The sequence below is a fragment of the Hypanus sabinus genome, chromosome 3, assembly GCF_030144855.1.
Source record: "Hypanus sabinus isolate sHypSab1 chromosome 3, sHypSab1.hap1, whole genome shotgun sequence".
NCBI lineage: Eukaryota > Metazoa > Chordata > Chondrichthyes > Myliobatiformes > Dasyatidae > Hypanus > Hypanus sabinus.
The window spans coordinates 188560503-188623344 of record NC_082708.1 but is presented as its reverse complement, the minus strand read 5'-3'; the positions used below and the strand labels follow the sequence as shown (position 1 = coordinate 188623344).

General features: G+C 45.0%; 1 protein-coding gene across 1 annotated transcript; it reads left to right on the top strand.

Annotated features, from left to right (window-relative positions):
* The first annotated feature begins 12788 nt into the window (after positions 1–12788).
* Positions 12789–29671, top strand: LOC132391974 (sepiapterin reductase-like). The gene is made up of 3 exons (XM_059965833.1): positions 12789–13137; positions 20426–20716; positions 26562–29671. Exons 1-3 carry the CDS (start codon positions 12828–12830, stop codon positions 26750–26752), a joined length of 792 nt encoding a protein of 263 aa, XP_059821816.1. The 5' UTR covers positions 12789–12827; the 3' UTR covers positions 26753–29671.
* The last annotated feature ends 33171 nt before the right edge of the window (positions 29672–62842 follow it).

The window sequence follows — 62842 nt, the reverse complement described above, 5'->3', positions numbered from 1 at the left end:
GAAAAGAGCAACAGAACTTAGAGTCACAGTGCAAGTGCAGTGCAGACAGACAGTAGAATCCAAAGGCCATGAAGAAACAGATTGTGAGTTCAGGAGATATCCTTACCATAATAGCTGAACATTCAAGTCTTACAACAGTGGTAAGCCTGGTGGTATGGGCTTTTAGGCTTTTATACTTTCTGCCTGACAGGAGGGAGGGGGAGAGAATGTTCAGGGTGGGTGGGGTCTTTGATTATGTTGGCTGCTTTACCAGGGCAGTGAAAAGTTTCAAAGAAAAGTTTTTAATACATGTATACTGTATGTGTGTACATGTATGTTTGCATATGTGTATTCTGTGTACACGTGAGCATGCCTGACTGTGGGTGCAGACATGTAGCACATATGCGCAGATGTGTCGTGTATTCACATGCTTGCACTGTGTTTCATGTGTGTACCACTTTTCCATGTGCATTAGTGTGTGTGTGTGGGTGTTGGTCAGTGTGTGTGTGTTGACTCTGTGTTTGTCTCTGTTCATGTGTGTTTTTGTGTGAGTGCAAACAGTAATGAATTTAGAAAACATTTCAAGTGCTATAACCTGCTGGGGCTTAGGTTCATAGAGTCAGAGAGAAGTACAGCACAGCCCAGAAACAACGACCTGCACCAGAACCACAGCCCCCCATATCCCTACGATCCATGCTCCTATCCAAACTTTGCTAAACAGTGAAATCGAGCTCACACGCACCACTGGTGCTGGCAACTCATTCCACACTCTCACCAACCTCCGAGTGAAGAGGTTTCCCCTCACATTCCCCTTAAACTTCTCACCTTTCACCTTTCTCACCTGGGCTGGACTGGAACCAATGTCCTAGGGGGAGCGTTTGCTACTGCTGTTCAGGAGGCTTTAAACTAATGTGGCAGGGGGATGGGAACAAGTGCAGAGAGACAGAGGGGTGTAAAATGAGTGTAGAAGCAAAAAATAGTAAGGTGAAAAGTAAAAGTGCAGGCAAATCCAGGGCAAAAAGCAAAAAGAGCCACTTTTCAACATAATTGTGTAAGGGCTAAGAGTGTTGTAATAACAACCCCCAACGCTTTGTGTGTCAATGCGAGGAGCATTCATAACAAGGTGGATGAATTGAATGTGCAGATAATTATTAATGAATATGATATAGTTGGGATTACAGAGACATGGCTCCAGGGTGACCAAGGATGGGAGCTCAACATCCAGGGATATTCAATATTCAGGAGGGATAGACAAGAAAGAAAAGGAGGTGGGGTAGCATTGCTGGTTAGAGAGGATATTAACGCAATCGAAAGGAAGGACATTAGCCTGGAGGATGTGGAATCGATATGGGTAGAGCTGCATAACACTAAGGGGCATAAAACACTGGTGGGAGTTGTGTACAGGCCACCTAACAGTAGTAGTGAGGTTGGGGATGGCATTAAGCAGGAAATTAGAAATGCGTGCAATAAAGGAATAGTAGTTATAATGGGTGACTTCAATCTACATATAGATTAGGTGAAGCAAATTGGTAAGGGTGCTGAGGAAGAGGATTTCTTGGAATGTATGCGGGATGGTTTTCTGAACCAACATGTCAAGGAACCAACTAGAGAGCAGGCCATTCTAGATTGGGTATTGAGCAATGAGGAAGGGTTAGTTAGCAATCTTGTCGTGCGAGGCCCCTTGGGTAAGAGTGACCATAATATGGTGGAATTCTTCATTAAGATGGAGAGTGACATAGTTAATTCAGAAACAAAGGTACTGAACTCTTTGAAGGTATGAGACGTGAATTAGCTAAGATAGACTGGCAAATGATACTTAAATGATACTTGGATAATGAGGTGGGTTTTCAAAGCTTGCAGGGAGATTTATGCCGGTTAGAAGAATTGGCTGAACGTTGGCAGATGGAGTTTAATGCTGAGAAGTGTGAGGTTCTACATTTTGGCAGGAATAATCCAAATAGAACATACAGGGTAAATGGTAGGGCATTGAGGAATGCAGTGGAACAGAGAGATCTAGGAATAACAGTGCATAGTTCCCTGAAGGTGGAGTCTCATGTAGATAGGGTGGTGAAGAAGGCTTTTGGAACGCTGGCCTTTATAAATCAAAGCATTGAGTACAGAAGTTGGGATGTAATGTTAAAATTGTACAAGGCATTGGTAAGGCCAAATTTGGAATATTGTGTACAGTTCTGGTCAACGAATTATAGGAAAGATATCAATAAATTAGAGAGAGTGCAGAGACGATTTACTAGGATGTAACCTGGATTTCAGCACTTAAGTTACAGAGAAAGGTTGAACAAGTTAGGTCTCTATTCATTGGAGCGTAGAAGGTTGAGGGCGGATTTGATCGAGGTATTTAAAATTTTGAGAGGGATAGATAGAGTTGACGTGAATAGGCTGTTTCCATTGAGAGTAGGGGAGATTCAAACAAGAGGACATGATTTGAGAGTTAGGGGGCAGAAGTTTAAGGGAAACACGAGGGGGTATTTCTTTACTCAGAGAGTGATAGCTGTGTGGAATGAGCTTCCTGTAGAAGTAGTAGAGGCCAGTTCAGTTGTGTCATTTAAGGTAAAATTGGATAGGTATATGGACAGGAAAGGAGTGGAGGGTTATGGGCTGAGTGCGGGTAGGTGGGACTAGGTGAGATTAAGAGTTCAGCACGGACTAGGAGGGCCGAGATGGCCTGTTTCCGTGCTGTGATTGTTATATGGTTATATGGTTAAAGGGTTGATGGTGGATATGCAATGGCAAGCATTTAAAGATCGCATGGATGAACTACAACAATTGTTCATTCCAGTTTGGCAAAAGAATAAATCAGGGAAGGTAGGACACCGTGACTGACGAGGGAAATTAGGGATAGTATCAAATCCAAAGAAGAAACATATAAATTAGCAAAAAAAAAGCGGCACACCTGAGGACTGGGAGTAATTCAGAGACCAGCAGAGGAGGACAAAGGGCTTAATTAGGAAAGGGAAAAAAGATTATGAGAGAAAGCTGGCAGGGAACATAAAAACTGACTGTAACAACTTTTATAGATACGTGAAAAGAAAAAGATTGGTTAAGACAAATGTAGGTCCTTTACAGTCAGAAACAGGTGAATTGATCATAGGGAACAAAGACATGGCAGACCAATTGAATAACTACTTTAGTTCTGTCTTCACTAAGGAGGACATAAATAATCTTTCGGAAATAGTAAGGGACCGAGGGTCTAGTGAGATGGAGGAACTGAGGGAAATACATGTTAGTAGGGAAGTGGTGTTAGGTAAGTTGAAGGAATTAAAGGCAGATAAATCCCCAGGGCCAGATGGTCTGCATCCCAGAGTGCTTAAGGAAGTAGCCCAAGAAATAATGGATGCACTAGTGATAATTTTTCAAAACTCCTTAGATTCTGGATTAGTTCCTGAGGATTGGAGGGTGGCTAATGTAACCCCACTTTTTAAAAAAGGAGGGAGAGAGAAACCGGGGAATGTGAGTCTGACATCAGTGGTGGGGAAAATGCTAGAGTCGGTTATCAAAGATGTGATAACAGCACATTTGGAAAGCGGTGAAATCATTGGACAAAGTCAGCATGGACTTGTGAAAGGAAAATCATGTCTGATGAATCTTATAGAATTTTTTTGAACTAGTAGAGTGGATAGGGGAGAACCAGTGGATATGGTATATTTAGATTTTCAAAAGGCTTTTGACAAGGTCCCACACAGGAGATTAATGTGCAAACTTAAAACACATGGTATTGTGGGTATGGTATTGATGTGGATAGAGAATTGGTTGGCAGACAGGAAGCAAAGAGTGAGAGTAAATGAGACTTTTTCAGAATGCCAGGCAGTGACTAGTGGGGCACTGCAAGGCTCAGTGCTGGGACCCCAGTTGTTTACAATATATATTAATGATTTAGATGAGGAAATTAAATGCAGCATCTCCAAGTTTGCAGATGACATGAAGCTGGGCGGCGGGTGTTAGCTGTGAGGAGGATGCTAAGAGGATGCAGGGTGACTTGGATAGGTTAGGTGAGTGGGCAAATTCATGGCAGATGCAATTTAATGTGGATAAATGTGAGGTTTTCCACTTTGGTTGCAAGAAAAGGGAAACAGATTATTATCTGAACAGCGGCCGATTAGGAAAAGGGGAGATGCAACGAGACCTGGGTGTCATTGTACACCAGTCATTGAAGGTGGGCATGCAGGTACAGCAGGTGGTGAAAAAGGCAAATGGTATGTTGGCATTCATAGCAAAAGGATTTGAGTACAGGAGCAGGGAGGTTCTACTGCAGTTGTACAAGGCCTTGAGTATTTTGAGCAGTTTTGATCCCCTAATCTGAGGAAAGACATTCTTGCCGTAGAGGGAGTACAGAGAAGGTTAATCAGATTGATTCCTGGGATGGCAGGACTTTCATATAAAGAAAGCCTGGATCGACTAGGCTTATACTCACTGGAATTTAGAAGATTGAAGGGGGGATCTTATTGAAACGTATAAAATTCTAAAGGGATTGGACAGGCTAGATGCAGGAAGATTGTTTCCGATGCTGGGGAAGTCCAGAACGAGGGGTCACAGCTTAAGGATAAAGGGGAAGCCTTTTAGGACCGAGATGAGGAAAAACATCTTCACACAGAGAGTGGTGAATCTGTGGAATTCTCTGCCACAGGAAACAGGGTTCATTGGCTATATTTAAGAGGAAGTTAGATATGGCCCTTGTGGCTAAAGGGATCAGGGAGTATGGAGAGAAAGCAGGTACAGGGTTCTGAGTTGGATGATCAGCCATGATCATACTGAATGGCAGCTCAAAGGGCTGAATGGCCTACTCCTGCACCTATTTTCTATGTTTCCTATTTTCTATGTTTAACCCATGACCTCTGGTAATAGTCTCACCTAAACTCAATAGAAAAAGCCTGCTTCTATTTACCATATCTATACCCCTCATAATTTTTTACCCCTCTATCAAATCTCCTCTCAGTCTTCTATGTTCTAAAGAACAGTGCTAACCTGTTCAATCTTCCCTTATAACTTAGGTCCTCCAGATGCGGCAAAATCCTTGTAAATTTTCTTTGCACTCCTTCAACCTTATTTACATCTCTCCTGTAGGTAGGTGACCAAAACTGCACACAATACTCTAAATCAGGCCTCACCAATATCTTACACAACTTCAACATAACATCCCGTCTTCTGTACTCAATACATTGGTTTATGATGCCAATACCGATCCCTGTGGCACATCACTAGTCACAGGCCTCCAGTCAGAGAGGCAACCCTCTACTACCACTCTCTGGCTTCTCCCGCAAAGCCAGTGTCTAATCCAATTTACTACCTCATCCTGAATGCTGAGCGACTGAACCTTCTTGACCAGCCTCCCGTGCAGGACCTTGTCAAATGTCTTACTAAAGTCCATATAGACAACATCTACTGTTTTGTCTTCATTCACGTTCCTGGTAACTTCTTCAAAAAACTCTTTGAGATTGGTTAGAGGTGACCTACCACACACAAAGCCATGCTGACTATCCTTAATCAGTCCATGTCTACCCAAATATTTATATATCCAGTCCCTTAGAATACCTTCCAATAACTTTCCCACAGCTGGTGTCAGACTCACCAGCCTATAATTTCCTGGTTTCTGTTTGCAGCCATTCTTTAACAGTGGAACAATAGCTATTCTTCAATCCTCTGGTACCTCTCCTGTCACTAAGGATGTTTTAAATATCTCTGCTAGGACCCCGGCAATTTCTGCATTTGCCTCCCATAGGGTCCAAGGGCACACTTGGCAAGCCTTGGGGATTTATCCACCCTGATATTCCTCAGGGTAGCAAACACCTCCTCTTCTGTAATCTGTACAGGCTTTCTTGTGTATCGCTGATCTGTGTTTCTCCTCTGTCCTGCCTGTTCTACAGGAATCCTGCTCCCAGGAACTCCGACACTGGTAAACCGGATCATTGTCTGACCTCCATACTCTGATTGCACCTTGAGCATAAGACAGTCCAGACCACCTCTCCATTGATCTATGCACCTCTCTGCCACTTGCCTTTTGCCTGTTCCTGCCCACCACCTCTCCATTGATCTATGCACCTCTCTGCCACTTGCCTTTTGCCTGTTCCTGCCCACCACCTCTCCATTGTTCTATGCACCTCTCTGCCACTTGCCTTTTGCCTGTTCCTGCCCACCACCTCTCCATTGTTCTATGCACCTCTCTGCCACTTGCCTTTTGCCTGTTCCTGCCCACCACCTCTCCATTGATCTATGCACCTCTCTGCCACTTGCCTTTTGCCTGTTCCTGCCCACCACCTCTCCATTGTTCTATGCACCTCTCTGCCACTTGCCTTTTGCCTGTTCCTGCCCACCACATCTCCATTGTTCTATGCACCTCTCTGCCACTTGCCTTTTGCCTGTTCCTGCCCACCACCTCTCCATTGATCTATGCACCTCTCTGCCACTTGCCTTTTGCCTGTTCCTGCCCACCACCTCTCCATTGATCTATGCACCTCTCTGCCACTTGCCTTTTGCCTGTTCCTGCCCACCACCTCTCCATTGATCTATGCACCTCTCTGCCACTTGCCTTTTGCCTGTTCCTGCCCACCACCTCTCCATTGTTCTATGCACCTCTCTGCCACTTGCCTTTTGCCTGTTCCTGCCCACCACCTCTCCATTGATCTATGCACCTCTCTGCCACTTGCCTTTTGCCTGTTCCTGCCCACCACCTCTCCATTGTTCTATGCACCTCTCTGCCACTTGCCTTTTGCCTGTTCCTGCCCACCACCTCTCCATTGATCTATGCACCTCTCTGCCACTTGCCTTTTGCCTGTTCCTGCCCACCACCTCTCCATTGATCTATGCACCTCTCTGCCACTTGCCTTTTGCCTGTTCCTGCCCACCACCTCTCCATTGTTCTATGCACCTCTCTGCCACTTGCCTTTTGCCTGTTCCTGCCCACCACCTCTCCATTGATCTATGCACCTCTCTGCCACTTGCCTTTTGCCTGTTCCTGCCCACCACCTCTCCATTGTTCTATGCACCTCTCTGCCACTTGCCTTTTGAATTCTGATGAAGGGTCTCAGCCCAAAAACATCGACTTGCATGGCACCTTTGAGAAATGTATGGACAGACATAGATCCCGAGGTCCTTCTGTTCCTTCACACTGCTAAGGATCTTACCATTCAAGATTGACCTTCCAAAGTGAATCACTTCACACTTTTCCATTTATAACTTCTCAGCCCATCAACATCCTGCTGCATCCTCCCATAGCCTTCTACACTATCCAAAACTCCACCATCCTTTGTGTCACCTGCAGACCGACTAACCGATCTTCCACTTCCAAATCCAAGTTATTTATAATCGTTATAAAGAGCAGGGACCCCAGAACAGATTCCTGCATAACCCCTCTGGTCACCGTCCTCCAGACAGAATTCTCTCAACCTACAACACCCTCTGCCTTCTGTGGACAGGCCAGGTCTGTATCCACACAGCCAGGTTTCCCTGGATCCCATGCCTCCTGATATTCCCCTCCAATGGGGAATTTTAACAAACGCCTGACTGAAATCCACATACACCACATCCAGTACTCTACCTTCATCAGTGTGCTTTGTCACAATTCAATCAGGGTCCTGAAGCTCCTCGCAAAGCCGTGCTGACTATCCATCATCGGAGTGCTCACAAATCCCATCTCTAAGAATCCTCTCCATTAGTTTGCCCAGCACTGAAGTAAGACACACTGGTGTATAATTCTCAGGGTTCTCTGTATTACCTTTCCTGCCACCCACCAGTCTTCTGGTACTACTCCTGTGGCCAGTGAGGAAGCAAGGATCATCCCAAAGCAGCAGCAATCTCTCCCTTTGCTTCCTGCAGTAACCTGGGGTATATCCCTTCCACCCCGGGGACATACTTCCTCTAACCTTTTTCAAAGATTGCGTCACGTCCTCTTTCTTAATGTTGACATGTTCCAGCATATTAGCTTGTTCTCTGTGGTCCTCACATTTGTCAAAGACTGTACTAATATTAATGACTGGTGCCACCTCTTTGAGTATCAATTTTTTAAAGGTGTCCTCGATGCTGGGGAAGCTAGTGCCCACAATGGGGCTGGCTGAGTTTTCAACCTTGCAATCCTGTGGACAGACCACTGCAGAGTACCCCCATAGCACAGGACATGCCCTCTTCTCATTGCTACCATCAAGGAGGAGGTATGGGTTCTATTAGGTTTCTTTGTTTTGTGGCTGCCTATAAGGTAGGACAAATCTCCTAAACAATAGCCAGGATGTGGGCTACAAATTACAACAGGAAGAAGAAAATGCACATCAAAAGGGCAATGTTACGATGGTCATCGTGGAATTTCAATATGCAGATAGATTGGAAAAATCAAGTTGGTGCTGAATCCCAAGAGAGGGAATTTTTAGAGCAGCTTGTGATTCAGCCCACTAGGGGGTCATCTATTCCGGATTAGCTGTTGTGCACTGAACCAGATTTGATTAAGGTGTTTAAGGTAAAGGAGCCCTTAGGAGGCAGTGATCATAATATGCTAGCAATCATCCTGCAATTTGAGTGGGCGAAACAAAAGTCAGTAACAATATTACAGTGGAGTAAAGGGAGTTATAGAGGCAGAAGAGAGGAGCTGGCTGAAGTTAATTGGAAGGGAACACTAGCAGGAATGATGGCAAAGCAGCAATGGCTTTGAATTTTCTGGAAACAGTTCAGAAGGTGCAGGATAGAAACATCTGAAAAAGTATTTTAGAGGCAGGATTGCATTACCATGGCTGACAAGGAAAGCCTAAGATAGTCATATAATAGAGCTAAATTAGTGGGGTTAGATAACTGGGAAGCTTTTAAAAACCAACAAAAGGCAACCAAAAAAATCATAAGGGGGAAAAGATGAAATATGAAGGTAAGCTAACCAATAATATCAAGGAGGATACCAAAAGATTTTTCAGATATAAAAAGAGTAAAGAGAAGCGAGAGTAGATTTCAGATCACTGGAAAATGATGGGGTACAAAGAAATGGACCACAAACCAAATAAGTATTTTGGATCACTTTGGAAGACACTATCAGAATGCCGGATGTTTGAGAGAGTTAGGGGGCAGAAGTGAATGCAGTTGCTATTACTAGGTGCTTGGGAAGCTGAAAGACCTGAAGGCAGATAAATCACTTGGATCAACTGGATTACACCCATGGGTTCTGAAAGAGCTAGCTGAAGATGTTGTGGAGACACTAGTAATGACCTTTCAAGAATCACTGGACTCTGGCATGGTTCTGGAGGACTAGAAAATTGAAAATGTCCTTCCACTATTCAAGAAGGGAGGGGCGCAGAAGAAAGGAATTATAGACCAAATAACCTGACCTCAGTGGTTTGGAAGATGTTGGAGTTGATTGTTAAGGATTAGGTTTCAGGGTACTTGGAGACACATGATAAAATGGGTCAAAGTCGGGATGGTTTCCAGAAGGGAAAGTCTTGTCTGACAAATCTGTTAAATTTTTTTGAGGAAATAACAAGCAGGATAGACAAAGGAAAATTAGTGGATGCTGTAAAATTGGGTTTTCAAAAGCCTTTGACAAGGCGCCAAACATGAGGCTGCTGATGAAGATAAGCATCTGTGGTCTTACAGGAAATGTACTAGCATGGATAGAGAATTGACTGATTGGCAGGAGGCAAAGAGTGGGTATAAAGGGAGCCTTTTCTGACTGGCTGCTGGTGGCTAGTGGTGTTCCACAGGGGTCAGTTTTGGGACCATTCCTTTCTACATTGTATGTCAATGTTTTGGATAATGGAATTAATGGGTTTGTGGCCAAGTTTGTGGACAATACAAAGATAAGTGAAGGGGCAGGTTTGAGAACGAAAGGGGCTGCAGAAGTACTTAGACAGATTAGGAGAATAGGCAAAGAAGTGATAGATGGAATATAGTATTAGGAAGTGTAAGGTCATTCACTTTGGTAGAAGGAATAAAAACATAGACTATTTTCTAAATGGAAAGAAAATTCAAAAATCCAAGGAGCAAAGGGATCTTGGAATCCTCATGCAGGATTCACTAAAAGTTAACTTGCATGTTAACTTGCATGTGCCTCAGTGATCTGTACTGGGTCCAATGCTGTTTGTCATATACATTAATGATCTGGATGATGGGGTGGTAAATTGGATTAGTAAGCATGCAGATGATACTAAGGCAGGTGGCATTGTGGATAATGAAGTAGCTTTTCAAAGCTTGCAGAAGGATTTAGGCCAGTTAGAAGAGTGGGCTGAAAGATGGCAGATAGAGTTTAATGCTGATAAGTGTGAGGTGCTACATTTTGGTAGAACTAATCAAAATAGGACATACATGGTAAATGGTAGGACATTGAAGAATGCAGTAGAACCGAGTGATCTAGGAATATTGGTGCATAGTTCCCTGAAGGTGGAATCTCATGTGGATAGGGTGGTGAAGAAAGCTTTTGGCATGCTGGCCTTTATAAATTAGATCATTGAGTATAGGAGTTGGGATGTAATGTTAAAATTGTACAAGGCATTGGTGAGGACAAATTTGGAGTATTATGTATAGCTCTGGTCACTAAATTATAGGAAAGATTTCAACAGAATAGAGAGTACAGAGAAGATTTACTAGAATGATACCTGGGTTTCAGCACCTAAGTTACAGAGAAAGGTAAGTTAGGTCTTTATTCTTTGAAGCGTAGAATGTTGAGGGGGGACTTGATAGAGGTATTTAAGTTTATGAGGGGATAGATAGAGTTGACGTGGATAGGCTTTTTCCATTGAGAGTAGGGGAGATTCAAAGAAGAGGACATGAGTTGAGAGTTAAGGGGCAATAGTTTAGGGGTAACACGAGGGGGAAATTTTTTACTCAGAGAGTGGTAGCTGTGTGGAATGAGCTTCCAGTAGAAGTGGTAGAGGCAGGTTCGATTTTGTCATTTAAAAAATGGAGGGTTATGGGCTGAGTGCAGGTCGGTGGGACTAGGTGAGAGTAAGTGTTCAGCACAGACTAGAAGGGCCAAGATGGCCTGTTTCCGTGCTGTAATTATTATATGGTTATATGTTATATGTTGAGTTAGTGGTGAAGAAGGCATATGCAATGTTAGCATTTATTTCAAAGGGAGTAGAATTTTAGATCAAGGATGTAATGCTAAGGCTTTTGAAGTCACTGGTGAGAACTCACTTGGAGTACTGCGAGCAGTTTTGGGCCCCTTATCTAAGAAAGAGTGTGCTGGCATTGGAGAGGGTTCAGAGGGGTTCACAAAAATGATCAGAAACGAGAGAAGATCTGCAGGTGCTGGAAATCCAAGCAACACACACAAAATGCTGAAGAAACTCAGCAGGTCAGGCAGCATCTATGGAAAAGAGTAAGTGGTCAAGGTTTCAGGCCGAGACCCTTCCTCAGGATTGAAATGATTCACAAAAATGATTCTGGGATTGAAAGAGTTATCATCTGAGGGGCATTTGATGGTTCTGGGCCTGTACTTGCTGGAATTTAGTGGGATTTCAGTGAAACCTATTGAATGTTGAAAGGCCTAGAGTGATTGAGGAGAGGATGTTCCCCATAGTGGGTGGGCCCTGGACCAGAAGACACAGAATAAAGGGACGTCCGTTTAGAGTGGAGATGTGCAGGAACTTCTTTGGCTGGGGGTGGTGAATCTAGAAGTTATTGCCACAGCTGGCTGTGGAGGCCTAGTTATTGACTGTATTTAAAGTGGAGGTTGAAAGATTCTTGATAGGTCAGGGCAAGAAAGGGAGAAGGCTGGAGAATTGGGGTTGAGAGGGAAATAGATCAGCCAAAATAGATCAAATGGTGGAGCAGGCTTGACGGGCCAAATGGCATAATTATGGTCTAAATTTCAAAGTTGTATTTTGTATACATATTTTAAAAACAAATGTATTGAACTTTGAGCCTGGAGACACAGACTCAGTATGCTTATATGTAATCTATAGCTTTTTAATGTATTGTATTGTACTGCTGCATGAAAACCCCAAATTTCACAATATATATCAGTGATATTAAACCCGATTATAATTCTTATTCTGATCCCCTTTACTGTTGGAAGCTCATCAAACATTATTTCACATTCAAAGTATTCGTCTAACATGTCCTTTTCTAATGGGTCCCTGCACCTAGAGGTGTTGAGGGTGATTGTTTAGCCACGAAAGTTGTTAAAAGTTTGGCAATGGATATACACCTCGCACTTAGCGAATCAGAAGCTAAGGGGTTGGTCTGGCTAAGATTTAGGGGGTTCTGGCAAGATTTGTGGGATAATGGGCATGAGGAGAGACACCTTTACAGAATACATAAAACTGTTGAGTTTATGGGAGAAGGGGGTAAGGCAAGAAGGGGAGGAGTTATATTGACACGGCTTAGACTTCGGCATATTTATTCCTTCTGTCTTGCTGGAAAACATCACCCTGGGTTGTGTAGGTTTTTATATCATTATGAAGCAATTGAACACATTCGATTGCAGTGTGAAGCACACAAGTTCGAAAAAAAAAATTAAATGCAGGCTTCGTTATACTCTGTGAGTTGATAGATTTTATTTTAAAACTTTGTTAAATTATGGGAGAATCAATTAATTCACAGTTAGATCGTTACTTACAATCTATAGGGTTTTGGGGATAATTTAGCCTTCATTTGAAAGAGAAGTAGGAAGGGTTTATTTTTCCGGGGGAAAAATCCTTACTACTTCTTTTTCAAATTAAAACTAAATTAGCCCCCAAAAGCCCTAGAGTTTGTAAGTAATTCCAGTGCAGAGGGACTGCCAACCGCTATAAAAGGTCAGAAGCATTCTGATCCCCTCTCACTTCAAAGGAGAGCTGTTGGTAGGAGGGTGACGCTACAGAAGTGGATTCGTTTGTTATTATGCAAGAGCATCTGATGCAGAAGAAGGGGAGGGATTGCCGAGTATGGCTGACTTTCCGCGGCTGCCGGGCCGGTGCTTGTGCATCGTCACCGGGGCGTCCCGGGGTCTGGGCCGGGCGCTGGCTCTGGCGCTGTCCCGCAGCCTGCAGCCCGACTCCCGCCTGGTGTTGGTGGCCAGGTCCGGGGACGCGCTGCGGGAGCTGGAGAGCGAGGCGGCGGGGGCCGGGCTGCGGCTGAGCCGTGTGGAGGCGGACCTGAGCGAGGAGCCGGGGCTCCAGAGAGTCCTGAGAGCGGCGAGCGAGGCCCGGGAGGCGGATGGAGCTCCGGACCGGCTGCTGCTGGTCAACAACGCGGGTGAGGGCGATGCGCTGGCCGGGCTGGGGATATACAACACCACTACACTCTTTCCTGCCTAAAATAGCGGTAGAGAAATTGCATTGTGCTGCAAAAATGGTGGGAAATGAGATCAGCGTAGATGGGTGAGTATAACCATAAACATGTCGTCCCCCCCAATGTCCGATACCAGAGGTCATACATTTAAGGCGAGAAGGGTAATTTCGGAGGAGATGTGAGGGGCAAGTTTTTTTTTACACGGGGTTTTACACAGAGGCTGGAATGCTCTGCCCTGGGGCAGTTGAAGGCAGAAACATGGACTTTTAAGACACAAGCAAAAGATTTCTTGAACTTCTAGTAATGCCTCCCCCTTCACCATTCCCCATTCCCCTCTCCCAGTTTATCTCCTTACCTGCCCATCACCTCCCACTGGTGCCCCTTCCCCTTTTCTTTCTCACACGGCCTTCTATCCTCTCCTATCAGATTCCCCCTTCTCCAGCCCTATATTTCTTTCACCAATCAACTTCCCAGCTCTTTACTTCACCCTTCCCCCAATTGGTTTCACCCATCACCTTGTGTTTCTTCCTCTTCCCCCCCCCCCCCCCCAACCTTCTTACTCCAACTCCTCATCTTTTATTCTCTGGTCCCGATGAAGGGTCTTGGCCTGAAATACCGACTGTACTTATTTCTGTAGTTCGTCCAGCATTTTGTGTATGTCGCAGGGACCTTTAGGAGATGGGCTCATGGATGTGAGGTACAGTACTGCAGATGCTGGAAATCTAGACCAATACACACGGCAGGTCGGGCAGCATCTATGGATGGGAATAAACAGTCGGTGTTTTGGGTCAAGACCTTCTTCAGCTAGACACATGAATGAGAGGAAAATTGAAGGATATGGACATTGGACAGGCAGAAGAGATTAATTTAGTTGGCCATTTGATTACTAATTTAATTGGATCAGTACAACATTGTGAGCTAAAAGGGCTTGTTCCTATGCTGTCCTGTTCTAAGTTCCAAAAAACATAGCATTTTGAGAGGGCAAACCAGGGTAGGACTTTAGACAATGAACTGTAGGGCACTGGGGTGTACCGTAGAACAGAAGGAGCTGGAAATACAGATCCTTGTAGATGTGTTACAGGTAGATAGGGTTGTAAAGAAAGCTTTTGGCACACTTGTCTTCATAAATCAATGTATGAGTACAGGAGTTGGGATGATATGTTGAATTTTCATAAGAGTTACATTGAGTTCAAGAGCCACATGGTAATGTTGCAACTCTATAATTAGACCACACTCTGTTGTGCTCAGTTCCGTTTGCCTCACTATAGGAAGCATGCGAAAGCTTTCGAGAGGGTGCAGAGGAGGTTTACTAGGAGCTGCCTGGAATAGAGCATGTTTTAAGACGATAGGATGAGTGAGCTAGGGATTTTCTCTTTGTAGTGAAAGAGGCTAAGAGGTGACTTTATAAAGGTGTACAAGATGATGAGAGGCATAGATAGAGTGGACAGCCGGAGACATTTTTCCCCCGGGTGGGAATGGCTAATACATGGGGGCACAATTTCAAGGTGATTGGAGAAAAATGTAGGGGGGATATCAGAGGTAAGTTGTTTTTTTACACACACTAGGAACATTTAAGAGAGTCTTGGAGGGTTATGTGGCAAGGAAGGGTAGTATTGATTTTAGAGAGGTTAAAAGGGCAGCTCAACATTGTGGGCCAGAGGGTCAGTCCTGTTCTGTGTCTAAGGAGCCTGCTCCACCATTCAATACGATCGTGGGTACTCTGGCCATGGGCTCACCACCACCTTTTCCCCATAAACTTTAATTCCCCTGCTATGTAAAAATCTGTCTACGTGTGTCTTAATATTTAATGAGGTAGCCTTTACTGCTTCCCTGGGCAGAGAATTCCACAAATTCACTACTCTCTGGGGAAAGCAGTTTCTCCTCATCAGTATCCTATTTCTACTCCTGCAAATTTTAAAGCTATGCCCCATGGTTCTGGTCTCTCTTAGGTGGGGAGGGGAAAGGCCTGTTTTGCTCTGATGTTTCAATACAGATACAATACTGGAGGCACTTGGCAGGTCAGGCAGCATCTGTGATACATCTGCCATAGGCTGACCTGCTGAGTTCCTCCAGCGTTAGATGTGTGTTGCTTCAGATTTCCAGCATCTGCAGAATCTCTTGTCTCTCTGTACTGCTGTACTGTTTGACTGTCGGGGTCTCTGCTGGATACGGCCCAGTCCATCACAGTGAAAGCTCTCCCCACCATTGAGCACATCTACAAGGAGCTTTGTTGCAGGAAAGCTGCATCCATCAGCAAGGACCCCCAGCACTCAGACTGTGCTCTCCTTGCTGCTGCCATCAAGAAGAAGGTACAGGAGTCTCAGGACCCACACCACCAGGTTCAGGAACAGTTATTACCCCTCAACCATCAGGTTCCACACCACCAGGTTCAGGAACTGTTATTACCCCTCAGCCATCAGGTCCCACACCACCAGGTTCAGGAACAGTTATTACCCCTCAGCCATCAGGTCCCACACCACCAGGTTCAGGAACAGTTATTACCCCTCAGCCATCAGGTCCCACACCACCAGGTTCAGGAACAGTTATTACCCCTCAGCCATCAGGTCCCACACCACCAGGTTCAGGAACAGTTATTACCCCTCAGCCATCAGGTCCCACACCACCAGGTTCAGGAACAGTTATTACCCCTCAGCCATCAGGCTCCTGAATCAATAGGATAACTTCACTTCCCCATCACTGAACTGATAGCAAAACCTATGGACTCACTTTCAAGAACTCTACAATTTGTGTTCTCAATATTATTTATTTGTTCATTTATATTATTTTTTATATGAATTCTGTTGTGTTTATTTACTGTGAATATCTGCAGGAAAGTGAATCTCAGTGATATATGTATGTACTTTGAACTATTGAGTAAATGGAATGGGGCAGTATGGTTACTTGCCCTTTGGCCCACTGTTGCCTGCACCAAACAAAGATGCCAAATTATATTAGGGGAATGCAAGAATTTCTGGAATCTGAAGCAAAAGACAATCTGCTGGAGGAACTCAGTGAGTTGAGCGATATCGGGCGGGGTGAGGGTGAGGGTGAGGGTGGGGGTGTTGGGTTGATGCACTGCAGCAGGACTGTAGTCTTGACCTGAGATGTCAACAGTTCCTCCCCACCCACCCCAACTCCTCAGATGCTGCCTGACCTGCTAAGTTCCTTCAGCACTGTGTGTGTTCCCCCAGTGTTAACAGGTACCGGCCCTTCGGTCCAGTGTTGTGCTGACGTGCCTATCTAAATGATTCTTAAATGTTCCTAGCTGTTAACCCGCGCGCCTCCTTCAAGCACCAATGCCTCTCTGTCACAGGCAGCATCCCTGTCCGCACCATTTTGTGCCAATTGCTTCAAGAAGCAAATGGTTGAAGGAAAGAAGTTGTTGAAGCTGGTGGTGTGTGACTTCAGGCTTCTGTTCATCTACCCAATAGTGAATACAAGTAAGATGGCATGTTCATAGTATCTGTTTCACTTCTGTGTATCCTCAGCTAATGGGATTCAATTCTTATTCTGAGATGTGGCTCATACTCTTGTTATGGACCCTTATTGTTGGGAAGTAGCATTGTGCAGATGGCCCATCTGTTGGGGGACTTTTGTTTTATATGTTAAGTATATAAGCTTACAGGATGATGTCAGGATGAAAGGGTTAACATATGAAGAGCACTTGATGGCTTAGGGCCTGTACTCGCTGGAATTTAGAAGAATGAAGGAGGATCTCATTGAAAACTATGGGATATTAAAAGACATGGAGAGAAATGATGTGGAGGGAATGTTTCACATAGTGGGATAGTGGGAGTGTCCAGGACTAGAGGGCCTCAGCCCTAGACAGAATACAAGGATACAGGTACAGGTCAATGGGAGTAGGCAACTTAAAATGGTTTTGGCATGGACTAGATGGCCCAAAGGGCCTTTCTGTGCTGTACCTCTCTATAATGTATCTATCACCCCACTACTCCTTTTGAAATTACCCCCTCTCATCTTAAATGCTTGCCCTCTGGTATTAGACAGTTCAGCCTCGTGCGAAAGATATTGTCTGTCTATCTGTGCCTCTCATAATCTGATAAACCTCTGTCCGATCTCCCCTCAGCCTCTGCCACTCCGGAGAAGAAAACCCAGGTTTGTCCAATCTCCCATTATAACACCTGCTCTCTGAACCAGGCAACACCCTGGTGAATCTCTCTGCACCCTCTCCAAAGCCTCGACATCCTTCCTATAATGGAGCGACCAGAACTGTATGCATTACTCCAGATGCGGCCTAACTAGAGTTTTATAAAGCTGCAGCATAACCTCCTGACTTTTCACTCAATGCCTCGACTAATAAAGGCAGGCATTCCATGTGCTTTCTTAACCACCCTACAAACCTGTGTTGCCACTTTCAGGGAGCTGTGACCTTGGACTCGCTCGAAGATCCCTCTGCTCATCAACAACATTAAGGGTCTCGCCATTAATACTCCACTGTCTCTACATTAGATCTGCATGGTTCACATTGGCTGGATTAAACTCCATTTGCCTTTTCTATGCTCCAGATGTCAACAATTCCATCCCCAACCTCTTGGTCTATATTCTTCCTACAGGTTGCCCATTGTGCCAAATTAAATCAATTCCCTTCTGTCCGCCCACGATCCTTATCCTTCCTATGTAGTCGTGTATCTGGTTAATAGCCTCTCAAATGCCCTCACCACACATCACCTTTCAAACTTTTCCCCTTTCCCCTTGTTCCTCTGGAACAAGCCATGAGCCTACTGCTGGAGGAAAGCAGCAGGTCATAGAATGCCACAGTGGGTTCTAGTGGTCTGTGGGAGTGACTCGTGTTGGTTCAAGAACCTGGTGGTGTGGGACTTCAGGCTGCTGTACCTCGGTAGCTGTGAGAAGGTGGCGAGGTCTGGATGGTGGGGGGGGGTCATCGATGATGGAAGTTGCCGCCTTGACGCAGCTCCTCCTGTAGGTGGTGGGGAGGGACGTGCTTGTTATGTAATGGGCTGAATTCACTGCAGGTTCTTGCCTTCCAGCAGATTTGAATTGCTGTACCGATAGTTCAGAAGTCCCATTTCATATCAGAGGACTGTATGCAATATGCATCCTGAAATTCTTGTTCTTTTCAGACATCCATGAAAACAGAAGAGTGTCCCAAAGAATGAATGACAGTTAAATACCCAAAGCCTCTCCCCCCCCCCCCCCCCCACACACACACAGGAGGCAGCAAAGCATCAACCCTCCTCCACCCCACCCACTTCTGCAAAAAAGCATCAGCGCCCTCCACACGTCAATCATGCACTAACAAAGCACCCGATAAAGACCATCAATCGTTCACGTGACAATTTGCCATGCCACAGGCTCTTTCTCTCTCTCCCTAATAAAGGGAGAAAGGGGTGTCCCTTTTCACAGCGAGAGGGGAGACATAACAAAACAACACACTGACTTACGGTGTTAAATGTCTGTCATGCCACTTTTCTGCCCCTGAGTTCTGCACCTGGAGAACAGGTGAGAGTGAGAAAGAGTTTGCGAGTGGCCGAGTGCACTGCCTCCAACAGCCGCTCCGCTGCTCCCAATGTTCCGTTTTCTCCTACAATGCTTCAGTTGCAGGCCCTGGCTTGGAATTGGCCTGTCCACAGGGCCGCAAAACCTCAGAACCCCAAAGCTGCTGTGTCCTTGGGATACCGAAAAGCAGCTGGTTGTGAGCCCCTGGGAGTGGGTCCCACCACTGCAGAGAACTGCAGTGTGAGTGTAACTCCAGCTCAGGGTCTTCAACAGGACCCCATCCACCTTGGAAAGGAAAAAGAGGGACATCAAAGGTAGAAATTAAACTATTTTCCTAGGTGAACACGAAGGAGTCGCCATTGAGCGACATTGTAACTCTGCCTCCAGACTAAGATGCAACCGGTCAGATTGGTGTAAAGGCGTGCTTGATGATCAGCATGGACTCAGTGAAATGACTCAATAATGCTCTTTGATCTAGACCACAGTGAAAATAACCTCGAAGCCAAAAGATAAGGGTTTGAGTGAAAACTTGGTTTAAGAGGAGGACAAAGGGCATACCTTTGTTTAATTCTGTCACCATATACAACTCTGACATTCATTTCCTGAGGGAATAATGTTATTATTATCCATGTGCCTATCTGAGAGATTCCCTAGTGTCTCTGTCTCTATCACCACCCCTGGTTGCAGTTCCCATGCACCCACCAGTCTGTAAAATAACCTACCTCTGGTATCCTCCCTATACTTTCCTCAAATCACCTTAAAATTATTCCCCCTTGTACTGGGGAAAAAGTCTCTGACTGTCTCCCTCTTACCATCTTGTGTACCTCAATCAAGTCATCGCCCATCCTCATTCACTCCAAAGAGAAAAACCTTAGTTCGCTTAACCAAACTTTCTTTTATTTATTCATTTATGGGATGTGGGCATCACCAGCTCAACCAGCATTTATTGCCCATCCCTAGTTGCCTTTGAGAAGGTGGTGATGAGCTGCCTTCTTGAAACTTTGCAGTCCCTGCGGTGTGAGTATACCCACAGACCCACAGTGCTATTAGGGAATTCCATGATGTTGACCCAGTGACAATGAAGGAATGGTGATATGATTCCAGTTCAGGATGGTGAGCGACTTGGACGGGGATTTCCAAATTCCCAGGTATCTGCTGTTCTCGTCCTTCCAGACGGTAGTGGTTGTGTATCTGGAAGGTGCTGCCTTAGGAACTTTGGTGTGATGTGCAGTGCATCTTGTAGATAGTACACACTACTGCAACTGTCCATCGATGGTGGAAGGATTGGCTGCTTGTGGAAGGGGTACCAATCAAGTGGGCTGCCTTGTACTGGATGGTGTCGAGCTTCTTGACTGTTGATGGAGCTGCACTCATCCAAGCGAGTGGCGAGTATTCCATTACACTCCTGGCCTCTGCACTCTCTTTAAAGCTTCCACATCCTTCCTGTAATGAGGTGACCAGAACTGAACACAATATTCCAAATGTGATCTAACCAGGATTTTACCTTTCAGCTCTTGAACTCGATTCCCTGACTATTGAAGGCCAACACATCATATGCCACCTTAACCACCCTATCAATTTTCCTGGGAACTTTGAGAGATCCATCCCTCTGTTCCTCCACACTGCCATTAACACTGTATTTGACTTTCCAAAGATAGTCATTTCACACTTTAACTTCATCTGCCACTTTTCAATCCCGCTCTGCCTCTTGGACTGAGTTTAGTGAAGGTTGGAGCTTTGAGCTCATGGTAGTGTTCCTTTGCTTTCTCTTCAGGCTCTCTGGGCGACATCTCGAAGTTTGTTGTGGATTTTACCAAGCCTGCTGAGGTCTCCAGTTACATGGACCTCAACTTCACCTCTGCCACATGCCTCACCGCCTTACTGCTCAAGGCCTTCCCCAGACGGGAGAACTTCCACCGCACAGTGATTAACATCAGCTCACTCTGCGCCATCCAGCCCTTCAAATCGTGGTCGCTGTACTGCGCAGGGAAGGCAGCTCGGGAGATGGTGTTCAGTGTCCTTGCAGCCGAGGAGCCCGACGTGAGGGTGCTTAATTATGCCCCAGGTAGTGCATCGAGGATTCACCTCCAGGAACACTTATCTAGAATCATAGTGTAACACAGCGAGGAAAGAGGCCCTTTGACCCCACTCATCTGTGCTGACCAATATGCCCATCTCAGATTGTCCCTCTAAACCTTTCCTGTCCAAATGTCTTCTAAGTTGGTTAATGTACCTGTGTCAACATTCATGAAATGCTGAGGGAACTCAGTAAGTCAGGCAGCATCTATAGAGGGGTATAAATAGTCAGTATATCACCTTGAAATGTCGACTGTTTATTCCTTTACATAGATGCGGTCTCCCTGCTGAACTCCTCCAGCATTTCTTGTGTATTCCTCTGTTGCCAGGGTGATGCTGTTCTCAGGATGGAGGAACAACACCTCATATTCCATCTGGGTAGCCTCTAACCTGACGGATGAACATCAATTTCTCCGGTTTCTGATCATTTATTCCACTCAGCTTTCGCTCTTCTTCAATTCCCCACTCTGGCCTCTTACCTCTCCTCACCTAGCCCCTCCTCTTACACTTTTGCCCATGGTCTACTGTTCTGTCCTATCAGATTCCTCCTTCGCCGGCCCTTTTCCACCTATCACCTCCCAGCTTCTTGCTTCTTACTTCATTCCTCCCTCACCCACCCACCTGGCTCCACCTTTCACCTTCTGTTCCGGCATCTTCCCCTTCATTTCCAGTCCTGATGAATGGTCTCGGCCCAAAATGTTGACTCTTTATTCCTTTCCGTTAATGCTGCCTGACCTTCTGAGTACCTCCAGTGATTTTGCATGTGTTGCTCTGGATTTCCAGCATCTGCAAAATCTCTTGTTTCATTTAAGTTTCCTATACATGTGTGTGTCCAAGGACTCTTGGAATATTGTTAATGTGCCTACCTCAATTGCTTCCTCTGGCAGCTCATTCCATGTACTCACTATGCTCTTGTGTGGGAAAAGTTGCCCCTCTGGTCTCTGTTAAATCTTTTCCCTCGCAAAAGCAGATGGACTATTTCTACGCAAACAGGAGGAAATCTACAGATGCTGGAAATTCAAGCAACACACACAAAATGCTGGTGGAACACAGCAGGCCAGGCAGCATCTATAGGGAGAAGCACTGTCGACGTTTCGGGCCGAGACCCTCCGTCCTGATGCTGTGTTCCACCGGCATTTTGTGTCTGGACTATTTCCACTGCTTTTGGGTGAGACCACGACAACAAGTCATGGGCTAAGGGTGAAAGGTGAAATTTTTAGGGGGAACTAAGGTGGTGAGAGTGTGGAATGAGCTGCGAGAGGAAGTGGTGGGTGTAGAAACAGAAATCTACACCACATTTACAAGCCCTTCTGCCCACAATGTTGTGCCGACTGTATAATCTACTCCAGTTCTGCATCCTATCAATGTCCCGCTGTAACCTCTAACAACCCTCTAGATTATCCACAACCCCCCCTAAATTTTGTGTCAACAGCAAACTTACTAACCCACCCTTCTACTTCCTCATCCAGGTCATTTATAAAAATCACAAAGGGTCGGGGGGGGGGGGGGGTGGTCCCAGAACAGATCCCTGTGTCCCTGTGGAACACCACTGGTCACTGTCCTCAATACAGAATATGAACCATCAACGACCACCCTTTGTCTTTTGTGGGCAAGCCAATTCTGGATCCACAAAGCAAGGTCTCCTTGAATCCCATGCCTCATTACTTTCTGAATGAGCCTTGCGTGGGGAACTTTATCAAATGTCTTACTGAAATCCATATACACTGCATCCATAGCTCTATCTTCATTAGTGTATTTTGTTACCTCCACAAAAAATTCAATTAGGCTCATAAGGCACGACCTGCCCTTGACAAAGCCATGCTGACTATCCCTAATCAGATTATGTCTCTCCAAATGCTCAAAAATCTTGCCTCTCAGGATCTTCTCCAACAACTTGCCCACCACTGAAGTAAGACTCACTGGCCTATAATTTCCTGAGTTATCTCTACTCCCTTTCTTGAAGGAAACAACATTTGCAATCTTCCAATCGTCTAGTACTTCTCTCATCCCTGTCGATGATGCAAAGATCATCGCCAGAGGTTCAGCATCTCCTCCCATGCCTTCCACAGTAGCCTGGGGTATATCTCATTTGGTCCTGGTGACTTATTTAACATAATACCTTTCAAAAGCTCTAGCACATCCTCTTTATTAATGTCTGTACACTCAATCATTTCAATCTGCTGTAAGTCATCCCAAAAATTGCCAAAGTTTTTTTCCCTGGTGAATACTGAAGCAAAGTATTCATTACCTCTGCTAACTCCTCCAACTACATGCATGTTTCCACTATTGCACCTGATTGGTCCTGTTCTCACATGGCTCATCCTTAATCCTGCTTGCCACGGCCTTCTCATGGCCCCTTCTGGCTCTCCTAATTTCATTCTTGAGCTCCTTCCTGACATCTTTGTAATTTTCTAGAGCTCTAACAGTACCTCATTCCTTGAACCTTTTATAAGGTTTTCTTTTCTTCTTGGCTAGATTTTCTACATGCTTTGTACACCATTTTCTTTAACCCTACCATCCTTTCCCTGCCTCAGTGGAACATAAGGTATACCTACGCAGAATGCCATGCAAATGTTCCTTGAACATTTGCCACATTTCTGCTGTGCATTTTCCTGAGAACATCTGCTCCCAATTTATGTTCCCAAGTTCCTGCCTAATAGCAGCATATTTCTCCCTACCCCAATTAAATGTTTTCCCAAATTTTCTGCTCCTGTCCCTCTCCAGTGCTATGGTGAGGAGATAGAGTTGTGGTCACTACCTCCAAAATGCTCTCCCACCACGAGATCTGACACCTGACCAGGTTCATTTCCATATACCAAATCAAGTACAACCTCTCCTCTTGTATTCATATTGCATCAGAAAACCTTCCCTGAACACACCTAACAAACTCCACTCCATCTAAAGCCCTTGTTCTAGGAGATGTCAGTCAATATTAGGAAAGTTAAAATCCCCCATCACATCAACCCGATTATGATTGCACCATTCCAGAATCTTCCTCCCCATCTACTCCTCAATGTCTCTGGCACTATTGGGAGGTCTATAAAAAAAAACACCCAGTAGAGTTATTGCCCCTTTCCTGTTTCTGACTTCTACCAACAATGACTCAGTAGATAATCTCTCCATGACTTCCTCCTTTTCTGCAGCCGTGATACTATCCCTGATTAGCAATGCCACTCCACCACCTCTTTTGCCTCCCTCCCTGTCCCTTTGGAAGCATCTAAAGCCCAGCACATTCAGTAACTATTCTTGCCCCTGAGGCATCCAAGCCTCTGTAACCGCCATGACATCATAATTCCATGTATTGATTGACACATCTCAAACCATCTGGCTGCGTGCATCTTTGTTCTATCATCTGCTTATCTCTCCTCATATCTCCCTACAAGCTGTTTCTACTTGTGTGCCAACCGCCCCATGTCTGCCTCTTCACTTTGGTTCCCACCCCACTTCACATCTAGTTCAAACCCTCCCCAATAGCATTAGCAAACCTCCCTCCCAGGATATTGGTCCCCCTCCAGTTCAGGTGCAACCCGTTCCACTTGTATAGGTCACTCCTTCCCAGAAAAGGTTCCAATGATCCAAGGACTTGAAACCCTGCCCCCTGCTCCACCTCCTCGGACATTCATTCATCTGTGCTATCTTCCTGTTCTGCCCTTCCCCAGGTTGTGTAATCCAGAGATTACCACCTCAGAGGTCCTGCTCTTCAGTCTCCTTCTTAACTCCCTGAACTTGCTGTGCGGGATCTCTACCCCTCTCCTGCCTATGTCATTGGTACCAACATGTACCACAACCTCCAGCTGCTCACCCTCCCCTTCAAGAACAGTCTGCAACTGCTCAGAGACATCCTGGGCCCCAGCACCCGGGAAGCAACACACCATCGTGGAGTCTCTTTTGCTGCTACAGAAGCTCCTATCTGTCCCCCCTAACTATCGAGTCCCCTATGACTATTGCTTCACTTGACCTCACAGTACCCTTCTTGAGGTTCCGAGCCGACCATAGTGCTTTTGGTCTGGCTGCTGCTGCCTTGCCCAGACAGGTTATCCCCTCACTGACTTCTTTCTCCCTGTACCTCTCCTGGTGTTCACCCATCTACTCTGTGAATTCTGCACTCTGGGTGCAACCACCTGCTCAAAAGACGCATCTATCAAATCCCAGATGATTTTAAGTCCAGCTACAGCTCCTTAATGTGATCTTTTGGAGTTGGCTACACTTCCTGCAGATGTAGTCATCAAGTAGACCATCAGGTTCCATGAGTTCCCACATCCTACGGGAGGAGCATTCCACTGCCATATCTGCCATCTTGCCTGTACTGTACAATGGGTAACCAAGATCAAATCTTCTAACCTGTGTCTTTGGCTTCAGCCCTTCCCTTGGACAACATCGGTGGTGTGGAGAGGGGAAGGCCTGCAGCTTGGGCAACTGCCGGTCTTCCATACAACCCTGCCCAGGCCTGCGCCCTGGTAACTTTCCAAGGTGCAAATCCATGGTCTATTGAGACTAACGGAGGCCTACATACACATACATCTTGTTGAAGCCTCTTGAGTCAAAGCCTGATGCTCCCACTCTCACTGCTGGTCCACTCCCAACAATGGCCGTCCCGACAGGCGTGGGGTCGATTTCAGCATTTAAGAAAAGTTTGGATACGTGTGGATGCGAGAGGTATGGAGGGCTATAGTGTGGGTGCAGGTCAGTGGGACAAGGCAGATTGATGGCTTGGCACAGACAGGATGGGCTGAAGGGTCTGTTTTTGTGCTGTAGTGTTCTATGGCGCACATTAAACCTGTAACCTCAAGTTCTTGATTCTGTGGAAAAGACTGTATGCCCCTTTACCCTATCTGTGCCCCTCATGATTTTGTTCAAAGATCACCCCTCAGTGTCCTACTCTATGGTGGGTACTCGTCCCGACCTGACCAAAGCCTCTACATCACTAATTCCCCTTGAGTACCCGGCAGCAACATTGGCATGTGGGGCCCTTATATCGATGCAATCCTGGCATCCTGCTCTGCTCTCCTTTTCCCACAGTGCAACGGTGAGCACCCTTTTTGAAGTGCTTCCCCACCTGTTGGATGTAATAGAGGCATAGAGCACTACGGTACAGAAATGGGCCCTTTGGCCCATCTAGTCTGTACAAACCCGTTTTCCTGCCTCATCCCATTGACCCACACCTAGGCCATAGCCCTCCATACCCCTCCCATCTATATAACCTACCCAAACTTCTTAAATGCTGCAATTGAACCTGCAACCACCACTTCTGCTGGCAGCTCGTTCCACACTCAATACCGTCTGAACAAGTTGCCCCTTTTCACACTTAAACTATGACCTTTAGTTCTAGTCTCACCCAACCTCAGTGGGGGAAAAAGCCTGCTTGCATTTACCCTACTTATACCCCTTATAACTTTGTATGTTTCTACCAAATCTCCTCTCATTCTCTTGTGCTCCAGGAAGTAAGATTCTAACCTATTCAACCTTTCTCTATAACTCTAGTTATCAAGTTTACAACATCCTTGTAAATTTTCTCTGTTGAAGGGTGCCATGGGAAGATAGATGCTTTTTTTTTGTTGGCCCAAGGCTCAGTCTGATGCCCCTCGGTTAGGGTGGCACTATTACAGCTCACTATTGCCTTTGGAGTTTGCAGTTCAAGTTCAGTGTCTGTATGTTTTTCCCGTGAGCACGTAGGTTTCCTCTGGGTGCTCCAGTTTCCTCCCACGCTCCAGAGACATGTGGGTTCAAAGGTCAATGTAAATTGTCCTGTGATTAGACTAGTGTTAAATAGTTGGGTTGATGGGTCTAGAGGGGCCAGTCCACACTTTATCTCTAAATAAATAAATTTCACGCAGGGCCCCTGGACACTGGTATGCAGGAGCAAGCTCGGAGAGAGACCAGGGACCCGGAGTTACGCCAGACCTTCGAGACCCTGCACCGGCAGGGGCAGTTGGTCGATTGTCAGAAATCTGCCCGGAAGCTGCTGGACATCCTGGCGAGGAATGAGTTTAAGTCCGGAGCTCACATCGACTACTTCGATGAGTGACCGCAGCAGGTGACCTTCACTGGCAATGTCCATCAGCATCCAGTGTAATATCACTGGCAGATGTCGTGAAACGTGTTATTCTGTGACGGCAGTACTTTTTAAAAAAAACTATAAATTACAATAAGAAATGTATAAAAACATAGTGAGGTAGTATACTTGGGTTTATTGTCCATTCAGAAATCTGATGGTAGTGGGGAAGTTGCTGTTCCCAAAATATTGGGTGTGTGTCTTCAGGCTCCTGTGCCTCCCCCTTGTTGGTAGCGATGAGAAGAGTGTACATCCTGGGCGGTAGGGTCCTTACAGATGGGTGCTGCTTTTGTGAGACATTGCCTTTTGAAGTTGTCTTCAGTGCTGGGGAGGCCGGTGCCCGTTGTGGAATTGGCTGAGTTTACAACTCTCTACAGTTCTTTCTGATCCTGTATTGTGGACCCTGTGTATCAGTCGGTCATGCAATCAGTTAGAATGCTCTCCATGGTAATCTGTGGGAGGACAGTGGGGTCTTCTAAGATCCACACCGTCTGGCTATGGCATCTTCTAACCGCTCCCATGGTGTAGGAGGTACAGAAACCTGAAGTGTCACATCACTAGGTTCAGCCAATCGGTTTTGGAACCAACTGGCAAAACTATGATCATGCAGTTTAACAACACTATGATTACCTCACTGAGATAGCCTTATTTTTGTTCTAATTGAGCAACACACACAAAATGCTGGAGGAGCTCAGCAGGCCAGGCAGCATCTATGGGGAAAAAGCACAGTCGACATTTTGGGCCAAAACCCTTCGGCAGGACTGGAGAGAGAAAAAAAAGATGAGGAGTAGATTTGAAAGGTGGAGGCAGGGGAGAGAGAAATGCCAGGCGGTAGGTGAAAACTGGAGGGGTGGGATGAAGCAAAGGGCTGGGAAGTTGATTGGTGAAAGACAGAAAGCCATGGAAGAAAGAAGAAATGGTGGGGGGGGTAGGGTGGAGGAGTACTAGAGGGAGGTGATGGGCAGGCAAGGAGATAACATGAGAGAGAGGGACCAGGGGATGGGAAATGGTCAACGGTGGGGAGGGGGGCTGTTGGAGGCATTACTGTAAGTTTGAGAAATCATGTTCATGCCATCAGGTTGGAGACTACCAAAGGGAATGTTAGGTGTTGTTCCCCCAACCCAAGTGTGGCCTTATCCCAACAGTGGAGGAGACCATGAATGGGCATATTGGAAGTGGAATTAAAATGGGTGGCCACTGGGAGATCCCGCTTGTTCTGGCAGACAGAGCGTAGATGCTTGGCGAAGCATTTTTATAAGCAGCAGGGTGGGACGAGGTATATTTTTCCTACGTCTCACTGACGATTGCATTGGTGCTGCTTCCTGCACCAGGGTGAACTTGTTGATTTCATCCACTTTGCCAACTTCCACCTGGCCCTCAGATTCACCCGGTCCATTTCTGAAACTTCCCTTCCCTCCCCTTTCTTGATCTCATTGTCTCTATTTCTGGAGACAGCTTATCCACTGATGCCTTATTATAAACCAACGGACTCCCACAGCTACCTAGGCTATACCTTGTCCCGCCCTGCCACTTGTAAAAACACCATCCCTTTCTCTCTATTCTGTCACCACCACAACTGCTCTCAAGATGAGGTTTTTCATTCTAGATCTAAGGAGATGTCCTCCTTTCTCAAAGAAAGGGCTTTCCCTTCCTCCATCATCAACGCTGCCCTCAACCACATCTCTTCCATTTCACACATGTCTGCTCTAATCCCATCCTCCCAACATCTCACCAGGGATAGGGTTCCTCTTGTCCTCACCTACCACCCCACCAGCCTCCACGTCCAGCACATAATTCTCTGAAATTTCCTCCACCTCCAACTGGATCCCACCACCAAACACATCTTTCCCTCTTGCCCCCCCTCCCCCACTTTCTGCTTTCTGCAGGAATCACTCCCTACCCCACTCCTTGTCCATTCATCCCACCCCACTGATCTCCCTCCTGGCACTTATCCTTGCAAGTGGAAAAAATACTTCACCTGCCTCTACACCTCCTCCCTCACTACCATTTAGGGCCCTAAACAGTCCTTTCAGGTGAAGTGACACTTCAACTCTGAGTCTGTTGGGGTCATTTACTGTGTTTGGTACTCCCGGTGTGCCCTCCTGTATATCGGTGAGACCCAATGTATTTGGGAGACTGCTTCTACCTTCATTTCCCACCCCCTTCCCTCTCTCATGTTTTCTCCTTGCCCGCCCATCCCCTCCCTCTGGTGTTCCTCTCCCTCCCAACTTTTTTTTTCCATGGCCTTCTGTCTCTTTCACCAATCAACTTTCCAGCTCTTTACTTCATCCCCCCCTCCTCCAAATTTCACCTACCACCTCTCTCTCCCCTCCCTCCACCTTTCAAATCCACTACTCCTATTTTTTCTTCAGTCCTGCCAAAGGGTTTTGGCCCAAAAAGTTGACTGTACTCTTTCCCATAGATGCTGCCTGGCCTGTTCCTCCAGCATTTTGTGTGTGTTGTTCGGATTTCCAGCATCTGCAGATTTTCTCTTGTTTGTGATTTGTTCTAATTATGTTCTTTCTTGTAAAAAAAATTATATATAATTTATGATTAGTCAGTTTTTCCTCTGAAGGATGCCATATATGATGCCATATATGGTTGCACAGTTTCATAGCAGTTACTGTAATGTTTTACAATGTCAGCTGAAAGATTGAGGTTCAATACCCACTGCAGTCTCTGTGCACTTCCTGTGACCACATGGATTTCCTTCCACATTCCAAAAATGCACTGATTAGTTGGTAAGTTGTGGGCATGCTATGTTGGTGCAGAAGGCGGCTGCCCCCAGCACGTCCTCAGACTGTGTTGGCCATTGACACAGACGACACAATTCACTGTATATTTTGATATTTAAATGAAGACGTGACAAATAAAGCTAATTTATCCAATCTGTCTCTGTGCCTGTGATGCTACTGCAAGTAAGGTTTTCATTGCATCTGTGCAGACACAATAAACTCGACTTTGACCCTGCAATAGTGGATGTGGTATTTGCTGAAGGGCTTATTATTGTCACCTCAAGTTCAAATTCAAGTTTGTTGTTAACTGACTATAGATATATATACAACCAAATGAAACATCATTCCTCCTGACCATGGTGCAACCACGATATGTATATCACACACAGCACATAAAATATTACCATGTATGTTAATAAGGTGTAATTCAAAATGCATGTAATGTGCAGTGCAGGTGAATGATAAACAGTTCACTGTCCTGGTGGCAGGATATTCATTAGGCTCAACTTGTGAGAAGAAGCTGTTACCCAGCCTGACAGTCCTAGTCCTGATGCTCCTGTACTCTCCTGATGGTAGTGGGTCGGAGAGGTTGTAGGATGGGTAGTAGGGATCCCCTACAACACTTTGGGCTCTCTGTGTACAATGCTCCCAGAAAATGTCACAGAAGGGGAGAGGGAGACCTTGGTGATCTCAGCAGGTTTTACTATCCTCTGTAGGATCTTGCACTTTCATACCATATGGTGATGCAGTCAGACAGGACATTCTCAATGCTGCCCCTGTAGAAAGTTGTTAGAAAGGGGAGGGGTGTGGGGTCTTGCATGTCAATCTCTGGAGAAGATGTAGATGCTGCAGTGCCTTCTAGACCAGGGAGGAGGTGTTGTGGGTCCAGATTAGACTGCGCATTGTGTGCACACCAAGGAGCTTTGTGGCAGAGCCACGTACTGAGACCCAGTGAGAAGTGTGTGTTTGTTGCCCTCCAAACAGATACTTCCTTTCACAGTAACTACACAGTGATAGTAAACAGGTGCAGAATACAGTGTTTCTGAGGAAGTGGAATGCAAGTGGGCGAAGTGCAAGGGTCACCATGAGGTGGACTTGGAAATCAAGATTTCATCTTAATCATGTATTGCGTTTATTCACAAGGCTTACAATAGAGGGATTCACACTGTCCACATCAGCAAACTTAAATATGGCATTGGAGCTGTACTTAGCCTCACAGTCATAAGTGTAAAACAAATAGCACATGGTTTTGTGCTGATGGAGACTGTGGAGGAGATGTCGTTGCCAATCCAAACTGACTGGGGTCAGCAAGTGAGGAAACTGAGGATCCATTGGCACAAGGAGCCCTTGAAGCTTATTGATCAGTTTTGAGGGGATGGGAGTACTCAGTGCAGACTGTAGTCGATGACGAATACCCTGTTGTATGCATCTTCACTGTCCAGCTGTCAAGACTGAGTGGAGGGCATCTGCCATTGCACTGGTAGACAATTTGAAGTAGATTCAAGTCGCTCCCCAGGCAAGAGTTCGCATGCTGCGTCACCAACCTCTCGAAACATTTCAACACATTGCCTGTAAGTGCTACTGGACGATAGTCACTGGAGTTGTCCATAAGTCTGGTGTTCTCAAAGTTTGCCCATTGGGACAGGGAATGTTGGGGATGAAGGGGATTATGTTGGTCACTTTCCCGAGGCAGCACGAAAGGTAGGATGTTGAATGGTTTCGGCCCAAAATGTTATGTGTTTACTCTTTTCCTTAGAGGCTGCCTGGTCTGTTGAGTTCATCCAGCGTTTTGTGTGTGTGAAGTGTAGGCAGAAGCTGGGTTTTGTGATGGACTGAACTGTGTCCACAACTCTCTGCAGTTTCTTCTGGTTGTGAGTTGAGCAGTTGCCGTACCAAGGTGTGATGTGTTGGGGCAGTATGGGAAAATTTTTATGTTTGTGTGTGTCCGTGTGTCACATACACTGAAATGTCTCAGTGTCTGGGGATGTTATTGTATATTGGAGATGGACACATACTGTACATCTTTGTGTGCTTATGTGCTTCTGAAAAATTGAGAATCAGAATCAGGTTTGATATCACTAACATTTGTCATGAAATTTGTTGCTTTGTGGCGGCAGTACAGGGCAATACATAAACAAACATCCTGTTACAATAAGAGATAAACAGAATTGAGGAATGCTGAAGTGGTGTACATGGTGAAGCTGTTCCTAAAACATTCAGTGTGTGTCCGCAGGCTCCTGTATCTCCTCCCTGATGGTAGAAATGGGAAGGGGGAATGTCCTGGGTGATGGGGGTCCTTAATGATGGATGTTGCCTTCCCGAGGTGCTGCAGTCATTGGGGACGGCCAAAATTCTTAGTCTTCTCAGGAATTAAAGGTGCTGGTGCAATGTTGTATTATCATCTCATGTACTGAGATACAGTGAAAAGCTTGTTTTGCATACAGTCCATATAGATCAGATCATTACACTGAGCATGACCTCTGGGTGCTCAGCTTCACATTTAAGAATGCTGTTGACTTGATCCAAGATGTCCCTGATCCTGGCACCTTGGAGGTAAATACCATCTTGGAATCTCATTCTCATCCACAGGACCATCTTTCTGTTCTCCTAACCAATGAATCTCCTATTACTACAGCTCACCCCTTCTTCCCTCCTTCTGAGGCACAGGGCCAGACCCAGTGCCAGAGACCTGACCTCTGTGACTTTCCTCTGCTAGCTCATCCCCCTCAAGGGTATCCAAACTCATTTACCTTTTATTGAGGGGAATAGCCACAGGCATACTCAGCACTGGCTACCTATCCTCTTTCCCCCTCAGGATGGACTACCTATCCTCTATCCCCCTCAGCACTGGCTGCCTATCCTCTTTCCCCCTCAGCACTGGCTGCCTACTCTCTTTCCCCTTCAGGATGGGCTGCCTATCCTCTTTCCCCCTCAGGATGGGCTACCTATCCTCTTTTCCCCTCAGCACAGGCTGCCTACTCTTTTTCCCCTTCAGGATGGGCTGCCTATCCTCTTTCCCCCTCAGCACTGGCTGCCTACTCTCTTTCCCCCTTAACACTGGCTGTCTACCCTCTCCCCCCCCCCCCCCCCGACAGTCATCTAATTACCTCTGTCCTCCACCTCAGGAATAACTGCCTCCCTGTATGTCCTACCTATCAACCCCTCAGCTTCCCAAAAGATCTGGAATTCATTCAGTTCCAGCTCCAGTTTCTTAACACAGACTGTTAGAAGCTGCAGCTGGGTGCACTTGTTGTAGGTATAGTCATTAGGGACACTGGAAGTCTCCCTGCCTTCCCTGAAAGAGGAGCATTCCACTATCTGCTATGCACCTCCACGGCTCTAACTGAGCAATACGAAAGAAAGAAAGAATAAATACTGAAGCAAAATCTGCCTCTCCTCACTGAAGCCTTGATGAACTAAAGCCTCAACTCCCCACTCAAACACTGGCCCACTCCCACAGTGGCTGCTCCACTTAACTTAACTTTTCATTGGACCTTGCAAAGTGCCTAATCATGGACAATGGTCTCCCCACCATTGAACACATCGTCATGGAGCATTGTCGCAGAAAAGCAGCATCCATTATCAAAGACCGGCATCGCCCAGGTCACGTTCTCTTCTCACTGCTGCCATCTGGACCCTCAGGACCCACAGCACCAGGTTCAGTTATTACCCCTCAACCATCAGGCTCTTGAACCAGTGGGGATAACTTCACTCTCCCCATCATTGAAATGTTCCCACAACCTATGGTCTTACTTTCAAGGACTCTTCATCCCATGTTCTTGGTATTTATTGCTTACTTATTGTTATTTCTTCTTTTCTCTTTTTGTAATTGCACAGTTTTTAGTTTTTGCAGATTGGTTTAAAATGGTGCTGGTGAAGCCCAGCAAACTACTTATCGGTGACAAACAAAACAAAAAGGACAGCTAAATATTTAATAATAACATTCTCTTTGGTAAACGATCACTGCAAACAATGGAAAGACAAGCAGAGGTAAGTGAGTGTGAGGCAGAGTTGAGGTAAGGTTGTCTTGAGCGGAGCTGAGGCAGAATTGAGGTGAGTGGAGGTGAGGCAGACTTGAGGCAAGTGGAGTTGAGGTCCCTTCACCATAACCAAGAGCAAGGAAAGATCCCAGGTTTGATCAATATAGGCGCCAGGCCAGTTGGAAAGGATGGGTATGGGTCAATACGAGGCAGCAAGGTCCAGGCCCAGAGTGTATCAACATGACAGGGCCCAGGTCCTAGAGTGAGGAATGATCCGATGCTTGCGCCATTGAAATGCCAGACCAGATTGGAAAGGAGGGGTGTTGGGACCAGAGGTGAGGGTTAGGCCGGTTCTACTAGCTGCTCGGCGATGTTTACTCGGCTCTGTGCTGAATGGAGGCTGTGGCCTGGCTTCATATCTGCAGACTCACTGTTGCTATGAATGCTATTTGCTTAGTTTTATTGTTTGCACAGTTTGTTTTATCGGGGTTCTTAGATTTGTGGCTGCCTTTAAGGAGACAACTCTCAAGGTTGTATAATGAATACATAATTTGATAATAAATCTACTTCGAACTTTGTCTATCCTGTTGGATCCAGTCTTACATTGTTTCTTCCATGGTTCTTGGATCTACTGAGTATGCCCACAAGTAAATGAATCTCAGGGTATATATGGTGACATACACAAATTTACTTTGAATTTTGAAATGTTTTCCTAATCTGCTTGCTGCTAAACTTTCACTCTCAGGGATTCAGGAAGTACGTTGCCAATGGATCACACAGCAGGCACATAAATAAGTCCTTGACCTTGGACTTTGGGTCTGAAATAATGAGAATGAAACCGAGCAGACCTGGACTGGAGCAGAAAGGCTTTATCATTGCAGTTTTGTATTCATTGTATTTTATTTGATTTAATGAGGCAGCATGGAGTTGGCCTTCTTGCCCTTTGAATCATGGCATCCCAGCAACCCCACAACCCCGATTAACACTAACCCAATCACCTGACAATTTACAATGACCTGATACGTCTTTGGACTGTGGGAGTGTGGTGAACTACATATACCTGTATGTATCTGTCTGGACTTGCCCCCCCCCCCTCCCGCTGACTGCTCCTGCGGCTCCTCCCACAGACCCCGGTATAAAGGCGATTGGAGACACAGCCCCGGCCTCAGTCTCCAGGATGTTGTGTGGTGGTCACTTGCTGCTTGCGCTTTCTTCCAGCCAATAAAAGCCTATATCTCGCCGCACGTCTCCGAGAGTTATTGATGGTGCATCGGGGAGGAAACCATGCATTCCTCAGGGAGGACGTATAGAGACTCTTTACAGAGGATGATGGAGCTGAACTTTGAACTTCAGAAGGCCCTGAGCTGTAATACGTCATGCTAACTGCTACGTTGCTGATGACGCTTAATAGTATTATCACAGTCAAAGCACTAAACAGTACCACTGAGCAGGAGTACAGAAGCCTTTCAGTCACACACTAACAGCTAACTCCTTCGTCCATTCAGTTCTTGAACTGAGCTGTGCAAAAATGTTAGTGCTGCATGGTTGGGAGTGGGGTAGGGGAGGTTTAAACCAGAGTTGCAATGGGGTGGGAACCAGAATGCCAGAGCAGGTTGTAGGGAAAGATGTTGTTAAGCCTACATGCAAAGTCAGGAATTGAAAGTCTGAGCCTGGTGGGACTAATGTTCTGAGCTGCATATATTTAGTGCAAGGAGTATTGTAGGAAAAGCTTAGGTGATAGATTAGCACGTAATTATGACTCGTAGCCACTAGTGAGACTTGGTTACAGGAGGGGCAGGGTTGGCTGCTCAGTGTTCCAGGGTTCCGTTGTTTTAGACCTGATGGAGCGGGAGGGATTAAAGGGGGAAGGGTGTCATTGCTAGTCAGGGAAAATGTCAGGACAGACCGGAGAACTTCAGCGAGGCGTTACGGGTGAATCAGATTATAGACCACTCAACACTCTGTGGGATTTAGAGGAGCAAATTTGTGGAGAGATTGCAGACTGCTGCAAGAAACAAGTTTGTGATAGTAGGTGATTTTAACTTTCCACATATGAACTGAAGCTCCCTTACTGTAAAAGGGCTGGATGGGATAGAGTTTGTCAAATGTGTTCAGGGTAGTTTCCTTAATCAGTACATAGAATTCCATCACATAGAATGTGATGTCATTAGGGAATGAGACAGTGCAGGTGACAAAGGTTAGCTTTGGGGGCACTTTAAACCAGTGATCATAATGCCACTTGTTTCAAAGTAAATATGGAAAAGGATAGGTTTGGTACTCAGGTGAGATTCTAAATTGGAGAAAGGCCAATTGTATCAGAAAGGATCTGGCAAATATGGACTGGGACAGGTTGCTTTCTGGCAAAGGTGTACTTGGTAAGTGGGAAGCCTTCAAAAGTGAAACTTTGAGAATACAGAGTTTGTGTGTTCCTGTCAGAATAAAAGACATGGATAACAGGTTTAGGGAACCTTGGCCCCTGAGAGAAGCTTTAGAAAAGGAAAAGAAGGAGGTACATAGCAGGTATATGCAGGTAGGAACATGTGAAGTACTTGAGGAGTATAAGAAATTCAAGAGAACACCTAAGAAGGAAATCAAGAGGGCTAAAAGAAGGCGAGTTTGCTCTAGCAGACAAGGTGAAGGAGAATCCTAAGGGCTTCTACAATTGGTCTTCTGGAAGATGGAGCTGCAAGCTCTGGGGGAGATCTTAAGTGGATGTTTTTATCTGTATTTATTTGGGAGATGGACTAAAAGTCTATAGATGTGAGTCAAAGCAGTAGTGAGGCCATGGACCCTATACAGACTACAGAGGAGGAGGGGTTTGTTGTCTTGAGGTAAATTTGTGTGGAAAAATCCCCAGGGCCTGACACGGTGTTCCTTGGACCTTGTGGAGCCTAGTGCAGAATTTGCAAGTGCCCTAGTAGAGATATTTAAAACGTCCTTAGCCACAGGTGTGGTGATGGAGGATTGGAGGATAGTTAATGTTGTTCTGTTGTTTAAGTAAGGCTCTAAGAATAAGCCAGGAGGTTATAGGCCGGTGAGCCTGACATCAGTAGTGAAATTTAATGCAGAGAAGTGTGAGTTGTTGCACTTTGGGAGGACAGAACTGAGCAGGTCTTACATGGTGATCGGTAGGGCACTGAGGAGTGTGGTAGAACAAAGGGATCTGGGAATACATAATACATTGAAAGTGGTGTCACAGATTGATTGGGTCATAAAGAAATCTTTTGGCACATTGATCTTCATAAATCAAAGTATTGAATTATAGGAGATGGGATGGTACTTTGAAGTTGTATAAGATGTTAGTGAGGTCTAATTTGGAGTATTGAGAGTAGTTTTTGTGAAGATGTAAGTAAGATTGAGGGAATACAGAGAAAATTTATCAGAATGTAGCCAGGACTTGAGGACTTAAGTTATAGGGAGTGGTTGAGAAGATTAAGACTTTATTCCCTAGAACATAGACGATTGAGAGGAGATTAGATAGAGGTAGACAAAATTATGAGGGGTATAAATAGGATAAATGCAAGCAGTTTTTTCCCACTGAGGTTGGGTGGGACTACAACCAGAGGTCATGGGTTAAGGGTGAAAGTTGGAATGTTTAAGGGGAACATGAGGGAATCTTCTTCACTCAGAGGTTTATGAGAGTGTCAGTGCAAGTGGTGAATGCAGGTTTGAATTCAACAACTAAGAGGAATTTAGATATGTACATGGATGGGAGAGGGCTATGGTTCAGCTGCAGGACAATGGAACTAGGCAGATTAATGGTTCAGTACAAACTAGGTGGGCTGAAGGGCCTGTTTCTGTGCTGTAGTATTCATGGTTCTATGTCTTGATGGCCAAATGATCTAATTCTGCTCCTTTGTCTCATGCTCTTATGAAACAGCCTTTTTGTTTGTCTCACATCCTTGGCCAACCATAAGCATCCTAATTTAGTCTAAATTCTGGAACTTCCTCTCTCACAATAGTATGGTCACACATTAACCAAAAGGACAGCAGAATTTCAGAGTCAGCTCTCTCACCTCCTGTTGGGGAGGCAGCAATGGGCAATAAATGCTGATAAACCAAGGCCAAGCGTGTGACATATACAAAAAAACATTTGTCTCTCTGCCACGGGAAGGAAATAGTGAGTGAGAAAACATTTGAAAATGTCCAGAAGTGGTCACGGTTTCTGCCTTATTTCTAATGATGCAGTCACACTGGGAACTACATGTGGTTATTAGTTCATAATCACATCATGGTTTCCAGTTCTGTTCCACACTCTCAATTACCAGTGCTTCATAACTAGATATTGGAACGTAGAACAGTGATGGTTGTTCTTCGTGTCCGACGATAGCAGGAAGCCTCCGTGGGAGAACCCATTGCACTGGGCAGTTCCACTCTTTTGGCCTCAGAAGTCCGGGTCCAGTGGTACGAACAAGTGTCACAAACTGTTGTCTTCCTTGGTTGCAGTGATGACCATGACATCTTTTGTGCCTTGTCATGCCCTTCGCCCTCCAGAGCCACATTCCTAGCCATTGGACCTCCCTGTTGATCTCACCTACATAGTCCACCACAGCTGACTTTGCATACTAGGACAGGCATGCTCCTACCTCACTGGGGGAATGAGGCTGCCGGCTACCCTCACCTGCTTTAGCGGGCCTGTCGAAGCGGGGTACCAGGGTGTGGCCACTATCAGATGCAAACAGTGACAGGTGAGACCCGAGTGTCTGGTGGGGACCAAAGGTGAGTGTGCTGCCCCGGAATCTCCTACACCAGAGGTGCTACCCCTCTCTGGACAGCCTACACACCTTGAAATAGAACAGTACAGTACAGGAACAGGCTCTCTGTACCAAACCAATTAAATTAGTAATCTAGTGGCTAATGATACTAATCTCCTACATAAAACTCCTACATAATACATGAAACTAATCTACATAATTTCCATTTCCCTCACAATCATGTTCCTGTCTAAAGGTCATCTGCCTCCACTACCACTCCAGGCAGTGCATTCCAGACACCACCACTCTTTGATTAAAAAAAATTGCTCCTCTCATCTCCTTTGCAATTACCCCCTCTCACCTTAGATGCATGCCCTCTGATATTAGACATATCAACTCTGGGAACAAGATACTGTCTGTCTGAGCCTCTCCTAAACCTCTACCCAGTCTCCCCTTAGCCTCTGCCACTCTGGAGAAACAACCCAGGTTTGTGCAGCCTCTCGTTATGGCACATGCCCTCTAAACCAGGCAACATCCTGGCAAACCTCTTCTGCACCCTCTCCAAAGCCTCAGCATCCTTCCTATAGCGGGGCGATCAGAACCACATGTCATACTCCAGATGCAGCCTAGCTAGAGTTTTATCAACAATAAATCCCCCATTGGACTGCAGGAAGGCTAAGGGTCAGAGGGCCAGGGGTCAGAGTGCAGCCTGGCTGGCGTGACCCCTGAGGAATCTGTGCTATTTATTAAGGTTTGTCAAGTGGGTTTAAAAGCCCAATGGCAGCAGGGAAGAGGATAGTGGTTCACAGTCAGTCTTCATGGACTGTGTGTCCGTGATTGCCTTTCTGGCCCACCTCATCACCATGCCTTATTCTGGGTATCAGTCTGTCAGAATCTCTCTGTTCAATGCATCCTCATGTTCTATTTAAGTTGGGATGTTTCCCTGTGCTTGTCTCCTTTCTCACGTCACTCACGGTAACATTGTGGTTAGCGCAACCCTTTACAGTACCAGTTACCCGGGTTCAGTTCCTGTCTCGGCCTTTAAGGAGTTTGTCCATCTTTTTCGCTGCTGAGTGGCTTTCCTCTGGATGCTTTGGTTTCCTCCCATATTCCAAGGACATACCGGTTAGGGTTACTGAGTTGTGAACATGCTGCGTTGGCATTGGAAGCATGGAGACACTTGTGGGCTGCCCCAGAAAACCCTCACTGATTTGATTTGATGCAAATGACACACAACTGTATGTTTTGTTGTACGTGTGGCAAATAAAGCTCATCTTCCTCCTCCTCCTTACTCAGTTTTTCAGGTTTGTTGCCATCACCACGCGTTTCCAGGGTACGTAGTGCTGTGGAAAAGGCCTAGGCACGGATAAATGTGTCAATGTGAAGCAGAGCGTGAGAGACTGAGTTTGTAAATCTGACATGAACAAAGGATGTTGGGATTGGCAAGGGTGGAGCACCGTGGGAAGGGTGTGGGACAGGTGGCAGAGCAGGAGTGCCGGGGTAGGGTGGGGGTGGCGCACGTGCAGACACACCCAGCTCTGAGACTTCAGGCAAGGTCATTTGATTCCAAATAATTGACTTATTGTTCATTACAGAATGTCTCTCTGGTGCTTCCACTTCCTCTCCTGTCCCTTTCCCTTTCCCCAACCATGATTTTACTCTCCCTGCCCCCTTCCCACTCTCAGTGCACAATAGAGACCCATATCAGAATCAGGTTTATCATCACTCACATATGCCATGAAATTTGTTTTTTTTTTGCAGCAGTACAGTGCAATACATAAAATTACTACAGAACTGCGAAAAAGGCTTGTTCATGCTAGCTGTATGTATGTGTCTAAGATTTTTGTTCAGTTCTGTAAATTCCATGAAACGAGAGGGACTGGAAATCTGGTTGAGTGGTGCCACAACAACAGCCTCTCACTCAACATCAGCAAAACCAAAGAACTGATTATTGATTATGGGAGGAGGAATCCAAAGGTTCCTGAACCAGTCCTCATTAGGGAATCAGAGGTGGAGAGGGTCAGTAGCTTTAAATTGCTTAGGTCTAGCACACAAGTGCTACTACAAAGATTGCACAGTGGTGCCTTTACTTTCTTAAAAGTTGCAGCATGTCACCAAAAACTTTAACAAACTTCCATAGAAGCACAGTGGAGAGTGTCCTGACTGGTTGCATCACACCTGGTATGGAAACACCAATGCCCAGAAATGGAAAAGATCACAACACTTGATGGATACAGCCCAGTCCATCAGAGGTAAAGCCCTGTCCACCACCGAGTACATCTGCATGGAGCTCTGAGACAAGAAAGGAGCACTCATCATCTGGGACCCGCACCATTCAGTCCACGCGCTTACTACTATCATTGAGAAGGAGGAACAGGAGCCTCAGGTCCCTCACTATCAGGTTCAAGAACAGTTATTATCACTCAACCATCAGGTTCCTGAACCGGTGTGAGTAACTTCACACAACAAAGCTGAACTGATTCTACAAACTACAGACTCACTCTCAAAGACACTTTATAACTCATGTTCTCGGTATTTTTTTTGTATTTTCATAGCTTTTTTCTTAAATATTGATTGTCAATAAACAAAAGAAAATCTGCCAATGCTAAAAATCCAAGCAACACACACAAAATGCTGGAGGAACTCAGCAGACCAGGCAGCATCTATGGAAAAGAGTACAGTCGACGTTTTGGGCCGGGACATTGTTTGGTCCTGTCGACTGTACTCTTTTCCATAGACACTGCCTGGCCTGCTGAGTTTCTCCAGCATTTTGTGTCTGTCTATTAATAGAAACACAGAAAACCTACAGCACAATACAGGCCCTTCGGCCCACAAAGTTGCGCCAAACATGTCCTTACCTCAGAAATTACCTAGGGTTATCCATATCCCTCTATTTTTGTGAGTTCCATGTACCTGTCCAGAAATCTTTTAAAAGACCCTACCGTATTGATCTCCACCATCGTCACCGGCAGCCCATTCCACGCACTCACCACTCTCTGCGTAAAAACTTAAACCCCTGACCTCTCCTCTGTACCTACTTCCAAGCACCTTAAAACTGTTCCCTCTTGTGCTAGCCAATTCAGCCCTGGGAAAAAGACTCTGACTATCCACATGATCAATACCTCTCGTCATTTTGTATACCTCTATTAGGTCACCTCCAGGGCAAAAAGGCTGAGTTCACTCAGCCTATTCTCATAAGGCATGCTCCCCAATCCAGGCAACATCCTTGTAAATCTCCTCTGCAGTCTTTCTGTGGTTTCCAGATCCTTCCTGTAGTGAGGTGACCAGAACTGAGCACAGTACTCCAAGTGGGGTCTGATCAGGGTCCTATATAGACAATAGACAATAGGTGCAGAAGTAGACCATTCGGCCCCTCGAGTCTTCACTGCCATTCTGAGATCATGGCTGATCATTCAATATCAATACCCGGTCCCTGACTTGTCCCCATATCCCTTGATTCCCCTATCCATCAGATATCTATCTAGCTCCTTCTTGAAAGCTGCAACATTACCTCTCGGCTCCTAAACTCAGTCCCACAATTGATGAAGGCTGATGTACCGTATGGTTTCTTAACCACAGAATCAACCTGCACAGCAGCTTTGAGTGTCCTATGGACTCAGACCTCAAGATCCCTCTGATCCTCCACACTGCCAAGAGTCTTACCATTAATACTAGATTCTGCCATCATATTTGACCTACCAAAATGAACCACCTCACACTTATCTGGGTCGAACTCCATCTGCCACTTCTCAGCCCAGTTTTGTATCCTATCAATGTCCCACTGTAACCTCTGACAGCCCTCCACACTATCCACAACACCCCCAACCTTTGTGTCATCAGCAAACTTACTAACTCATCCCTCCAGTTCTTCATCCATGTAATTTATAAAAATCATGAAGAGTAAGGGCCCCAGAACAGATCCCTGAGGCACTCCACTGGTGACTGACCTCCATCCAGAATATGACCCATCTACAACCACCCTTTGCCTTCTGTGGGCAAGCCAATTCTGGATCCACAAAACAATTTCTTCTTGGATCCCATGCCTCCTTACCTTTCAAATGCCTTGCTGAAATCCATATACACTACATCTACCGCTCTTCCTTCATCAATGTGTTTAGTCACATCCTCAAAAAATTCAATCACGCTCGTAAGGCACGACCTGCCTTTGACAAAACCATGCTGATTATTCCAAATCATATTATACCTCTCCAAATGTTCATAAATCCTGCTTCTCAGGAATTTTTCCATCAGTTTTCCAACCACTGAAGTAAGACTCACTTTTCTATTATTTCTTGGGATACCTCTACTCCTTTTCTTGAATAATGGAACAACATCTGCAACCCTCTCCCTTCCCCATTGTTGATGCAAAGATCATCGCCAGAGACTCAGCACAGTTGCCTGGGGTACGTCTCATCCAGTCCCGGAGACTTACCTAATTTGATGCTTTCCAAAAGCTCCTGCACATCGTCTTTCTTAATATATACGTGCTCAAGTTTTTTGGTCCACTACAAGTCATCACTACAAATGCTAAGGTCGTTTTCCATAGTGAATACTGAAGCAAAGTACTCATTAAGTACCTCTGCTATCTCCTTCGGTTCCATACACACTTTTCCACTGTCACACTTGATTGGTTCTATTCTCTCATGTCTTTTCCTCTTGCTCTTCACATACTTGTAGAATGCCTTGGGGTTTTCCTTAATCCTGTCTGCCAAGGCCTTCTCATGGTCCCTTCTGACTCTACTAATTTCTTTCTTGAGCTCCTTCCTGCTAGCCTTATAATCTTCTAGCTCTCTATCATTACCTAGCTTTTTGAACCTTTCGGAAGCTCTTTTCTTCTTGACTAAATTTACAACAGCCTTTATACGCTATGGTTCTTGTACCCTACCATCCTTACCCTGTCTCATTGGAACGAACCTATGCAGAACTCCATGCAAATATCCCCTGAACAGTTGCCACATTTCTTCCACACTGTTCCTGAGAACATCTGTTTCCAGTTTAAGCTTCCAAGTTCCTGCCTGATAGCCTCATATTTCCCCTTACTCCAATTAAACGCTTTCCTAACTTGTCTATTCCTATCACTTTTCCATGCTATGGTAAAGGAGATAGAATTGTGATCACTATCTCAAAAATGCTCTCCCACTGAGAGACCTGACACCTGACCAGGTTCATTTTCCAATACCAGATTAAATACAGCCTCTCCTCTTGTTGCCTTATCTACATATTGTGTTAAGAAACCTTCTTGAACACACCTAACAAACTCCACCTCATCTAAACAACTTAGTCTAGGGACATGCCAATCGATATTTGGGAAATTTAAATCTACCACCAAGACACCTTTCCCGAGTCTGTCTCCCTACCTGCTCCTCGATATCCCTGTTACTATTGGGTGGTCTATAAAAAACACCCAGTAGAGTTATTGACCTTTCCTGTTCCTAACTTCCACCCCACAGACTCCGCAGACAATCCGTCCATGTCTTCCTCCTTTTCTGCAGCTGTGACACTATCTCTGATCAACAGTGCCACACCCCCACCTCTTTTGCCTCCCCCCCTGTCCTTTCTGAAACATCTAAAGCCCGGCACTTGAAGTAGCCATTCCTGCCCCTGAGCCATCCAAGTCTCTGTAATGGCCACAACATCATAGATCCAAGTACTGATCCACGCTCTAAGCTCATCTGCTTTGTTCATAATACTCCTTGCATTAAAATAGACACATCTCAAACCATCGGTCTGAGTGCGTCCCTTCTCTGTCACCTGCCTATCCTCCCTCTCGCACTGTCTCCAAGCTTTCTCTATTTGTGAGCCAACTGCCTCTTCCTCCATCTCTTCAGTTTGGTTCCCAACCCTTGCTATCCTAGTTTAACCTCTCCCCAATAGCCTTAGCAAACCTCCCCATTGTTTATTAATAAATAAATAAACAATAACTATCGAGAACATGACATGAAGAATTCTTGAAGGTGAGTTGTGGGAACGGTTCAGTGATGCGGTGAAGTGAAAGTGAAGACCGGCAAGTTCACGACACCAACCTCCAACGATTTTTCCAAGCGACCAAAGCTCTGAACTTTACCTATAACAGGGACAAGTGTGTGTTCGGAACCACTTGACTTGCTATCCTTGGGTATGTCGTGGAGAATGGAGTCATTGGCCCTGACCCTGACCGTATGCACCCCCTGTTGGAACTCCCTCTTCCCAACACCCTCAGAGGCCTGGGCTTCTTTTCCTATTACGCCCAATGGGTCACTAACTACGCAGACAAGGCCCGACCCCTGGTCAAGTCCACCGCATTTCCCCTCTCAGCCGAGGCCTGCGCGGCCTTCAGCTGCATTAAAGGGGACATTGCCAAAGTAACGATGCATGCGGTGGACGAGACCATTCCCTTCCAAGTAGAGAGTGAAGCCTCCGACTTCGCGCTGGCTGCTACCCTCAACCAGGCGGGAAGACCAGTGGCGTTCTTCTCCCGTACCCTTCAAGGCCCCGAAATTTGGCACTCCACGGTGGAGAAAGAAGCCCAGGCCATCATGGAAGCTATTAGGCACTGGAGGCACTATCTCGCCGGCAAAAAGTTTACCTTGCTGACCGACCAGCGCTCAGTTGCATTCATGTTTAGCAACCAACAGCGGGGCAAAATCAAAAAGATAAAATTTTGAGGTGGAGAATCGAACTCTCCACCTACAACAATGACATCCTGTACAATCCTGGAAGGCTCAATGAGCCCCCTGATGCCCTATCCGGGGAGCATGTGCCCGCGCAGATCGACCGGCTATACACCCTCCATGCAGATCTTTGCCACCCGGGGGTCACCCGACTTTTCCACTTTGTGAAAGCCCGTAACCTGCCTTACTCCCTTGAGGAAATCAGGACGATGACCAGGGACTGTCAAGTCTGCGCTGAGTGCAAACCTCACTTCTACCGTCCTGAAAAGGCACAACTTATAAAGGTCACCCACCCCTTTGAGTGACTGATTGTCGACTTTAAGGGCCCCCTTCCCTCCACTGACCGCAATGTCTACTTTCCTAACACAATCAACGAGTACTCGTGGTTCCCCTTTGCCATCCCCTGCCCCGACACCACTGCCACGTCCGTCATAAAAGCCCTGCGCCAGCTCTTCACTCTGTTCGGATATCCCTGCTATATCCACAGTGACAGAGGGTCCTTGTTTATGAGTGACGAGCTGCGCCAGTACCTGCTGGCTAGGGGTATTGCAACTAGTAGGACCACGAGCTATAATCCCCGGGGGAATGGACAGGTGGAGAGGGAGAATGTCACAGTGTGGAAGGCCACACTCTTAGCCCTTCGGTCAAAGGGATTGCCGGTCTCTCACTGGCAGGGGGTCCTCCCCGAGGCACTCCACTCCATCTGCTCCCTGTTATGCACATCCACCAATGCCACCCCTCATGAGCGACTCTTTTCTTTTCCCAGGAAGTCGACTACTGGGAGGGACCACCCTACCGGTTTGGCTGATGTCCCCTGGGGCCAGTGCTGCTCCGGAAACATGCAAGGAGCAATAAATACTCCCCGATGGTCGAGAGGGTTCACCTACTTCATGCGAACCCCCAGTATGCCTACGTGATCTTACCCGCAGGAGCACCAGACCCCTACCCTGAACACTCCACGGTGACTCTGAACCCCGTACCCAACCATGTATATACCCATGAGACACCGTGCACACCAAGCCCTACACAGACTCCTCACGACACTCCCATACCGGGCACACGCATGAGGGATTACTGACACCTAACGGGCTGGCACCTCCAGTCAGGCCAGGGCCAGCACAACCACCATCACCGGGTGCAATCACCACCAGTGCTATGTCGATCGCAGCAACAGACTTAGCTGCCTGATAGACTCGACCTGTGAAAATACTTGTCAAAAACTTCGCCCCATGGGGACTCTCTTTTAAAACAAAAGGGGGGTGGTGAATGTGGTAAACTATGTATACCTGTCTGGACACGCCCCCCTGCTGACTGCTCCTGTGGCTCCTCCCACAGACCCCTGTATAAAGGCGATTGGGGGCACCACTCCTCCCTCAGTCTCAACATGGTCGTGGTCCCTTTTTTGCTGTTAATAAAAGCCTATCGTTCGCTTCCAGTCTCCTAGAGTTGTTGATGGTGCATCAATCCTTTCAACACAAGTGGTAGCACACAGCTACAGGACATCTCAAAGCGGTGGTCACTGGATACTCAAACAGAATCCATGTATGGATTATCACCAACAGTAGCTTATCACAAAGGGGACCATCTTTAAGGGAACCACCACCCAGGCAAGGGTCGACACACTGGTAGATTCCGCAAAGTTACCCCAATCGCACACAACGCGATAGCCACTCATCTAGTTCCACGACATACGAAATAACTCCCAACAGTGATTTGCCACAGGGGTGACTTTCTTCAGTGAACTACCACACCCAGACAAAGGGTAAACAACCATGTGGTATTCAAAAAGGTTTCTCCTCACCAGAGAACCCACTCCTGTGGATTAACTAAGTGACAATCACACTTTCGTAGCCGAATGGAAACAAACTCACTCTCACGGGCTCCTTGGAGAGAGAGTCCAAACAGTGATCTCTTTGTCACTAGGTTTCTTCTGTTTCAAACCTATCTCTCCTCTCTTCTCTGCAAACTTCTTCTAGTTGCAGCAAACTTGTGAGAGTCATTTATCAATACTCTGGATTGATCTCAGCTCACCCCTTTTGGGCTACTGAAAGTTTAAACCAGCAACCAGCTCACTGGTGTCTTCCACTGACGGAATCCATCTTGACTCTAACTGTCCACAGAAAAAATGAACGCTAGGGGTACATAACACCAGCAGGCTCCAGGACAGCTTCTTCCATCAGGCCATCAGACTGATTACTTTGTGCTGATACAATTGTATTTCTACATTATATTGACTGTCCTGTTGTATGTATATATTTTATAAATGACTATAAATTGCACATTGCACATTTTGACGAAGAAGTAGCGTAAAGATTTTTATTCCTCGTGTGAAGGATGTAAGAAATAAAGTCAATTCAATTCATGCTTTATCGCTGCAAACTTTGAAGGAAGTACAGTTGCTCCCGTGCTATCTCTGTGTTACTTTATTCAATATTCTACTATTACTCTACCTCAATACGCTGTTAGAATGATTTAATCAATCTGAACAGTACACAAGTTTTTCATTGTATCTCAGTACATGTGACAATAATAATCCAATTTACCAATCTTTCTTTCACTGCTATCTCTCTGACTCCCTCTAGTGTGCCTTTATCTTTCCATTGTTCTCTCTCTCCTTCTCCCTCTGTGTTGTCAGTATGCTTCTCTCTCTCTCTCTCTCTCTCTCTCTCTCTATCTCTCCTTCTCCCTCTGTGTTGTCAGAATGCTTCTCTCTCTCTCTCTCTCTCTCTCTCTCTCTCTCTCTCTCTCTCTCTCTCTCTCTCTCTCTCTCTCTCTCTCTCTCTCTCTCTCTCTCTCTCTCTCTCTCTCTCTCTCTCTCTCTCTCTCTCTCTCTCTCTCTCTCTCTCTCTCTCTCCTTCTCCCTCTGTGTTGTCAGTATGCTTCTCTCTCTCTCTCTCTCTCCCACTCTCTACCTCACACCTGCTTTTCCTCTTTCTTTCTCTGTGTCTCTATTTGTCTCTTTCTCTCTCTCTCTCTGTCGCTCTCTCCTCTCTCTGTCTCTCTTTGTTTCTGTCTCTGTCTGTCTCTCTCTCTCTGTTGGTGTTGCACTGAGCTTGTTTGTGGGATTCCTGATCCTGACAGCTTTCAGCAAACGACCATTATCCAGTACAAAATCCTTCACCTGGCTTTGCCATTTGGATGACTGCAGATTATAATGGAATGTTTGTGTAAGGAGAGGATAAGCAGGCTATGTGGGACTGGAGTCACATGTAGGCTGAATAACATGACCTCCCTTAGCTCTCTCTTTTCTTATTGCCTTGCAGTGTACTGTGATAATAAACCTGACTCTGATTCTGAGTACACTGACTGCCAGCCAAAACTGCCCTAGTTGCTATGAGATGCTTTAGGACTCCCGAAGTTCATGAATTTCACTGTGGTTTATTCTGAGAAGAATACAGAATCAAAATCAGGGAGAGAGCGGAGAGCGGGAGAGGAAGAGGAAGAGGGAGAGAGAGAGAGGGACGGGAGAGAGAGAGAGAGAGAGAGAGAGAGAGAGAGAGAGAGAGAGAGAGAGAGAGAATATATTTTTTCTCACCTCTTATGGGAGGTGTGTATGTGTATTTTTCCCCCAATCTCAGCTCTACCAGAGGCTTGGGAGCTTGAGGGTTCAGCACAGTATCCTTGCTGTTCCTATTAGAGTGTTCTTCTGGACCGCGGTCTCAGATGTTGCTCCCGGGATCTGTTGGAGCTACTCTCCCAGTCCAGCTGTCACAGCTCCAAGTGCTCCCATCACCACCGGGATTACTCTGACCTTTCTATATGCTTGTATTGTTCCAGATTCTCATATTCTTTCTTCCTGATGTCACTGTCATTCGGGATTGCCACATCTATTACCATTGCTTTCTTCTGTTCCTTGTACAGTGTTACCGTGTCTGGTTGGTTGGCCAGTCTGTACAGTATTTGGAAGTCTCACAGGATCTTAACTCTGTCATTCTCCACTACCTTCTCGAGTGTTTCCTATTTGGACTCGGGAGTGTCCAATCCATACTCAGCACAGACGTTCCTGTGCACAATTCCTGCAACTTGGTTGTGCCGTTCAGTGCATGTTGTCCCTGCCTGTATCTTGCACCCTGCTACTATGTGCTGGACAGTTTCAGAGGATTTGTTGCACAGTCTGCCTCGTGGGTCTTGTCTGGTGTGATAGACCCCTGCTTCTATTGCTCTTGTGCTCAACACCTGTTCTTGTGCAGCCATGAGCAGTGCGTCTGTGCTGTCCCTCAGCCCTGCCACTTCCAGCCATTGGTAGGAATTTCCTATGTCAGCCACCTCTGATATCTGGCAAAGCTACATCTTGTGCAGTGGCTTGTCCTGCCATGGTGATGCACCATCAATAACTCTAGGAGACGTGAGGTGAGATACAGGCTTTTATTAGCTGGAAGAAAGAACAAGTAGCAATTGACCTCCACACTGCATCCTGGAGACTGAGGCCGGGGCGGTGTCCCCAATCGCCTTTATACCGGGGTCCGTGGGAGGAGCCACAGGAGCGGTCAGCGGGGGGCGTGTCCAGATAGGTATATGTAGTTCACCACACATGGCTTCTGGTCCTCTGGCTCTGCTTCACCCACTTCCATTTCCATATCCCCTGCCTGCTCTCTGAGGCATTCTCCTAACAGGTCATCCTTAGGGGCCATCTTCCTGACATACTCATAGATGTTTCACGTTTCTTCCAGGACTGTGGCCTTGACACTTCCAAGTCCCCGTCTTCCTTTATTCTGGAGGGTGTACAGTCACTTGATTTTGGACTTTGGACGGAATCATCCACGTATTGTTAATAGCTTCCGGGTCTTGATGTCACGGCTTCCAGTTCGTTCCTTGGCCAGCACACTATTGCAGCTGGGTATCTGATGGCTGGTAGGTGAATGTTTTGATGCCTCTGATTTTGTTCTTTGTTCAGCTAGCTTTTTAGGACTGTTGCACTCTTTGGAGATAGTTAGATGTGATTCATATATAAGGTATTTCATATGTTTTTTTTCTTATATATTAGTTACCTTTCTTCTATTTTTCTTCTTTTTTGCCTGGATGGTTGGGGAGAGACTCATAGTAACATGGAGAATTTTAAAGAGAGTTCCCAAGGTATTATGAATGATAAATTTACTTAATTTTTTAAGTTTTAATGTTAATGGACTTAATGGACCTGTGAAAAGAAAATGAGTTTTAACATATATTAAGAAAATGAAAGGAGATATAGCTTTTCTACAAGAAACACATTTAACAGAAAAAGAACATAAGAAATTAAAGAGAGATTGGGTTGGAAATGTCATTGCAGCTTCATTTAATACAAAATCGAGAGGAGTTGCAATTTTGGTTAATAAAACTTTACCAATTAAAATACAAAATGTAGTAATTGATTCTGTGGGGAGATATGTGATTATACATTATCAAATTTTTTCAGAATTATGGACTCTTATGAACATTTATGCACCAAATGAAAATGATGCAAAATTCATACAAGAAGTTTTTTTGAACTTGGCTGATGCACATGATAAAATATTAATAGGTGGAGACTTTAATTTTTGTTTAGATCCAGTTTTGGATAGGTCAACTAAAGTTGCTACAAAATCAAAAGTAATAAACTAACTTTATCATTAATGAAAGATTTAAACCTGATTGATATATGGAGAAAAATTAATCCAAGAGAAAGAGACTATTCATTTTATTCAAAAAGACATAAAACTTACTTAAGGATTGATTTTTTTTATTATCAAAAAATATTCAGGATAGAGTGAAAAGTGTGGAATATAAAGCAAGAATACTGTCAGATCATTCCCCCTTGATAATGACAATGATAATGATGGATAAGGAGGAATCCATCTATAGATGAAGATTTAATTCAATTTTATTAAAACATCAAGATTTTTGTGATTTTATGAAAAAACAGATTCAATTTTTTTTGGATACAAATTTACATTCAGTTGAGGATATTATGGGAAGCGATGAAAGCGTATTTAAGGGGTCAGATTATAAGTTATACATCTAAAATTAGGAAGGAATACATGGCAGAAATAGATCAATTGGAAAAAGATATCATAAAGTTAGAAAAAGAATCTCAAAGATATATGACAGAAGAAAAATGAAGACAACTTGTTAATAAAAAATTACAATATAATACACTCCAGACATATCGTACAGAAAAAGTAATTATGAGAACTAAACAGAAATATTATGAATTAGGTGAAAGATTACATAAGATTCTTGCTTGGCAGCTGAAAACAGAACAGGCTTCTAAAACAATAAATGCAATTAGAACAAGTGTAAATAAGGTTACTTATAAACCTTTAGAAATTAATGAAACTTTAAAAATTTTTTATACTGAACTATATCAATCAGAATCACAAAATAAGATTGCTGAGATAGATAAATTTTTATCACAAATAACCCTTCCAAAATTAAATTTGGAAGAACAGAAAGGATTAGATATGCCCTTTACATTAAAAGAGGTTGAAGCTTTAGGATCACTTCAGAGTAATAAATCCCCAGGAGAAGATGGTTTTCCTCCTGAATTTTATAAAAAATTTAAAGATTTATTAATTCCTCCTTTTATGGAATTAATATATCAAGTGGAAAGAATGCATAAACTCCCACAATCTTTTTTAACAGCGATCATAACTGTATTGCCAAAAAAAGATAGAGATCCTTTAAAACCAACATCATATAGGCCTATTTCTTTGTTGAATACAGATTATAAAATAATAGCAAAAATTTTATCTAATAGAATATCTAAATATTTACCAAAATTAATACATATGGATCAAACAGGTTTTAATAAAAACAGACAATCAATGGATAATATAACCCGGTTACTTAGTATAATTCATTTGGCACAAAAAAGAGAGGAAATGAGTGTGTCAGTTGCTTTGGATGCAGAAAAAGCATTTGATAGATTGGGATGGGATTTTTTATTTAAGGTATTGGAAAAATATGAGTTAGGAAAATCTTTTAGACAATGGATTATAACCTTAAATACTAATCCTCAAGCTAAAGTAGTTACAAATGGTCAGATTTCAACACCATTTTACTTAATGAGGTCAACTAGACAAGGCTGCCAATTATCAACTGCTTTATTTGTATTGGCAATAGAATCATTAGCTGAATTAATTAGAACAGATTCAGATCAAGAAGAATACAGGATTAATTTATTTGCTGATGATGCTTTGATTTATTTAACAAGTCCATTGCAATCTTTGCAAAGATTATCTTTTAGATTGGAAGAATATGGGAAAGTATCAGGGCATAAAGTAAATTGGGATAAAAGTGAAATTTTACCCCTTACCAAAGGAAATTATAATAAATGTCAATTAGTAACGCAATTTCGATGGTCAATAAATGGGATAAAATATTTAGGTATTAGAATTGATAATGATGTAAAAAATTTATATAAACAAAATTATTTGCCATTATTAAAAAAAATAAAAGAGGATCTTGATAAATGAATGATGTTACTAATAACATTAATAGGTAGAGTTAATGCTGTAAAAATGAATATATTTCCTAGATTGCAATATTTATTCCAAACTTTACCAATACAATTGCCTCAGAAGTTTTTTCAAGAACTGAATAAATATGTAAGGAAATTTCTTTGGAAAGGAAAGATGTCAAGAATATCATTGGAAGAATTGACATGTAAATTTGATTTAGGAAGGTTACAACTTCCAAATTTTAAGAATTATTATAAAGCAAATCAACTTAGATTTATTGCGTCTTTTTTTGATGAAGAAAAACCGGCATGGATTAGAATAGAATTAGATAAGATAGGAGAAAATATACCAGAAGATTTTATATATAAATGGGAGTCCAAATGGATACGGGAAAAAAAGAATCTCCTATATTAAGACACTTGATTGATTTATGGATTAAGGTAAATATGGACGATGAGATAAAGAAATCTTTATTAGCAAAAAGAACTTTAATTCAAAATATGCTTATTCCTTTTACAATGGATAATAAACTTTTACATAATTGGTTCCAAAAGGGGATTAAATATATAGGTGATTGTTTTGAAGGAGGTATATTGATGTCGTTTGATCAATTAAAAAATAAATATAAAATATCAAACAACACTCTTTTCTGTTATTTTCAATTAAAGGCTTATTTACGAGAAAAGCTGGGTCAAACAATGTTGATGCCAAAACCTAGTGAAATAGAAATATTAATTCAGAAAGGAAAAACTAAAAAATTTACATCTTATATGTACAATTTGATTCAAAAACAGACAATTAAATCAGGAATTCATAAATCAAGACAAAAATGGGAATCTGATTTGAATATTAAAATTGATGGAAAAAGCTGGTCAAGATTATGTTCTGATAGTATGATAAATACAATAAATGTTCGACTTAGATTAGTACAATATAATTTTTTACATCAATTATATATAACACCATAGAAAATAAATAGATTAAATTCAAATATGTCTGATCAATGTTTTCGATGTAATCAAGAAATTGGTACTTTTTTTACATTCTACTTGGTCTTATTTTAAAATTCAACCATTTTGGATAAATCTGAGACTTTTATTGGAACAAATTACTGGAGTACATAGTCCAATATTATTTTTATTAGGAGACATTGAAGGGACAATACCAAAACTTAAATTGAATAAGTATCAGAAAAAATTTATAAAAATTGCATTGGCAGTAGCCAAAAAAGTTATCGCAGTTACTTGGAAATCTGATTTATATTTAACTATGGATCATTGGAATAATGAAATACATAGTTGTATTCCACTTGAAAAAATTACATACAGTCTAAGAAATGAATATGATATATTTTTGAAAATTTGGCTCCCATACCTACAAAAGATGGGATTAAGTACATAGGTCCTTTGAAGATAAAATTATAAAGTAATTGGGGAAAGTAAAAATAAATATTAAAATTATTTTGAACTCCATGGAGCATGTGGGGATCCTCCGATATCCAGGCAATCTTTCTCTTCTTTCTTTTTTTTTCTTTCTTTCGACAAGGGTTAAGGGGGGGGAGGGTTATTATTATTTTTCTCTTTCTTACTATTTTATCATTACATTTATTCTTTGTAATTTTCTAAAAATTTAAAAAGTAAATAAAAAGGTATTTCATATGTATATGAAGGAAAGAAGAAAGACTAAAATGAATCTCTGGGTAGTATATATTGACAGTATGACCGTAGGGGTGTGTGATGGGACAGTGTAGGGAGAGCTTCACTCTGTGTCTGACCCTGGGAGTGTGTGATGGGACAGTGTGGAGGGAGCTTCACTCTGTGTCTGACCCTGGGAGTGTGTGATGGGACAGTGTGGAGGGAGCTTCACTCTGTGTCTGACCCCGGGAGTGTGTGATGGGACAGTGTAGAGGGAGCTTCACTCTGTATCTGACCCTGGGAGTGAGTGATGGGACAGTGTGGAGGGAGCTTCTCTCTGTGTCTGACTCTGGGAGTGTGTGATGGGACAGTGTAGAGGGAGCTTCACTCTGTGTCTGACCCCGGGAGTGTGTGATGGGACAGTGTAGAGGGAGCTTCACTCTGTGTCTGGTCCCGAGAGTGTGTGATGGGACAGTGTAGAGGGAGCTTCACTCTGTGTCTGACCCCGGGAGTGTGTGATGGGACAATGTAGAGGGAGCTTCACTCTGTGTCTGACCCTGGGAGTGTGTGATGGGACGGTGTGGAGGGAGCTTCACTCTGTGTCTGACCCTGGGAGTGTGTGATGGGACAGTGTGGAGGGAGTTTCACTCTGTGTCTGACACCGGGAGTGTGTGATGGGACAGTGTGGATGGAGTTTCACTCTGTGTCTGACCCCGGGAGTGTGTGATGGGACAGTGTAGAGGGAGTTTCACTCTGTGTTTGACCCCGGGAGTGTGTGATGGGACAGTGTAGAGGGAGCTTCACTCTGTGTCTGACACCGGGAGTGTGTGATGGGACAGTGTGGAGGGAACTTCACTCTGTGTCTGACCCCGGGAGTGTATGATGGGACAATATAGAGGGAGCTTCACTCTGTGTCTGACCCTGGGAGTGTGTGATGGGACAGTGTAGAGGGAGCTTCACTCTGTGTTTGACCCCGGGAGTGTGTGATGGGACGGTGTGGAGGGAGCTTCACTCTGTGTCTGACCCTGGGAGTGTGTGATGGGACAGTGTGGAGGGAGTTTCACTCTGTGTCTGACACCGGGAGTGTGTGATGGGACAGTGTGGATGGAGTTTCACTCTGTGTCTGACCCCGGGAGTGTGTGATGGGACAGTGTAGAGGGAGTTTCACTCTGTGTTTGACCCCGGGAGTGTGTGATGGGTCAGTGTAGAGGGAGCTTCACTCTGTGTCTGACACCGGGAGTGTGTGATGGGACAGTGTGGAGGGAACTTCACTCTGTGTCTGACCCCGGGAGTGTATGATGGGACAATATAGAGGGAGCTTCACTCTTTGTCTGACCCTGGGAGTGTGTGATGGGACAGTGTGGAGGGAGATTCACTCTGTGTCTGACCCCGGGAGTGTGTGATGGGACAGTGTGGAGGGAGCTTCACTCTGTGTCTGACCCCGGGAATGTGTGATGGGACAGAGTGGAGGGAGATTCACTCTGTGTCTGACCCTGGGAGTGTGTGATGGGACGGTGTGGAGGGAGCTTCACTCTGTGTCTGACCCCGGGAGTGTGTGATTGGACAGTGTGGAGGGAGCTTCACTCTGTGTCTGACCCTGGGAGTGTGTGATGGGACAGTGTGGAGGGAGCTTCACTCTGTGTCTGACCCCGGGAGTGTGTGATGGGACAGTGTGAAGGGAGCTTCACTCTGTGTCTGACCCCGGGAGTGTGCGATGGGACAGTGTGGAGGGAGCTTCACTCTGTGTCTGACCCCGGGAGTGTGAGATGGGACAGTGTAGAGGGAGTTTCACTGTGTCTGACCCTGGGAGTGTGTGATGGGACGGTGTGGAGGGAGCTTCACTCTGTGTCTAACCCCGGGAGTGTGTGATGGGACAGTGTGGAGGGAGATTCACTCTGTGTCTGACCCCGGGAGTGTGTGATGGGACAGTGTGGAGAGAGTTTCACTCTGTGTCTGACTCCAGGAGTGTGTAATGGGACAGTGTGGAGGGAGCTTCACTCTGTGTCTGACCCCGGGAGTGTGTGATGGGACAGTGTGGAGGGAGATTCACTCCGTGTCTGACCCCGGGAGTGAGTGATGGGACAGTGTGGAGGGAGCTTCACTCTGTGTCTGATCCTGGGTGTGTGTGATGGGACAGTGTAGAGGGAGCTTCACTCTGTGTCTGACCCCGGGAGTGTGTGATGGGACAGTGTGGAGGGAGCTTCACTCTGTATCTGACCCCAGGAGTGTGTGATGGGACAGTGTAGAGGGAGATTCACTCTGTGTCTGACCCTGGGAGTGTGTGATTGGACAGTGTGGAGGGAGCTTCACTCTGTGTCTGACCCTGGGAGAGTGTGATGGGACAGTGTGGAGGGAGATTCACTCTGTGTCTGACCCCGGGAGTGTGTGATGGGACAGTTTGGAGGGAGCTTCACTCTGTGTCTGACTCCGGGAGTGTGTAATGGGACAGTGTGGAGGGAGCTTCACTCTGTGTCTGATACCGGGAGTGTGCGATGGGACAGTGTGGAGGGAGCTTCGCTCTGTGTCTGACCCTGGGAGTGTGTGATAGGACAGTGTGGAGGGAGATTCACTCTGTGTCTGACCCCGGGAGTGTGTGATAGGGCAGTGTGGAGGGAGCTTCACTCTGTGTCTGACTCCGGGAGTGTGTGATGGGGTAGTGTGGAGGGAGCTTCACTCTGTGTCTGAACCTGGGAGTGTGTGATGGGACAGAGTGGAGGGAGATTCACTCTGTGTTTGACCCCGGGAGTGTGTGATGGGACGGTGTGGAGGGAGCTTCACTCTGTGTCTGACCCTGGGAGTGTGTGATGGGACAGTGTGGAGGGAGTTTCACTCTGTGTCTGACACCGGGAGTGTGTGATGGGACAGTGTGGATGGAGTTTCACTCTGTGTCTGACCCCGGGAGTGTGTGATGGGACAGTGTAGAGGGAGTTTCACTTTGTGTCTGACCCCGGGAGTGTGTGATAGGGCAGTGTGGAGGGAGCTTCACTCTGTGTCTGACCCCGGGAGTGTGTGATGGGACAGTGTAGAGGGAGATTCACTCTGTGTCTGACCCCGGGAGTGTGTGATAGGGCAGTGTGGAGGGAGCTTCACTCTGTGTCTGACCCCGGGAGTGTGTGATGGGACAGTGTAGAGGGAGATTCACTCTGTGTCTGACCCCGGGAGTGTGTGATAGGGCAGTGTGGAGGGAGCTTCACTCTGTGTCTGACCCCGGGAGTGTGTGATGGAACAGTGTAAGAGAGTGAGGGATTATCTTACAGGGGCATATAAAATAATGATGGGCAGGGAGAGGCTGAGTGTACAGTCTCCCTCTCAGAGCTGAGGAATCAAGAACCAGATGGTATAATGTTAAGTTGGGTGTTGCGGGCAAACTCCTTCACCCAGGATGCGGTCTGTACATGGAATGAGCTAACGGAAGAGTGGTTGAGGCAGTTAAATTAACAATATATAAAGTGCTCTTGGACCATTCCATGGATTGGAAATGTTTAGGAATGTGGGTCAAATGCAGATAACTGGGACTTGGGTAGATGGAACAACACACACACAAAATGTAGGAGGAACTCAGCAGATCAGGGAGCTTCTATGGAAATGAATAAAAAGTTGATGTTTTGGTCTGAGACCCTTCTTCACAAGTCCTGATGAAGGGTCTTGGATGAAACATTAATTGCTTATTCCTCTCCACAGATGTAGCCTGACCTGCTGAGTTTCTCCAGCATCTTGTTTGTGTTACTCTGGGTTTCAGGCTTCTGCAGAATCTCCTGACTTAGATGGGGCATTTTGGTTGGCATAGGCAAGTTGGGTTGAAGGTCCTGTTCTCATGCTACATGACTATGACTTTAAACGCTTGACTGTGATCTAGGCTCACTCCAATGATGTGCTCCTTATGGTCATAGACCCTGTCGACATGCAGAGGATTTGTAAGTGCCAGTGTATCTCCTCAGCTTTGTTCTGTACACTGCTGAGCTCTGATGCATGTAATGTTGAATGTGGTTCTCCCTCATCTCCTTCCCATGTCTCTACCTGTTTTACTTTCTTACCCTAATCTTTAAGATTTCAAGAATGCCTTCACTTCTAACAATCCTAACCTATCAAGTTCTGTCAGTATTGAGGCAAGTTATTTAGCTGAAACATCGACAATTCCTTTCTTCCCACAGATGCTACCTGACCAGCTGAGTTCCTCCAGCAGATTATTTGCTGCTCCAGATTCCAGCATCTGCAGTCTCTTGTGTCTATATCAAGCTCTGTCTCGACTATGGGCTACATTGCTGGTTCTGGAACAGAGGAAGCTGGTATTTGGAGTTAAGTGACATGAGAAAACTGCAAAGGGTTGTAAACTCTGCCAGTTCCATTATGGGCACTAGGCTCGTCAGCAACAAAGACATCTTCGAAAGGCCGTGACCAAAAAGGTGGCATCGGTCGTTCAGGACCTTCAACACCCAGGACACATGCTCTTCTCACTGCTACCATCGTGGAAGGGATCCAGGAGCCTGAAGACACACATTAAATGTTTCAGGAACAGATTCTTCCCCCTGCCTTCAGATTTCTGAACGGACACTCACTCCATGAACACTACCTCACTGTTTTGCTTTCCTTCTGCACTACTTGTTTACTTTTGATATATTTTATCATTATTATTGTTATGAGCAGAGAGACAACATCTGCCGGAAGTAAATTCCTTGTATGTGCACAGGTACTTGGCGATTAAAGTCTGATTCTGATTTCAGAATCACATTTGATATCTCTGGCACTCTTTTGGCACCAACTTACTGCCCTCTACTGTGCCCATTGTCTTGTTTATTATTTATCGTAACGCCTGCGCTGTTTTGTGCACTTTATGCAGTCCTGGGTAGGTCTGTAGTCTAGTGTAGGTTTTTTTTGTGTTGTTTTTATGTAGTTCAGTGTAGTTTTTGTATTGTTTCATGTTGCACTATGGTCCTGAAAAATGTTGTCTCGTTTTTACTGTGTACTGTACCAGCAGTTATGGTCGAAATGACAATAAAAACTTGACTTGACTTGAACAGACTCATTCAGCTCCGCTGTCACAAGGATCATTACAGAAAATTTTTTCCACCAAATACAATACAGTAGGCATACACAACAGTTCATCTCTGTGTGTCAGGAGAACACACATCATAGTACAGTAGTCTCTGTTTTATTATTTCATACAATATTATTGCACTGTATTGCAGATTGGTAAATTATTATTGTGCATATTATCATTATGTACTTTATTATTATATAATATTATTGTTAATATATTTATTATTATTGCTAAGTGTGGTTTTAAATGTTGTTGCTGTAAGGAAATAATTTCTCACTCAAGATCAATAAAGTATTTAGTATTATACTACGGAGGCTAGTGTCCATGATGGAGCTGACTAATTTTACAACTCTCTGCAGCTTACTCCAACCCTGTTCAGTAGTTCACACTCCAACCCCCATACCAGATGGTAGTACAGCCTATTAAAATACTCTCTAAGGTACATATGTAGGAATTTTTGAGCATTTCAGGTGACATACCAAATCTCCTCAAATCCCTAATGAGATATAGCTACTGTCTTGCCTTCTTTACAGCTGCATCAATATGTTGGGACCAGGTTAGATCCTCAGAGATCTTGACACCCAGAAATTTGAAATTGCTCACTCTCTCCACTTCTGATCTATGAGGACTGGTATGTGTTCTGTCATCTTATCCTTTCTTATTGTAATTTATAGCATGTAATATTTTATGTTAACAACAAATTTCGTAACATACATTAGTGATATTAAATCTGATTCTGGTCCTGATTGTGAATTCATTCAGTAACCCTTCACTTTACTCAGCTCCAACATGCACTAAGATCATTAGACCATAAGATCCAGGAGCAGCCTTTTGGTCTAACGGACTGCTCCACCATTTCATCATGGCTGATCCATTTTCCCTCTAAGCCCCAGTCTCCTGCCCTCTCCCCATATCCCTTCATGCCCTGACTAATCAAGAATCTATCAACATCTGCCTTAAATATTTGTAAAGACTTGGTCTCCACAGCTGCCTGTGGTAACGAATTCCACAGATTCAACACTCTCTGGCTAAAGAAGTTCCTCCTCATCTCCATTTTAAAATTATGCCCCTCTATCCTGAGGCTGTGTCCTCTGTTCTAAGACTCTCCCTCCATAGGAAACATCCACTTTATCAACGCCTTTCACCATTCAATAGGTTTCATTTGGGTCACGCCTCAGTCTTCTGAATTCCAGTGAGTAGAGGCCGAGAGCCATCAAATGCTCTTCATATGACAAGACAATCAATCCTGGAATCGCTTTTGTGAATCTCCTGTGAACCCTCTCCAGTGCCAGAACATCATTTGCAAGATTAGTGTCCCAATACCGCTCACAATCCTCCATGTGAAGCCTCACCAGTGCTTTATAAAGCCTCAACATTACAGCCTTGCTCTTATATTCTAATCCAGTCATTAACCAGTGGTTAACTAAGTCAGTGGTTAATTAGCAAATCTTCAGAGATAGCATTTCTAACAACGATTGAAGTAATTCCAATGAATGCAAAGGCATGAGAAACATGAATAGATTATTTGATCCCTCAAGCCTACTCTACCACTGAATGAGATCATGTCTGATCCAACAGTGGAAGTTATAGAAAACACAAAATGCTGGCAGAACTCAGCAGGCCAGACAGCATCTATAATTATTACCTCCTCCCATAGATGCTGTCTGGCCTGCTGAGTTCTGCCAGCATTTTGTGTTTTCTATTTATTTCCAGCATCTGCAGATTCACTCGTGTTGTCAGTGGAAGTTATACTTGTCCATCTGTTCTTCACCAGCCTGGATTTCACTCTCAACTAATAATCCATTCCTGTTTTGAATATGTGTTGGTGGCCTATCATATCCAACAATGACAGGATACCAGTGCGGGGTTTTTGAAGTGGAAAAGCGGTTACACTGGGTAGTTCCACTCTCCCGATCTCAGAAGTCCAGGTCCCGTGGTATGAGTGGTTATCACAAACTACAGTTTTCCTCGGCTGCAGTGGATGATCCTGACTTTGTCTGTGCCTTATCCTGACCTTCACTCTCCATGAAGCGTTGCAGAACCAGTTTCCTGTCTGTTGGATCTCACTGGAGATCTCATTTGCCTAGTCGGCTGGAGCTGACTAGGATAGGCATGTACCTATCTCACCAGGGTATGAGATACCCTGACTTGGTTTTGCCCACCTGTTGTACTGGTGTACTGGGGTGTGTCTGCTGTCACATGCAAACAGCTACTTAGAGCCACAGGTGAGAGCTGCGTCTGGTGGAGAGCAATTATGAGTGAGCTGCCCCAAAATGGACATGACAAGCCCTTCACCAGAAGTGCTACCCCTCCCTGGACACCCCATACACCTGTTATGAATGCACCACAGCTCTGAGGGGCCGAAGGGTGTGGGGTAACCCCCTCCTTTGTGAGAATCGCAAGAGCATTATTGGGTTGAGTCAGAGGACCCAGGAAATGAGAGAGAGACATGGCCATTGTCTCCTGGAGACAACGTTTGTGGATTGGGGACTATGCTACGTGCACGCCCTCGGACAAAGTGGGCTGGTTGAGAGAGAGATTGCATCACCCCAACCTGATTAACATCTACTACCCGGCGAGTTAAGATAAAAGGGGGGGGGGCTGTAGGGACAGCCCCTCAGACGCACCAGAAGAAACACTAGCGATCCCGTAATAGCGGGAAGCCATTTGAAAGAGGCCACATGTGTTCGGTTCCCTTGCCAGGGGGCTGGTGGCTGGTACCACGGAAAATGACTTGGAACTAACAACGGGGAACCAACTCCCCCCGACTCAACGGATTGGCCTCATAAAGACCCGGGAAAGTTTCAAACCGTCTCTCTTAAACCCAAAGAGCTGCAGCTTGAAGGGACAGTGACTTTTATCTTTCCATCGGACAATACAATATCCCCTAGACAAACGATAGAGCTATTGCTTAATTGATGATTATTATTATACCCGCGTTTTTTAGATTGAGTATTGACGACGTATTTTATCTGAATGTCTGTATTAATCTTATTTTTGTGCCCCTTTATAAATAAAGACTTTTAAAAATAGTACCATCAGACTTCAACGGTCCTCTCTATCTTTGCTGGTAAGTGACCCAGTTACGGGGTTTGTAACACACCCCAATATATATTCAAGACTTAACTTCACAGAATTCAAAAGGATCACTGCTTAAGATGTTTAACACGACCTCAGACTTTACATTTTGTTCTCTCTCACAATCCTACACGGTGTTGTTATGATTATTTTGATGATTAATTTGCACCTGTGTGAGGTATGTATAATTTCTGTCGGTTTAATTTTCTGTGAATTTGCATTGTGCTGCAGCTTCAGAACAGTATAATTACAATCGGAGTCAGGTTTATGATCACGGGCATTCATCATGGAATTTGTTGTTTCACGGCAGCAGTACATTGCGACACCAACAAAGATCACTGTTACCGTCATCATCACCACCATGTGGCATGTCCTGTGCCGTGGGCAGTCATGGTCTTTCCATAAGCATGATTGTTCTTGGCAACTGTTTCTACAGAAGTGGTTTGCCATTGCCTTCTTCTGGGCAGTGTCTTTACCAGACCGGTCACAAGAGCAGGAGCAGAGGTAGGTCATTCAGCCCACCGAGTCTGCTCCGCCACTCCACCATGACCTAAACTATTCTCTCATCTAGTTTTAATTTCCGGCTTTTTTCCCATATCCCTTGATACCCTGACTAATTAGATACCTGTCAATCTCCTCCTTAAACACCCTCAATGATCAGGCCTCCACAGCTATGTGTGGCAACGTATTCCATAAATCCACGACCCTCTGGCTAAAAAAATTTCTCCTCATCTCTGTTTTAAATGGGTACCCTCTAATTCTAAGAATGTAGCCTCTTGTCCTGGACTCACCCACCAAGGGAAACAGCCTTTCCACATCTACTCTGTCCAACCCTTTCA

Coding starts and splice junctions, on each gene's coding strand:
- LOC132391974 (XM_059965833.1), top strand. CDS start 12,828: ATGGCTGACTTTCCGCGGCTGCCGGGCCGGTGCTTGTGCATCGTCACC. Junction 13,138..20,425: donor GCTGCTGGTCAACAACGCGG/GTGAGGGCGATG, acceptor CTTTCTCTTCAG/GCTCTCTGGGCGACATCTCG. Junction 20,717..26,561: donor GGTGCTTAATTATGCCCCAG/GTAGTGCATCGA, acceptor AATTTCACGCAG/GGCCCCTGGACACTGGTATG.